The following is a 72,089-nucleotide window of genomic DNA, read 5'->3' as shown; positions in this document are numbered from 1 at the left end:
CATAATGATTTGATATTTGTATATTTTATGAAATGATCACAATGTGTTTAGTTAATGTTCATTGCTATACATAATTACAGAATTTTTTTCTTATGATGAGAACTTTTAAGAGCTTCCCTCTTAGTCATTTCCAAATATACAATACAGTATTATTAACTATAGTCATCATACTATAGATCTCACCCTCAGTCACTATGCTTTTGAATTCCATAGTTCCTACTTGATCCACTTTCATAATTTTTATCTTTTTATTGATATTCTCTATTCAATAAGACATTATTTCCTTAAGCCTGGATTCCCTTAGTTCTTTGAACCTATGTAAAATAGCTGAATTAAAATCTTTTGTCTAGTAAGTCTACTTTGGGGCTTACCCAGGACTATTCCCATTGATTTCTTTTGTTGTGTGTGTATGGGCTATACTTTCTAGTTACTTTTATTTCCTTCTCTTTCTTTTTTTTTTTTTTTAAAGATTTTATTTATTTATTTGACAGAGATCACAAGTAGGCATAGAGGCACAGAGGCAGGCAGAGAGAGAGAGGAGGAAGCAGGCTCCCTGCCAAGCAGAGAGCCCGATGCGGGACTCGATCCCAGGACCCTGAGATCATGACCTGAGCCGAAGGCAGCGGCTTAACCCACTGAGCCACCCAGGCGCCCCTATTTCCTTCTCTTTCTTGTTACTTTTTAATATCTTGTAACTTTAGGACTGAAACTGGACATTTTAATATGGGAACTCTGGAAATCAGATTGTCTTCTTACCTCTCCCATCTCCTTTGGTTTTGTTGCTGTTACTATTTGTTGGGGCTTATTGTTTGTTTGTTTAGTGACTTCTGATCTAATTCTGTAAAGTCTGTCTTCTTTGTTCTATATGGTCACTGAAGTCTGCTCAGTTAGCTTAAGTGACAGCTAACAGTTAGTATTTGCTAGTATTTGCTAAAGAGTTCTGTATTTGTGTTGGCATATGCCTTCAACATTTGGCCAGGTGTTGACAGCCAACACAAATTGAACATTTATATTTAGGACTTTGAAATTTGTTGGACGTTACTGGGAGAGTGACTGCTTGGATGGACAAGAAATTAGGTTATTGGGTAAACAAAGGTAAAATGTTAAAGAGCTTTGCTTGCCATTTTAAGGAATGTGACCTCTATATTGAGGGCCAAGGGTGCCATTTTATTCATTTATTTTCAGGAAAGTGATGTTTGTATTCTTTTATAAGGTGGTCAGTCAGGTGTGGCCACAGTGGAAAAAGAAGAGAGGTTCAGGAAAAAAACCCAAGTTTTATTTTACTCACAAGTCCTAGAGATATGAGATACAGCATGCCACAGAAGGCCACGTGGGAAACCCACCAGAGTTGTCAGGAGGTAAAAGTTAGGAGTAAGGGAAAGGTTTAGGCCATGGTCTTTCTTGGGGATTCTATGGGAAAGGCAAGACAAGGTAGGGTAAACACGTAAGTCTGGCTAATTTGCATCATTTTGGTGGCCTCTAAACTGTAGGTGTGATCCCTACTTGCCTGGCACCTGGCCCTGCTAGAAAAGGTATGATTCTGCCTTGGTTAGTTTGCCCATCAAACACAGAGTCCCATTTGGGCCCTTCGCTATCTCTAAGAATTGACTAGCCTGGGGGAGGGCAGTGTCTCCCCAAACAGAAAGTTTTTCTAAGATGTAAATATATCATAATATAAAGAAAATCAAAACTGTTTATAATATAGCTTGGCTTGGATAATGTGAAGAATGAGCTGCTCCAGATACGCCTTTGGGGATAGGTTAATGATTATTTCTGTTCTACCTTTCACATCAAGTAAAAAAATGATTGTTTTCTATGCCTCAAAGGAGCTTTGTGCTCCCAAATTCTTGGAAATCCTTGTAAACAGCAGTTCTGTTTTTGAGGAAAGAGGCAACCACAAATCACTTCTACTGTTCCAAATTATTTTGCAAGTATGTTTCAAAATGAAACCTATGTATATTGTGCCTTCTGGTAAGAGTTATGTTAAGGAAGGAGTAAATAGAATTTTTCATGGGAAGAACTATCATTCTCATACAGAAATGTATACTGAATATCTGTATTATGTTGAACATCTGTATTGTTTCCTGTGTTTCAAAATGTGGCTGAAAGTCTTCTGAAAGGTCAGATAATTAAGTGAGTGTAGATACCACCTGCTATACCATGAAGATTATAGTAGCTGTTCTCATTAAGATCACAGTCATCAGAACCAGGTAACTGCTTGGCTGTTGGTCAGGTCACTGTCTCAAAGACAGCATTTTCTGTGGGATTAAGGATTATTCCTGAGCCATATTGCCGTTCCTCCTGATGTTGCTCCAGTCTTTTCATCTGTTTTTTTTTTTTTCTTTCTGTTCTATACCACTTTATTCAAATCCCAGAAAGAAGGGGAAAAAAAGAAGAAAAGAAAAGAAAACCGACTTCAGAGTTAGCCACTTACTTGTGACCATTGAAAAATAATTTAAAAAGCAGCTAACAATTATCAGGTGTTTGCCATGTGCACACCTCTTTACAGACCTTATCTCATGCACTCCTCGAATATGATACATTGTATTATGATACATTTTAGGAAACCTAAGCATAGACCCCATTACCTTTGGTGAAATTTCAACCTCTCATCTTCTTTTTTATTAAATGGGGATTATATCTATTGTTCATTAAACTTTCTTAAGTGAAGAAATGTGTGTAAAGTTTTTAACATCTGGTAGGTGCTTGATGAACAGTAGTTGGACTGAGCATATAGACTTTTGTGTGACCTTGATATATACGTGATGGAATTACTTCTCAGGTGGATAAAAACAGTTTCTAGGCTCCTGAGAATTTCCTTATCTTCTCGTTGCTTGCTTCCTTCATTATCTACCCTGATTGCATCCTGAAGTGCTTCCTTTCAGTGTTTTTTTTTTCTTTTTTCTTAGCAAAAGGGACGGTGTTACCAAAAAAGCTCAGAGGACCTCTCCAGAATGAAATTACACCCAGAGACACGAGTTATTTGAATATGAGGAAATAAAAGGAATGCACTGTTACCAGGATCCCGAAGCCCTAAATCCCACCAGTCTCTTCCCAGTGGGGTCATACAGACTACATTTACCTGTGAATTCTAGAATGATTTAAAAAAGGTGATGGCCAAAGAATAAAAATCAGAGGAGACTAGACAAGAACTTCATTGATACTGAACCCCACCAGAAGGGAGAAGTTCAAAGGACAGCTCCTCAGGGCAGGAGGGCTCAGCATCCCAGTCTCCAGTCCCAATCATGCAGATGTGGGCTAGGGGGATTCTGGTTGCCTCAAAGGCATGTTAACTGAGGCCCCTTCAATGGCAATGTGAGTGGCTGTCCCAAATGGGTCCCTGGTCATATTGGTTTCACCAATCGGACATTCTGAATGATTCACTTCCCTGGAGTTTATCAAAAGAAAACTCTTTTTTTCCAGATTTGTTCTTGACAGATCCTCCTAATGAAGTTCAGTTATGGGAGTGTAATCAATACATTTGGATAGTTGTCATCTTTCTCACTAATAGAGAGTCAGGAAGATAAAAGGAGAATAAAACTAGAAATAACATTAATAAAGACATTATTAGTAAATATAAAAAGAAAGATAAGGAGAAAGGAAAGAAAGGAGGGAGGGAGGAAGGAAGAGACAAAGAAAAAAAAGGAAAAAGTCCCCAGGCACAAATATGACTCTTTCTTGGAGTCCTTGCCTGGGAACCAGGTGTATTTTAGGCCAATAAACAGAGGTATGAGAAGAAGAACCCTAAGTGAGTTTTTTTAAAAAAGATTTTATTTATTTATTTGACAGACAGAGAAGCAGGCAGAGAGAGCAGAGGAAGCAGGCTTCCCGTTGAGCAGAGAGCCCAATGCAGGGCCCGGATCATGACCTGAGCTGAAGGCAGAGGCTTTAACCCACTGAGCCACCCACCCAGGGACCCCCTTTAAGTGAATTTTTAAGATCAGTCTGGTATGGTAATTTATTCGCACAGAATCACCATATGCTGAAGTAAAAGAGGGCCCTGGGATCCAAGTCTTTTGCTGAATAAGGGAAAAGACAAAGTCCCAAGAGGTGTGGTGAATTTCTCAAGACACATGCAATTTGGAAGAAGCTAGAATTCAAAGAGCTCAAATCTTAATGAACCGGAACAATCTTAGAATTTTGGTGGTTAAAAGAGAAAATATAGAGAACAGAGGGACAAAGAAGCAGATCATAGGGGGATATTAAAAACACAAAATATACATCTGCCATGATGACCTTTGGTCTTTAGGACATAGGCATGGTTCTGCAGTGTTGTGAAATAGGCATTTAAGATCGCCATAGCAGGGGCGCACTGGGTGGCTCAGTGGGTTAAAGCCTCTGCGTTCGACTCAGGTCATGATCCCAGGGTCCTGGGATGGAGCCCCATATCAGGATCTCTGCTCAGCAGGGATCCTGCTTCCCACCCTCTCTCTGCCTGCCTCTCTGCTTACTTATGATCTCTGTCTGTCAAATAAATAAATAAATAAATAAATAACTCTTAAAAAAAAAAAAGATGGCCATAGCATGTGTGGACGGACATTAGGCCAGAATCACTGCATGAGTACTCTGGGGGTTAATTAAAATAAATAAGTACATATACATATATGTGTGTGTGTATGTGTGTGTATTCCTTTAGACAATAATGCATATGTTCATTTAAAAAAATTTAGAAAATATAAAAGTAAAAGAAAATTTAAAAATTACCATATCCTACTACCTAGATATAAATACTAGTGATATTTTAGTATATTTCCTTTCAGTACCTTTGGGAATATTTTATTCTGATACACATACACACACACACACACACACACATACACGGATACATATTTTTTTTAAATAATTGAAAAAATCTAAACAAATTGAGACCAAGTTTTACATGTTATATTGCCACTTGCTATTTTCATTTGTGTTATTAGCACTATTTTTATTACCTCAAATATTCATTGTCTAAAGTACCTCAATTTATTTAATTCATGCACTAGTGTGAATGTTTTTGTTGCCTACAGTTTTTTGCTAATATAAAGAAAATGCTACTCTGAACATCACTGGAGCTAAATCTTTGTATACATCAAGTTGTGATTGTTTACTCAGGATAACTTCCTAGAAATAGGTCAAAGGTAATCACATAATTAAGAACAAATAGGTTGCACATAATTAAGGGTCTTGATAAATACTTTCAAATTGCATTCCAGAACAGTTGTGAAATTTTACAGTCTCATTAGCAATATAAAAAAAGAGTATGGATATGTGATATTTGTGTTTGTATATATTGGTATGTGTGTTTCTTCTAATAAGGTAGAATGCTATTTAGCTTAGGTGACTATATTGGAGTAACTAGCTGTTATAATTAATAAAATCTAAAATTACAATGCTTAACATCATAGAAGTTTCCATTTTGCTCATGTGGTTGTCCAATGAGGGGCTCCTCGTGGGGATGACTTTTCTCTGTGGCTTGATTCAGGGATTCAGGCTCCACCATCTCGTGACTAGGAATTATCTAGTGCCACGTCATCATTGTATCAACAGGTGGGGATATAGGAAAAAGATAAAGCATGATGGAGGTATAACCTCAGAGTCCATTAACTAGAACTTAGACACATGGTTAACCTAACTGCAAGAGACTATGGGATTGCTGTCACAGGGGCCAAAAAACATAAACCTAGGTAGAACAATACAGCAGTTTCATGGAATAAAAAACTAATGTTTACTATACTGACACAAGAGGCCAATCACGAGTCATTAACAATTGACAGGTCCATGTATACATTGAGTTGAGATTTTTAAGTTTTAATGAGGGCAATTTAACTTCTCTAGTTTTTCTACCTACATATTTGCAAATACATGATAGGTTTTTTTTAATATCAATTTTAAGTTCTTATTCAGTATTATACTATTAATTTTTCAATACAATACACTTATGTGATAATGAAAAGACATTAAATGCCTCGTCAAATATTAATCATACACAGAGCACAACTTTTCAGTTGACTACATTCAGTTCATCTATCTGCTGCTGTGCTTAGAATAATACTCAGGCAGGTAAATCTGCAGGTTCATTGAATTACTCTGCAGGCTGCCTTAGATTTCATTGATGTGTTTCCTTTTGTCCTCTTGTAGAAGACAACCCACGGCTTAACAATGATATATTTAAGGTTAACTTGTAGATGTAAGAATGGCTTTATATTTTTTCTTTTTTTCACATTAAATGAAAGTTAAGGAGTCTGCCAAGATGATCATTAAATAATCTCAGAAATGTCCTTTTAGGAGAGCCAGTAAAATTTTCATAGAACTTTCAACACCATACCTTCTGTCCCTAGATATTAGCCTCTGTATAGAGAATGTTATATAGGAAGGTAACATAGGAAGATTCAGGAAGAATGAAATACAGTTTCAAGAGACAAAACATTGATTCTTTCCCTAACAATTTTCTTGCTTCACTGATTATCCATTTTTGTCCACCTGAGTTGAACTGTGGTAAACAGAGAAAAGACAGCTTAGCCTCCCTTCAAACCCTTCAGTTTATCAAAGAGAATAAGTTATATAAGTGCAAAGTATGATTTTGAGTTATTTTGTGGCAAGTAGTAATATATATGCATTAAAGACCATGTTGGGGGCACCTGGGTGGCTCAGTGGGTTAAAGCCTCTGCCTTCGGCTCAGGTCGTGATCCCAGGGTGCTGGGATCGAGCCCCACATCGGGCTCTGCTCAGCATGGAGCCTACTTTTTCTTCTCTCTCTCTCTGCCTGCCTCTCACCTACTTGTGATCTCTATCTGTCAAATAAATAAATAAAATCTTAAAAAAAAAAAAAGACCATATTGGTCATTGAATGTTTTGTTAACACTTACCATTTTTTTGAGCAACAGCAGTGTTTCATAGAAGATGTGAAAGAGATAATGAAAGATTTACTTCCTTGAAATCAAAGGAGGCTCTGATAAGAAAACATTCAGTAGGGTTACTGCCCAAACAAGAGATAAAGACAAGAGTTGAGCACCGTCGGAAAATGTGGAACCAAAATTATAATATTTACAGTGGAGGGAGAGTCAAATCTTTGCCTTCAAACCTTCAACAAATATGCTGAGGAGACAAGGGACCACAAGCTCAGTAAATATAAATTGATGGTGGTCAGAATAAGGAAGACAAAGAACGACAAATGGAAATGAGGTGAGATAGGCTGTACTAAAATATTTAATTTTAAGGGATAGATGAGGCAAAAAAAAAAATATCTTCTCATCTTCTTGCCTGGGTGACCACTCTGATTCTTTTCCCCTCAAAAAAAAAGGTGGTGTTTCTGGCACTTCAAACAAAAGAGGCTCTTGATACCCATAAGTGGCCCACTCCACGTACATTCCAGATAATAGCCACCTCTACTCAGATCCTTGTCTGTTGTCTTTTAACTCTGTCCCGCTCGGATAGGTATTAGACTCAATTCTTTTACAAAGTTTGGGTCGTAAGTGCTTAGCAGGGGGGCAGGAAAGCACAAACTTTTATATGGACTTGTCTTGAGTGTTACATGGGCTAGGATAACCTTTCATATTTTCTATGCTTGAAGACTTTCAATGATTATTAAGAAGTAATTATATACTGAGGATAAATGTGTGATAAGAAAGCAATAATATTGTGCCAATCTTGGTTTTATATCGAACTCTCTGATTTTTTTAACTGATTTTATGATTTGTTTAGAATCATATTTCATACTGTGATTCTGAAAGATGCCCTGGAACTCCCTGGCTTGGCACTTAAGGCTCTTCCTCATAAATAAAACCTTCTCTATCTTTTCAGTCCCTCCTTGTCATCCTGTATGCTGTAGTTTTGCAACCTGTCTTTGCGTAGACCAGGGCTGGCACAGAACACCCTAATGACTATCTGTTCTGATTTTCTTCAAGGCACAAGTTGAGTTTCATATCCGATGATTCTGTGATGATCCTTTGCTGACTTTTACTTTCTTTCCTTCCCTCAGCAAATATTTACTGAATCCCTACTATGGAACAGACACTATTCTCAGCTTTGGAGGAAACAGCAGTAAACAAAAACAAATCCCTGATCCCAAGAAGTCTACATTTGAGCATGGGGATACAGCCAGTAAACAAACATACACATATGTAAAATGTCATTTAAGGAAAATAAAGCAGGGAACTGGGGTCTGAGCATGATATGGTGGGGAGATGATGCTATTTTTACACAGGTGGTCAAAGGCCTTATTGCAAGGAGAAATTAGAGCAGATATTCAGAGGAGTGCAGGAGATAATGGGAACATTTTGAGGTATAGTGTCCCAGCAAAAGTCATGTTGAGCCCTGTATTATCCATCCATGCTGCAAAAAAAGTTATCCCAAAATTAACTGGCTTAAAAAAAATAAATATTTATTATTTCATATTCCTGTGGGCCAAATTTGAAAATGACTTGAGTGAGTCATTCTGACCCAGAGTCTCTTAAGAGGTTATGCTCAAGATGGTGTTAGATAAGACTATAGTCTCAGAAGGTTTGGCAAGGGTGGGAGGATCCAATTCCAAAATGATTCACTCAAAGGGTGCCGGTTGGTGGCAGGAGGCCTTGGTGTCTCGCCACATTGACCTCTCCAAGAGCTATTTAAGCGTCCGCATGACATGGTGACTGGTTGGCTGGCTTCTCCCAGAGCAAACAGTCCAAGCTGGGGCAAGGTGGAAGCTACATATCTTGCATGATGTAATCACAGATCACCATCTCTGCAAACTCCAACTGTTTCATAGACTAACTCTGTGGTAGGAGTTAGGAGAATTATTATATAAGAGTGTGAATACCATGAGAAGGGAGATATTGGAGATAGTCCTTGAGGCTGGCTACCACAAGGCTCTGGTAAGGAGAGAGGTTGGCAAGTTCAAGGGACATGAGAAAGCACAGTGTGATTACAGTGGGATTATGAGGGGTGCAGAGGAAGAGACGGGGACGGAGGAGCAGCTGGAAGTCAAGTCATGTCGGGCTCTGTAGGCCAAAGTAGAAACTTTCAGCTATTCACTGGGTAACAGGGAAAGCCACTAGAAGGTGGCAGGATAATTTATTGAATTACTGAACTCCATTTGTTCTTGTAACATTTTCTCTCCCCGAACCCGTTATTTTCATCAGGATTTGCAGTTCTCTGTCTCAGGGCTTATGACTGGTCTGAGAACAGAAATAGCCGAAGGCCAAGGGATCCTGGAGGGTTGATAGGAATCTAACCTCTATGGCTGAAGGGCTCTGAAGGACCTCTGCTAGGTTTCTTTGAGGAGAAGGGGAGGATATTTTGCCTTCCGAAGATCCAAGGCTGGAGAAAAAGTCCTCAGAGGCACTGAAATCCAATCACAGTCCTGGGCTGTAGGCGCCCTGGCCTTGCTCCCAGTGGCACTGGGGGAGCTTGGGAGTGGTTTTGTGGTTCTTCGGTGGAAAAGATTGAAGCAAGAGAGACACAGGACATGAGTTGGTTTTTGAGGTGGGTGAATCAACAGTAACCAGAATGGCTCTTGGTCAGCACCAGGATATTTGCGCAATTCTCCTTGGGCTATAGGTGCCCAAAGTTGAAATCAAGTTGAATTTCTCACCGGTTTGGTAGAAGAGAGGCTCATAGTGATAAGTTGATTTAAAGAAATAGGGTATCTTAGATACCTCATTTTGTGCATTGATACTCATTTAATAACATAACCAATATGTTTTACTTATTTCCTTCACTGTTAATGTTTATTGGTTCCGGCTAAGATAAAGTTCTTGGCCTCACTTTTGATTGGGGGATTATATTAAAATCAGCTGTTAAATATCTTAAGACACTCTAAGCCATTAACACATTAATGTGACTGAGCCCTTGAGTTTTCTCTGTATTTGATGACTTTGCTGAGCACACCTTGGAAATGTCTATTATCTATGCAGAAAATAAGCCTTGCAGAGAGACAGGGGGAAGAGAGAGATGAGAGGAAAACGCGGTGATTCTACTCTTTTATCTGATTGTTTTGGTGTTTAACTTCCAATCTCTAAATAAGCTGTCACAATCTTGGACATAGTTATAAGATTATAACTAGCTGTAACATGGGACAGGAAATACTGTCTTTTAGCTGGGTACAGTGAACAATATCTTGACTCTAATGGAATGGAACAAGAGAGAGTGCCTATTGAGTAGGTGACCAGTGGTCACTTCTATGTTCATGTAATTAAAAATATTTTTCCTATTTTTAGAAATCATGGCATCTGATTTTCTAAAGAAAAATTGTGGAGAATGCTGAAAAGATTGAAAATGAGTCCTTTGAATAAAACTGTTCTAGATTTCCTCTAATTAAAATATTTTTATGTATGTAGAATACTACTTGTAGTAAATGCTTATTGAGAACTATAAGCTTTCAAAGTTGTTTCAGAGAATGTTATATAAGTTGATGGTCCTAACAGTCCTGTGTGGTGAGACCTCTATCATATAAATATGAAACTGAGTCACAGAAATAATAAATGTCTTCCCCAGGGCTACATGACTATGAGTTCTAATTTATTCTCTAGTTTTTCTGCTTGAGCATCGTGTGGTAACATTATGGGAAGGGGACTTTTCCATGAAGGGCTGTAGTGGTGTTGGGATGGGAGGGAAGTTGGTGCATACGAACATGGTACCAATGTCAAAATCACCTGCCTTCCCTTCACATTGTTCTTCCTCTGAATCACTGCATATTTGTCAAATAAAGCTGGAATCCCCCTCCCTGCTACTTTGGAACCCCCTTACACTGCTTTCAGTGTAGCAATAAGCCTTGGCATCAAATACTATGGTACAGGTACTGTGTGGATTCCAGATCTTCCATAAGGCACAAAATCAACCTGGTGATTATGGACATTTGGCTATATAGTTAGTAATGCAATTGTTAGTGGCCTATCCTCCATATTTTTCTGCATAAGGAAAGATCAACAAGAGTAAGAGTCACAGACTGTTTAATAATAGACCTAATGAGTATGGCAATAAATGGTTACATGGAGTTTAGGCAAACTGAAAAGACTTTGTACATTTTATACATTCAGATATCTTATAATTCTTGTTTTCATTTAGTTCACTTAAATTGTGCTTGCATAAGATACTTTGTGACAGAAGGAGGGAAAAAAATCAGTGATCATATTAGGTCTAAAGGAAAAATGTGGTGATTAAAGCATGTTAATTTTTTTAAAAGATTTTATTTATTTGACAGAGAGATTACAAGTAGGCAGAGAGGCAGCCAGAGAGAGAGGAGGAAGCAGGTCCCTGCTGAGCAGAGAGCCCAATGCAGGGCTCAGTCCCAGGACCCTGAGAACATGACCAGAGCTGAAGGCAGAGGCTTAGCCCACTGAGCCACCCAAGCACCCCAAAGCATGTTAATTTTAACTGAAAAATAGATGATTGTTTCCCTGGATTTTACCCCTGTCACTATTTAAACATAAATTTTGAAAGCTACATAGACATACCTAATTGAAGCTTTCACAGTACAAGGTATTAAAAGCACATTACAGACCACAAAAATTATTGATAATATTTCAAACATAACACATCTGTAAATTCATACTATATATACTATTGCACACCAGTAATCTGAAGAAACGAAAGTTTCTCTTTTAAATTCCTATCCATATTAGAAATTTAATTAGGCTCTCTCAGTGTTTAAAATCAGTGAAAGTATACCAAACACATACTGCCAGAGGTATTTATTGGGGTCTTTTCTTTCATATCACATAGCTTCCAGGTAAAAGAAAACTAAACTCTATTTTATAATTTCTTTTTATAGATAATTTCAAACAGAATAATAGAAAATAGAAATAATGGAATACTATAGGAAACCCACACACACTTATCATCCAGTTTGACTGATAATGAGTTCATGGCTTATTCTGTTTCATCTATACTCTTATCCTGTGGTAGATTACTGGATGGTTTCATATTTTTGACCACACCTTCCACTGAGAGATGGAACCCAATTCCCTTCCCCTTGAATGTGGGGACCATATTAACTTGACCACAGTAACTTGCTTGACCAGCAGGATGGGGCAGGAGTATCTTTCCAGTATTTCCAAGGTTAGGTCATAAGCCTTGAAGCTTCCATCTGGATCTTTTGGGACACATTCCCTGAGAACTCTGAGCAGCCATGTCAAATATGACAACCTTGAGACTGCTGGTCTGAAGTCTCAGTTGAGTCTAGCCTCCCATAAATAAAATCATCTCTAAATCAATCAATTAATCAGTCAAATCATCTTAGAGCCTCTGAACTTTCCCATCTGCTAACCAAATGCCACTGAGTGACTTCAGATGGTACCACATGGAACAGAAGGTTCCCAGGGCTGAAACTTGTTCAAATTTCTAGCCCTCAGAGTGGTAGGATTTAATAAAATGTTTGTTGTTTTAAGCCACTAAGTTTGGGGTTATTTATGACATTGCAGTAGGTACAGTGGAACAATCACACAACCATTATCAAGGGCAACCATAATTAACAATAATTTCTTAAGATGCTAAATGTCCAGTTTTCGAATCACAAATCATCTTTATTATCTCATTTTTTAAAAAACATTTTGTTTTAACCAAGATCTAAATAAAGTCCATGCCTGGCAACTGATTTTTATATCTCTAAATCCCTTTCAATCTGTTGGTTTCCTCTTCCTTTTATTCCCTTTTCAAATTATTTGTTTAAGAAACTGGATTATTTGTCCTCAGTTTCCCACAATGTGGGGTTTCGTATTATTTCATACATTCTCCTTTCACTGGTGCTGTACATAAAGAGGCTTGATAAATTTCAGGTTGATTTGTGGCCAGGCTGGTTCAGAGGTGATGGTGTGCCCTTCCATCAGGAGGCACATTGTATCAGGCTATCTCTTGTTTTCTGATGCTAGCAGCCACTGACAACCGTTGCCCAGATCCATTCATGAATTCGGGGTTGTGAAATGGAGATTGTTTCGGTTATTATGACACGAGAAAAGATCAAAGAATCTCAGGGCATATAATAAGGAAGTATGTATTTAGCTTATTTCCCATCAATTTCACCTCCTCTTGTTTGCAGAAGCAAACCAACCTACAGCCAGATCCAAAGTCAGCAGGTGGCAAGATGGTTCTGGCTGCAATGGGAGGTGAAGAGGTAGGCCACAGGCCACAACCCATGTGTGACCTTTCAGGTCAGACCATAGGCAATTGCAAGGCTTTGCTCCACAGACCTCGGGGAGAATCTGCCCTGCCACGCCAGACAGTGTACAAAGCACATTAGAGTCACTGGAAGGTACAGAGAGGGACTCAGGTCCCTTCCCGCAACCTGCTGTGCTCTCATACAGGGCTGCATTCCTAGCCCACATGCCTCCATTCAGATCTCACTTTACTGAAAACCTCAAGTGAGGCCCTTCCAGGTAGAGCCTCCAAGACCCTCATCAGGACCTTGGCCAAGGCATTTTTCCCCACTTGAACCCAGGACTTTTGTACTCCGGGCCCTTTCATCTGTCCCTCCTCCTTGAATGTGGGTTGACCACATGTGGAGTCTCCGAGTCCACAAAAGACAGGAGCCTTTTGTTCAGGGCTTCTTCGACATGAGCTGATTCTCCCCATCTGCAGAGCACCCACCTGACCCTAGACCTGTGTTTTTCCACGGGAAACATGGGGACAAGGTCGGGGGGTAGTTGGTGCTTTTCTCTTTTGCCTTTTATCTGCATTGTTGCAGTAAGTGAGTAAGGCTGAATGAACTGTTGCTTTCAGTTTGGCTGTTGTCCTAATAGACTGTGGTAACACCTGTGACTCAATAGGGGGCATTGCAAAGTTACATAAAAAAGGGTGTGGCTACTGGAAAGAGTGAAGAATTGGGTCAAAACCCAATCTATCGAAGTGATAGTCTATTATTGTTTTTTTGTTATTAATTAGAGTATCTCTATAAAAAGAAACTTATTAGTTTCTCAAAATGTTGACATTTAGCATGTTCCAAAGGTAACAAATGGATTTTATAGGATTTTAAAAAGATTAACGTATAGATTTCAAACATATTTGGCATTTACTTATTTATTATTACTTTAAAGATTTTATTTATTTATTTGAGAGAGCGAGAATGAGGGATAGAGAGAGCATGAGAGGGGGGAGGGTCAGAGGGAGAAGCAGACGCCCTGCTGAGCAAGGAGTCTGATGTGAGACTCAATCCTGAAACTCCAGGATTATGACCTGAGCTGAAGGCAGTTACTTAACCAACTGAGCCACCCAGAAGCCCCATACTTGGTATTTAAAAATCTATTGAAATTACTATTCTGATTTTGCTCAAATTATCCCCCAATCCCCCCTTTTTTTTGATGGTGGGAGCTTTGTGACATTGCACTTGAAAATTTTTGATATGACCAAGTAATCTTTGGTGGCTTCATTGCTTCTGGTATGACAGGTTGCCTCAGACTTGAAGCCAGGCATTCAACACTTGATTTTATAATAGATAGATCAAGTGAACAAGGGTTAACTTCATTTTTAATATATTTGAAGGCAGTTTATTTTTAGTTGAAAGATTAAGTAATTTTGTGACCAGGAAAAATTGGGTATAAAATATGCTTTAAAAATTCAAATTTTTACATATGGTGGTGAGATTGTTTTCACTGTATTTCAGAAGGAAAGCCAAAAAGCCAAGCCATACTTGGTGAGCGTTGACTTCAGAGAGAATGAGGGAGGAAGATCACCACTGTATCTTACGTCAGCTTTATCCTCTCTTCAGAACTGAAACCAGGGCACAGAAGGTAACATCTTGCTATGTTTGGCTTTACCCAAACCTTTTAGATGGCACAGGTACATCTTCCTGTAGTCAAATATATTTAATTCATTAGTTAGTACAATTCAACAAGTACTAACTGAGCTCTAGCATTGTGTAAAAGCAACCAGCTGGGCTCTGTGTACAATGCAGAAGAAATACATGAGAAATACAAAATATATTCCCTGCTTACACAGTCAAGCTGGAGGGACAAGATAAATGCAGGAAGAATTAGATTACGATCCAGGATAATATGCAATTACATGTTCAAACAAGTGACACTAATACTTATTGCTGTAGGATTTCAGAGGACAGAGAAATTAATCAGCTTAGCATGGTCTGAGATGGATTTATGGAGGGCTCATTCCTTAATACAAACCCTGAGATGGATTTATGGAGGAGTTTTTCCTTGATCCAAACCCTGAAAGATGAGTGTCATTTCCATGGGTTGAAGTAGAGTGGGGGTGGACATGGACACAGTTTATAAAGATGAGAGTAAAAATGGCCTGGAAGACAGTGCGGGTGCTGGTGACCTTGCAGGAGAAGGCTCAGGCTGGGAAGTTGGGCAAATACATTTGGAAGACAGGGGCCAGGATCAGTCTCCTGTCAAGTTTGAATGCCAGGCAGAAAAGCTCAGATGTCAGGAAAGTATTTGTGCCTTTCATCTCAACTGCCAAGATGTTCGCTGTTAACTAGTAGCTAGCATATTTATTTCTAGAAAAAATCCAGGTGTATGATTAAAGTAAGAAAAGATCTATCAGAGTTTGAAGTGGAAATAGAGTATGCAGAATAGAGACTTAAGTGAATGGCAAGGAAAATGAGGTAGTAAATTCAAAAAGCAGAGTCGGTCCATTTATTTAACAAATATTTATTGAATACATACATAATTAATGCTGCAAGTCATGTAGAGACATACATGACTTGGAGAGGATGGAGAAGAGTATCATTCATTGAAAACCTATTAATGGTCTAAATAATCGGAGAAGAATCAACATCTTAATGTAGATGACTTAATAATATAATTCTTAGTAGTAGAATTTCAGGCTATGTCCTCGTCCAGTAGAGGAGGTGTTTTTTGTCATACTTGTCTTTCCTGTCATCTCAGATGATCCCACATGTTCACACCTATACTACACCCATGTGTTCTGTCACACTTGAAAAGTGAGTTGATCTCCTCTGAACTGTTAATCTCTTCCTTTATCCTCTCATAATCCTGGTTTTTAAGAGCTCCTAGGAGGAACAGGGAGCAGTAACAGCAAGGGTTCTGAAAAGCTGAAGACAACGCCAGTGACTCCAACAACCTTAACTGTAGGCTAGCTGCTGTGGGAGCGGGGAGCTTCTTTAGGAAACTTTGTCAAAGAGCATTTGACATGCATTCATTCCATTAGTTAATAATAATTTAGTTCTTTTCACGTTTTAGACAGTGATCCAGAGGCTGGGGATGCTGTGGTTAACAAGACAGAAGAATTTCCTTGACTCATGGGGTTGGTCATCTGATGGAAAACAAAGAAAATAATAAATCATATGGCATTTTCAGCTGTGCTAAGTGCTACAAAGAAAAGGATATGGTGAGGTAGGATAATGGAAAGTGATGGAGGTGTGTAGGTGTGCAGTGATGGTAGGACAGTGGATTAGGGAAAATGTTTCTGAGGAGTTGACTTAGAATTTTTCAGGAATAGAGTTCCAAGGAAAGGAAATGGTGGATGCAAAGGCCCTAAGGCAGGAAGGGATAAGGATAATGGAGCGACTGACCACTAGAAGGTGGTGTGGCTGAAACCTTCTGAGCTAGAGGATAAATGGCAGTAGAGGTGGGTAGGGGCACCTGTATTTAGGGCCTTGTAGGTTCCATAAGAATATTGGATTATTCAATGCAAAGAGAACTGTAGATGACTTTGAGAATGGGAATGATATGATTTGATTTACATTTTTAGATCATTCTAAATGCAGCTTAGAGAAAAGGCTGTTAGGGTGCAAAGGCCTATCTATAGGACTTTATAGGCCTTCATAGTGCAAAAGCCTATCTACAGGAAGTACTTTTCATAGTCAAGGTGAGTGAGAGGTGATGGTGGTTTGGACTAGGGTGTGGGGGTGGAGGCTGTGATAAGTGCCTAGACGTATTTTGAAAGTAGAGCTGGCAGAACTTGTTGATGTACTTGGGTGTGAGAAAAGAGGTGAATAAAGGCTAACACTCCCCAACCCCAGGGTGAATGATATGCCCATTTACTGAGATGTTGAAAGACTGGGAGAGGAGGAGGTTTGGCACTTATTAAATGTTTGTTGAATGATCCAGTGAATCAAACAATCAATGATGCTCCAAATCAGGGTGATGGGGATGATAAGTATTTTCCTTCTTCACTATGATGAGATGATAAGTGTATGCGATAGCTGGGAATCGTTCTAGATCATCATAGAATTTCAGGCATTGGGATATAGAAACTTTTGAAAACACACAGAGTATTTAGGAGTGTCAACCAGTCAGCCAATAGTCTACAAGAACTAGCGCCGAACTGAAGCTCAGAACATTTTCAGGGCTTGACATAAGGGATGGAAGAAAAAGAATGAGACATTTCCCTCTAAGGCCTCTGACTTTTACCTTGACCATTGATCTACCTCTTGAGAAGTTTAAGGGGGAATGAGAATGTAAATTTTTTCTTGACTGTGTCGGAATAAGCAATTGGATGCCTCCCCTTCAGCGGGAACAGGGAGCTAGAGAATCTCTCCATCCAGGTTTTACAGGCTTTCATCCAAATGTAGTTTTGGCATATGTTGTCTAATAAGAAAAGCACAACACTTCCTGGATTGGCTGAACTCCCATCTCACACACCAACCTTGCTGTAGCCTCATAAGGAAATCATGCTTATAGCAGATGGCAAAGGTGTAATTTCCATTTGAGGAAATTGTCTTTCACTCTTCTTTGCTGGATGCTTTCAAGCAACGGCCAAGCGTATGCTTAATTTCCAAATTCTTTATTTTGAAGACTTTCAACTTACAGAACACAGCCAAGAATTGTACAATGAACTCTCATACACTCTTCCCCTCCAGTTTCTAATTGTTGGCATTCTGCCAATTTCTTCTTAATCATCATTTCTTTATAGGTATACGTTCATATAAATGCACACACATGCATTTATTATTATTCTTACTTTTTGTGCTGTGGAACCATTTAGGAGTAAATTCCAGATATCATAACCCTTTACCTTTTCCTGATGTATTTCCTGATATAGTCTCTTCTATAACCACAGAACAATGACCAAATTCAGCAAATTTAACTTTAATACCCGTTATTATCTAATGTATGGTCCACACTATAGCTAAATTGTACTGGGTGTCCCGGGAATAGCCATTCTAGCATTTTTTTCTTCTGATTCATTGTACTGTATTTAGGTGTCATCTTATAACATATTTGATGTCCTCCCTCTTTTCCTATCTCTACAGTCAGAGCCTTTATGTTAAGATATCTTTCTTTCCTTCCCTTATTTAAGTCACTAGGCATCTGTTAAATGGTTACCATTATATTAGGCCAGGGGAGGACAAAAAAAAAAAAGGAGAGAAGAAATTTCCTATTATGTCATTTCTTGAGAAGACAATATTTCTATTCATGAAATGACAAGACCATAGCTTCAAAGCTATGCATAGTCAAGTGTGAAATAAGGTATATGCAAGAGTTGAAGGAATTTAGAGAAGAAGGAAGAAAGAAAGAAGGGACGGAAGAAGGTAAAAGAGAGGGAGTGTAGGATCAAGGTTAGCCTCCACTTCTGTGAGTTGGGCTGGGCATTTTTCTCCTGGATGTGAAGTTGGAGTGTAACCCATCACCAAAGTCTTTACAGACACCTTGAGTAATTCTGCCTTGGTCCTTAGGTTGAACATCATTGCAATAGAATCTGAAAACATCACAGTGAGCAAAGCAAACTGCTTGTCCTGTGCATTATTCTGATGTTGGCCGGACCTATTTCTGTTTGTTTCAGGTCTTGGATGTCTATATTAACTTCAAAACACTTCATTCTAAGTAAGGAGTCTCAGTAGGGGGACACCTCCATGGAAAATTGAGCTTACTCTCCAGTAAATCTGTGAGTAACATAATTCCATTCATTACACCAAGATAGCTCAACCTCAGCACTATTGACATATTGGGATAGGACTCTTGGTGGTACTACTGACATTCTTGTTTAAGGGAGTATCCCAAGTATTAAAGGTGTTTAGCAACATTATTTGCCTGGACCCACTAGATACCAGTAGCACCTCCCCATTGGACAACTGAAAAAAATCCCCAGAGATTTGCCAAATATCCTTTGCAGGGATTTAAAAAAAAAAAAATTGAGAACGACAACATTAGACTGAACTCCTCAGGGATAGGGGCCATTTCTGATTCACTTATTATTGTGTGGCATGCACTGTATCTGGCACAGAATAACTACGTGATAAAGAGCAAGTTAATGAATTAAAGCACTAGATTTGTGTTCATTTGCTCCGTGTCCCGATTGTGTTTGTACTCAGTTGTCCCCACTGCAGATTTGCTCAGGGATTGGACAAGGAAGGGTTGGGTTGGCTCCATGTAATTGTTATGATGAAAGTACATTTGAATTAAAATTCAAAGCCCTGGTTGACCCATTGTAGAATACAGACAGGCAAATAGAGCTCAGTATGTAATTTCAGATCTTCCTGAACTTATAATGGAGTAATAGCCTGGTAAATCCATCATACATTGAGACTATAGTAAGACGAAAATGCAAGCGAAACGGCAAGCCCGCCAAACATCGTCACTTACGCTTGCTCAGAACACTTGCCTTAGCCCATGGTGCTATGTGCCTTAGCCCATGTGCTCAGAACGCTTGCCTTAGCCCATGGTGAACAATATTATCTAGCACAAAGCTTGTTTTATAATGAAGTGCTCACTATCTTACGGAATTGACTGATTGAAAGTGAAAACCAGAATGGCTGTATGGGTACAGACTGGTTTTGAGGATACTGGTTATTTGCCCTTGTGATTGGCTGGCGGGGGGCTGAAGCCTAATGCCTGGCATCACATGAGAGGAGCCTACCGCCTATCACTAGCCTGGGAAAAGATCCAAATTCAAAATTCGAAGTATAGTTTCAACTGAATGCCTATTACTTTTGCCTCAACATAAGAAAAATTTTAAAATGATGTATCAAAAAACCCAACCATGTTAACTGGGGGACCATCTGTAGTTTCAGATTTATTCATCTCATTTATTTAAAAGAAAAGACCATTGACAATTTAAGTCTGGCAGGGAAGGTGGTGGGATGAAGGCAGCTGATATCTCCCACTGAAAATTCCTGTGTGGAATACGGAGGGGTAGGTTTTCATGCCCTTGGCGGGGGGAGGTGATCAACTTGGTCTATGAAGAAAACTGAAAGGTCAGTTACCTAGACCATCAGAAACTCCCTTTTAGCTGAAGCGGATGCACGTTGTGAAAAGACCCTTTTGTTTATTTTTGTCAGATGGGAGCGTCAAGCAGAAATGGCTTGTATATGTAAAATCACCACATTTAAAATACTACCTTAATCTGATTCAGAATGCTGGTAGAGGGTAGGGGAAGGGCTTATATGAGAACCCTCTACCTCCCACTCAGTTTTGCTGTGAACCTAAAACTGCTTTAAAAAAAAATAAAGTCCATTGGGAAAAAAAGATCCTGACCTTTGCTAAGACACTAATGCTAAATCTAGTGGGTTCTAACGACATTTTTCCTGTTTTCCTAAATTTCCTGCGTCCTATTTCATACTTCGTGATCTCAAAAATCATACCATTTCAGTGATAACAGCTGCTTAATGATGCTTACTCCTGGCAGGGGGAGAAGCTGAAGTGAATGAAGGTCATTCTAAGATGAGGATTTTCCCACAGCTTTGGCTGCCTGGTTTGCTCACCTCCCACACCTTTCTGAATTTCAAAGCACCTATCTTATACTCTTTATTGCACTGCAGTTCAAAACCCTTGAAAGCACAACACAGAGGATTTTGGAAGGTGAAGCAGTGCTCTAGGTATTTTAGGTTTTGCAAAGTTCAGCTTTTAAAATCTAACCTAACAAGAACCATATACACAATCGTTTGCTACTTAAAAACAAAAACAAAAAAAACAACAGGAGACTTAAGATTTAAATGCATCTTTTAGGAGCCAAATTCAGGGTATTTACAACAGAATTTATACTCCCCTGCCTCCTGCGACACAGTTTTCTGGTTAGTACCCTCTATCATTAGTTGGTTCTTGACTCCTCTGGTTCGCAGCTTGGAGCACCTGTCTGTCTGTTTTGCCACATATCCCTCCCTCCCTCCCTTCCTTCCTTCTTCCTTCCTTCCGATTTTATTCATTTTTGAGAGAAAGAGCATGCATGCATGAGCAGGGGGAGGGATGAGGGAGGGAGAGGCAGAGTTCCCACTGAGCAGGGAGCTGGCCAGGACTCAACCCCAGGACCCTAGGATCATGACCCGAGCTGAAGGCAGATGCATAACTGCCTGAGCCACAAAGGCGCCCCTATTTATCTCATTTCATGCCTGGATAGTTGACCACTAGTTTTATCTTTGATATTTTCTGGTGGCTATCATAGATATCACAGAATCGGATTTGATACAACTGTTCCATGGTTCTTGTTCAGTTCCTCTTTTTCTGCACGCTCAACCAGTTTTATTCACTCAAGAAATAGGTGCATGTTCCAGGTACTCTTTGAGCGACTAAAGATAAGCAGATCATCAGTACTGTTGGGAAAACACTTGATATGCTTCATGTCAAGCCCACATCCAATTCATCGACAAGTTCTATTTTCAAAATCTATCTCGAGGCTGTTCATTTGGCTACATTTTAATGCCTTTTCATCAAGCCATAGACACCATCATCTCTCAGGACTCCCACAGTGACCTTCTGATCTCTCCGTTTGCTCTTGATCCACCCCTAGTCACTCCTTGGTTTTTGAAAAACCAAAGCAATTTCTTTTTTACCATCACCCAAAAATATTGTCACTTCCTTGCTTAAAACTGATCAATCGCTTACCACTGCTCTAAAAAGGGAATCTTAACTTTACCACGAGCCTCAGGACCCTGCACATTGGCTGCCATCTGCCTCTCCATTCCCATCTCATACCTTTTCTTGTCCACCAAGGCTTAGGAACACCTGGCCTTCTTTCTTAAACCCACCTGTTTTTCCTCCATGGGGTTATTTCCTCACGGCCCACAGTTCTCCTTCACTGGGTTGGTCTGTCTTTGGAACCAAAGCCACCTGCTTTAGAGAAGCCCTTCCTTGATACATCTGTTGGAAACCAGCCTATCCTACTTACTAACACATCTCCATGTTTACTTCCTTCAGAATATTTATCACTTTCCATATGAACGTTTTTAGGCATTTGTTTGCTTATTTATTGTCTACTTCTCCCCTTTAGAAAATACGCTTCAGAATATAAGGGCGTTGTTTGTTTTGTTTATTGCTATATCTCTAGGTGCCTTGGGGTTTAGGTCATTCTTAGATGGTCCACTATCTTGAAGAGAGCACGGAACACTTAATAGTAGACACTTAATATCGAGCACACTCAATAAACATTTGTGGAGTTGATGGATATATCCCCCATATTGTCTAGCAATGGTCATACATGAGACCATCAATAAATACTTTTGCTCAATTTTCCTATGAGGGTCTGTGATAGGAAAAGCATCTTTGCAAAATTATATAATTTTTTAAAAATTTTTATTTATTTGAGAAAGAGAGAGCACAAGCGGGGGGAGGGGAAGAGAGAGAGGGAAAGCAGATTCCCTGATGAGCAGGGAACCTAAGGCAGATGCTTAAGGGACTGAGCCATCCAGGTGCCCCAAATTATACTATGTTTTAAGTTAGAGTTCTAGATCTTGTTCTTCAGAGTTACTAGGAATTACAATGTCATAAACCTATGATATACAATATTTAGTATAAGTAAAAATAGATACATACACACAGTTGTACGAACCTGTATTGCAATACTTTCAAAGAATGTCCTATACATGGGGAACCTGGGTGCCTCAGTGGGTTGGGCCTCTGCCTTTGGCTCAGCTCAGGTCATGATCTCAGGGTCCTGGGATCGAGCCTCCAGTTGGGTTCTTTGCTTAGCAGGGAGCCTGGTTCCCCCTCTCTCTCCCTATCTGCCAAATTGTGATCTCTCTGTCAAATAAATAAAAAGTTAAAAAAAAAAAAAAGAATGTCCTATACATGGGGCACCTACATGGCTCAGTTGGTTAAGCATCTGCCTTCTGCTCCGGTCTTGATCTCTGGGTCCTGAGATGGAGCCTCAAGTAGGCTATGTGCTCAGCTGAGAGTCTGCTTCTCTCTCTTCCTCTGTACCTACCCCCAACACCCTGCCCTAAGCCCCACCCCACCCTGCTCATGCTCTCTTTTTCAAATAAATAAACTCTTTTTAAAAAGAGAATGTTCTATGCATGAAAAGGCACATTTAAATATTTAAAATTATAACATCATGGATAAACTTCACTTACTAATGTGTCCTTTTGTGAACTCCAGGAGCAAAACCAGGTCTGTGAATGCCTGGCCAAAGCGAAAGTCCCAGAGATAGCTTAAGGTTTCTCAGAAATGTAACTTTGGCCACAAAAGCAATTCTCCTTCAACAGAATTGCTACCTAGAAAACACTCTCTATTACCTAGAAAATCTACTCTAAGGAGTAACTTAGAGAAGTGAGATGGTTATATTCTGTGACACCCCCCCCCCCCAAACACTCTTGCAAATTAGCCAGGGAAATGAAAGTGGTGGACAACACGGCTGATGGAAAAGAGCTGCTGTTAAGGAATGGACTCAGTCATTTTAGGTCACTAAGTATGGAAGTCTCCCTTTTTTGGAGTTTCTAATATTCGTAGGTTGAATATTTTTATGAATTACTTAAGCCAAAGTAAAGAGGGACTCTTTCATGTTTCCAAAACATAAGCCTGCCTCCACCTGACAGATGGCTCTTAAAAGCCAAATGGAGCCTGGGCAGACTGAGCTTCTGTGACACGAACTACCGAGCATGGACAGCTTGCAGGACACCATTCTTGGGGCTTTCGGCTTATAACCGGAATTCACCCAAGCTTTCAAATGGGTACAAGTACATAGTAGCAGCTAGACCCCTGGTTTTACCTGCTGATCTGCATACACACATAATGCTGCGTCTCATGCCCTGAAAGTTTTCCTTTACCCCTCTAGTGATATCTGTAGTTTGAGATTCTCTAAACACATGCACATGCATGAGGTTTTTCTCTTTTTTAAAAATTACTTAGAAGTGAGAGTCATTCCTTATAAAATGAACTGTTTTAAATTGAACATTCACTAACTCCACCATGTTTTGCAACCACCATTCACATCTATTTCCAAAATATTTTCATCATCCCCAAAGGAAACCCTACACCCATTAAGCAGTTGCTCCCTATTCTTCCTCCTCCAAGCCTCTGACAACCATCGTTATATGCTCTGTCTCTATATGGATTTACCTATTTTGGATATTTTTATATAAATGGAATCATACAATATGTGACTTCTTGTGTTTGGCTACTTTTACCGTAGAGCAATGTTGCAAAGGTACATCCATGCATTATTCCTTTGTATGGTTGAACATTCCATTATGTATATGGACCTCAATTTGTTTATCCATTCATTCATTTGTGGACATTTGGGTTGTGCTATAGAATGAATGCTTGTGTCCCTGCCCCCATTCATATGTTGAAACACTAATACCCAATGCGCTGGTATTAGTATTTGGGGTCTTTTGATGATGCTTAATTCATGAGGATGAAACAAACCACCATGAACGGGAATCACGCCTTACAAAAGAGGCTCCAGAGAGATCCCCTGCCCTTCCCTAGCACATGAGGGCACAGAGAGAAGGTGCTGGCTGTGAACTAGGAAAAGGGCCCTCACCAAATTACAGCAACGTCAGTGCCTTCATTTTGAACTTGGCAGCCTCCAGAGCTATGAGAAATGAATTTCTGTTATTTAAAAGCCACTCAGTTTGTAGTATTTCGCTATAGCAGCCTGAAGGGATTAAGGTTGCTTTCCCTTTGGGCCACTGTGAGTAGTGCTACCAAGAACATGTGTGTACCCATACCCAAGCTTTCTCTTCCTCGGGGAAACCATTACATGTGGCGTACTGCAGAGGGCTTCCACCTGTCGACATCATTGTTGTGCTGCTCTGTACCCACTTCCATGACCTTGATGGCATCAAGTTTGTGTGGCTCTCATTTTCTCTTTTGAGGTATATCCTTTTCGAGTGCTGCTTGTTTCTCAATTTCTTACAGAATTTTGAAAGGTAGAAGCCCTTTCTTTGTTACTTCTCTCCAGTAGTCTTTAGTGAGGCTGAGATGCTAGAAATGAGACAAATACAAGGTTTTACTTAATATTGCTCCTCTTTTCTGCAGACCAAGTCTTTCTTACTGGGCCACAGTCATGTTCCCTGATTATTTGTTTCTTAGGATGAACCATTTCCCAGGAAAGCCTCAGTCTTCATGTACCTGTCACTGATTCCCAGATAATCCTGAATGCCTCTTAGACTCAAGCTAGAGCTCCTGTTACATAGAGAGAAAAAGATTCACAGTTAAGTCTTCATTAATAGGAACATAATGTTCTGAGATAACTTGACTATATCAAACACACGTGGCTGTTTATTCAGATATGTCTACTGGTCATGGTCACAAATTTGACAGTTTTATAAAATATGGAGCCTAAGTCCCATACATTCTATCCACTCTACTTCCCCACCTCTCTGGTATATGAGCTAGACTTGGTGATTTTTTTCTAATGAGTAGACAATGGTAAAATGATGATGTGGCTTCCAACACTAGGTCATAGAAGATGTTGTGATTTCTTCCTTGCTCTCCCTCGTACTGCTTGCTCTGGGGGAAGCCAGCAAGCCACCATGTCAGGAGGACACTTAAGTAGCCTGAGGAGAGGTTCACCAATGGAGAAAGTGAGGCCTACTACTAAGTAGCAAGGAAATGGGGCCTCCTACTCTCAGCCATGTGAATTAGCTTTCTTAGAAACATAACCACCGGCCCCATTACAGCTGTCAGGTGATGGCAGCCCAGCCACCATCTTCTGGACTGCAACCTTACGAAGAAACCTTGAGCCAGAACCACTGAGCTAAGCCACTCCCAAATCGCTGACCCAGAGAAATTGTGAAGTAAATTTTAAATCTATTAAGTTTTGTTACACAATAATATATAATTACTATGTTTATTGAAAGAGCTGGACTTTGCAGGATACAAACAGAAAATAACATTATTCTTTCTTGCCTTTTCCCCTAATAAACATGCTTTCTTGCTTTGTTCTTTGCTGTCCACGATGAAATAATAGGCATGTTGCTTAGCTTTTCTGGATACTTTGATATTAAAAAGACCACTTTTGTCTAATAATCATATAATTTGAGCTAACATTCAATTTAAGTTTCACTCTGCTGCCAACTCAGGGATATATTTCAACCCTGAAAGCCTGTCATCAGGAGGGAAGTGTGGCTGGTTTCTTTATTTTCCATCTTGTTCTACTTCCTCTCCCTCACTCCCTAGGCTGGCCCTAGGATGCCTCTGCAGATAGGGGGTGGGGTAGAGGAAGGAAGCTCAGTAAGGAAGAGAAAAGGTTTTACTTGATTGGTTTGGCTGTAATAGGACATCATGACATTTGTTACTTCTGGGAATGGTATAGTAGTACACTAGAGTCTGCCTGTGCCAACTTGCAAGAGCTAATTGTTCAATGTTAAGCCTAGCTGTCATTAAAAATTAAATTATATATTAACTTGTAATTAAATGTTTTAAAATAAGATAAATACTCATCATCTCTTAGTTAATTAACTACATTTTACTATCATCTATGTTCTTGTCTTGAATTTACTTATGTCTATTGCATCTGTTTGGTAGAAGTACTTTATAATGATGTTCTACAGTGCGTCCTTCCCTAACATCACATAGATGTCATATGGTTAGCCTGTTCGGTGTGCTGGGAGTCTGGAGCCCTGGAATCATACATGGAAGTCAGAAATGCTATAAATCTCGACCCTTTTTCTGAAGATCTATTTGTTAAACCTTTACCAGAACATCACTGCTGTAGTATATTCCAAATGCAGGTCTGCATCCTCATGGAATGCCTCTGTTGGGAAACGTGTTTCCTATAGTTACTTTGGCATGGTCCCGTCTCATCCACCCTACCACTCGTGATCTTCCCCTGAGCAGTTCTCTGTTAGGGATACCTTATCCCTATAAGCAGCCCTAGTAAATAGTCATCCTGGCCCAGGAGAAACTCACCTTCTTTTGCTCCACCTCAAAATATAGGCTGTTCCCATTTCCCCATTATCTTGCAGTCAGAGCAGCAAGACTTCTGCAGACTCCAGTGCCTCCTGTCACTCTGACACCAGTCCGTGTGTTTTGTGTTCCTTAAACTTCAGTGAACATGTGCGAGGACCTTTAAATGATCCCTTGAAGTGCCTGCCCTCCCCTCTTCCCTTGGTGTGCTAAAAGAGGAGAGAAGCATACCTCCCAATTCCCGTGGAGATGCTGATGGGGTTGTTGAGATCACGTGACAACGCTCTTCAAGCAATTATTTTCCCGTCTTTTGAATCCTCTCATAGATTCTTAGTCTACATATACAGCCTGGCTACAAGTGGTGTGCTGATGGTAAACTGGAATAGGACACCCTCTTTATCAGTCCCCCATAGACCGATAGTCTGAGACCTCACCTTCAAACTTGACTCTCTTTTGCTACCTATTGTTTATTCTGTGTTTGGGGGCCTCTGCTCAATGCAAGAGAAAACAAGAATAGTCACATCTGTTACATGTGTCTTAGCCTCAGTCTGTTTTTTCTTTCAAATATTCTCCATGGGGAGTTGAGGCAACCTAGGCTGTACATGGGCCACATGGGCAGAGGAAGGGTTCCAGGGACTACGATGCTCAGGTTGGGTGGTTTACTTAATGTCTAAACAGCAGATGGGAGCCCAGGTGTTGGTGCAAATGATAAGAGAAGAAGCCAAGGCTGTCCTGGATGAGTGGTATCAGATATTAAGTATCAGGAACAGAATATAAGCCAAAGATGGGAGATAAAAGAACAAGTTAGAAGCTGAGGAGGTCAAGATCATGTTGGGAAGTGAGTTCTCATGAGCTCATTACCATGCTCTAGCCTCTTGGCATGGGTCACTCAGCTGGCCTGGGCCTGGCCAGCTGGTTGAAGGTACAGGATGGGCATGAACAGTGCCATTTTAAATTCCTCAGGATTAGTTAGATCGTCTTGAGTTTCTTGTCTAATACCTTGTCAATTATGGAAAGATATTAAAGGAAGTAATATTCAAGTAAGGCCCTTTTCAAAATGAGCATCAGTTTGGTGGCCACCACAGTACACATTCCTAATGGGATAATAGAGAAGTACATTTAGATTCAGTATCTTCTAGCCTAGCAAATGCCTGCTGTAATTACATAATCAATTTTGCCTATAATATGAATTCCTTGAAGGCAGGCTCCTCACCTTATGCAGTGTCTCCATTGAATGACCATACTAGTAAATGCAGAATGGACAGTAATTTCTGATCTACTAAAAGTGTTCCTTATTTTTAATTCTTAGGTTCCGTCTTAAACAAAATAAAAGTCCAAAGTCTCTGGCCTGGTTTCCAGAGCATGGTACAACTCCAGAACTCACCTGATCTGTCTCCTTTCCCATTGCTTCTTTACATATATGCTCAATCAGTTTTATAACTTGCTTCTGGACATACCTTTTCCAGATGCTCATGTAGGGGACCAGAATATGCCACCCCCAAATATGCTACTTTGGCATATGGACTATTTTGAGCAAATGAGAGTTAATAGATACAGAAAGAAGCCTTCCTGAGGTCTCCTTTATCTGACTAAAAGCTGAAACTTATGAAAAATGAGGACTGCCAGAAATCCCCCTGCCCAGGGCAGTTTCACGGCCATGAAGAATATCTTCAGGTCACTGTGAAGGTGGACCTGCACAAACATTTATTCCCTCACATGTTTACCTTCCAATTTTCTAGTGCTTTTGAAAGTTTAAAACTTTTTTCTGTTGTTTTGTTATTTCTCCTTAAAATGGTTGTTTTGTTAAGATGCTATATTAGCCCAAGTTCTAGGCACTCCTTTGAGTTTCGCTTCACTGAGTTTTTCCTGAGTGATGTGTGCTATCCATGTTAATAAACTGCTTTTGTCAATCTGTCTTTTGTCAGTCTAATTTTACAGGGTCCCAGCAGGAGAATCTAGGAGGGTAAAAGGAAAAATAATTTTCTTCCCCTACACTCACATTCTTTTACTCTCTTAGAAATCATTCCTCTCCCTACTCCCTCATCAAAAGATGGAAGTTCAGAATAGGTGCAAGTTCAGATTCTACCTGTTCCTAAAGCCTTCTCTATCTAGATCTGCTTGAGGCCATCATGCCTCCAGAGCTCAAGCCCATGCCTTCAAGGACGTGGCAATAAATGAGTATCAGTCAAGCATTGTCTTGGCATGCCTATTCTATGGGTCTTTAAAACTTTTACTCAAATTTCTGTTGATATCTTGCTCCTCTAACCCGCCTTGAAATGCTTTAAAATCTAAGACTTTGTTGTGTTCAATAAACCTTCAGACCTGAGCTATCTCAGAACCTCTCAAGTTTATGACTCCCTGTAGCATATGATTTACCCCATAAAATGCAGGAAGGGACACATTCAAAAGCAGTCTTTTATATACAATTTTTAAAATTGTAAACCTCAATCTATTAAACTATACCTTGGAAGCAAATAAAATCAAATATTTATTAAACTATGTGCCCAGCATTCCAGTAGGTACTGCAGAGAATAGGATACGTAATAGACTTTTGTGAGAGACTGAAAATACAAAAGGACAATGACCAGAGCATATATAAAAATAGAACTCTGGCCCACAACCTCTGCAGCAGTCTGTCCAGAAAGGCAACCACAGTCTCTGTGGCAATTAGCCGAAATGGTCAGGACTTACAATATTTTTGCCCATTCCAATCTAGGGCCAACTAGAGAAAGGCATTCACTCACTCCTAAACAATCACATAGAATGTCTTGCTTCTCATTAGCTTTTTTTTTTTTTTTTTAAAGATTTTATTTATTTATTTGACAGACTGAGATCACAAGTAGGGAGAGACGCAGGTGGCGTGGGGGCGGGGGTAGCAGGCTCTTTGCTGAGCAGAGGGCCCGATGTGGAACTTGATCCCAGGACCCTGAGATCATGACCTGAGCCGAAGCCAGAGGCTTAACCCACTGAGCCACCCAGGCGCCTGCACTAGCCTTTCTTGTGCCAAAAACCTATCAGCATGTACCCGAAGCAGTTTCCTACTGTAAAGCTTTACCCTCCGTGACTGCTTCTGGGTCTTGGCCCAATTCAAGTGAGAGTGGCTGACCACTTGCTATGGCAAGTTCTGAATAAATAAAAATATCCTTTGCTTGTTCTCATTTGGGTATTCTTCATTATTTCCCTTTTTGGAATTTATAGGTGATTTCAATTCTTAACTAGAGGCCCCAGACATTGATGATATAATTATTTATAATTTTACTAGAGATTGAATTTTGAGGCTGGTATACAGGAGAGTTAGGTAGTGACTGTTTTGCACACAGACAATTTTGCTTTCATATTCAAATGTGGCATATATTCTTTACAGAAGAAATTATATTCTCTATATTTCAGGTGTTTTGTTTTGTTTTTTTTTTGTGTCAGACTCAATAGCTGATGAATCTTAAGGGTCTACTATTGAGAGAGCTCAGTGAGGAGTAATCAACTTTGAAGACTGAAAAGGGAATTAGTACAAATAAAAGATCAACCTTTTAAGCCTGTGATACCAGAATAAAGGTGGTGCCAACTAACAGAAATGGAGACTTGGGAAAGGAATTAGGTATAAAGGTCAAGAGACAGTGGGAAGTTCAAGCTCATTCAACAAATATTGACTGCCAGCTCCATGCTAGGTACTATTCTAGATGGTGAGGATATAGTGGAGAATGATATTGACAAAAACCCTTGCTTTTGTGGAACTTATATTTGAAAATGCAGACAGCTGGCATCTGGTGCAAGACTTTAAAGTTACAGAGGACTTATCCTTAAGCAAGATATGTACTTGGGGTCCAAAGAAAGGAATGCCTGAGATGAGGATGGTGTCACAGCACAGAAACCACACCAGAGTCTGCTGTCACACAGCAGTACAGTAGAATTTCCTTCTGAGGGTAGTGGGAAAAAATGTTAATGGAAGATTAACCTAGGGTTGGAGACTACTTGAAGAAAGCTGGTCTAAAATTACCTTATCTTCATTGTCACAAGAATATCACAGCATTTGTCCTTTAGCAGATGCTCTGGCAGTAGGTGGTAATAATGGTAACTTGCATTTACATACATTTATAAAGTACTATCATTTACATTATTTAATTAAGAAAAAGCTAACAATATCTCTATAATTAGAAATGGAGAACTGAGGCAAAATTGAGAGTAGAATAATTCTCAAGATTACATAACAAATAGTGGTAAGATTAAGAATTCGAACATAGTTTTCCTGACCCTTTGATCTTGAGAGGTATTTATACTGCTATTATTTTTTCAGTCTATAGATCATAAATGTAGCATACAATGAGCTTAACACTCTAAAGAATGTTAAAAAAAAAAAAAAAAGAATAAAAAGGGTGCTGGCAAATGTATGCAACCAAATTTCCCCAGAGTAGTAATTTCAAGTACATGGTTAAGACTTTTCTAATTCTGAATGATAGGCTTCTGAATGATTCATTAGAGGTGCTTGATGCTGATCATTTATTAGAAACTGAATCGATACGAAAAATGTGCATTGGTATTTTCTCATTACTTGAATATGTATTTAATTTTAGTCAAACAAGAGAAGATTTAAGAGAATTAAGAAATGCACTATATTGCCACTATGAAAGTAGTAAAATTTCTTTGTGCCGTCTGAAGAAGTGAAAAATGCGATGGTGGTGGATAACTCCAGTTAAATAACAGAACCCTTTAGTCTTGTTTTTGTCTTCTGAGTATCAGTGAGGACTTTGGCCAAGCATTTCTTCTTATGGGATATGGATATTCAAAAGATAGGAAAATATCTATACAGCTTACTATTTTCATTTGCGTTCTCTCTATGTGCCATGAATTGATCTAAGCCCTTCACATTTGTAAACTAATGTAATCCTGGCATATATTTATATAGGTGTATATACATAGGAGTGTATATAACAGACAGATGAGGTAGGTACTATCAGTTCCGTCTATGAAGAACCCGAGGGCCGGGGAGGTGCAGCAGCTTTCCCCAAGGGACATAACTAACTCCGAGAGCTGGGATCTAGTTTACAAACAAAAGGTTCCAGAAAATAAAAATCTCCCATGCCACTTTGGTTTTCGTTCCTCTCCTCGAGAAAGGGATATGGAGAGCTTCCTGGCCGAACTTTGTAGGAAATGGAGTTGTCAGCTTTCTTCCTAGGGCGGGGCCCTTTACAGGCCCGGCCACCTCCCTCGTCCTTCATTCCGCCCCAGCCACCCACTCCCGCTTCCCTCTTCTTCCACCACGCCCTGCTTTACTTCCATCTCCGCTCCTCCCAGTGTCATTGCCTTGCCTTGGAGCTCCGCGCCCACTGCCTGACAGCACTCCACTCCACGCCGCCGAGCCACCCTGGAGACGCGCACACGCGCAGTCCGCCGTCGCGCCGCCGTGACGTAACCCCGCGCGGCCGACGTCGGGCTAGGGGGCGGGGCCGCGGGGCTGGCTGGCCGGCTGGGGGCGGGGCCGGGGTCCAGCTCCGGGCCTCCGCGGCCATCGCTGCCTGCGCGGTCCCTTCCACTCGTCGGCTCCCCGCCCTCCCGGGTCGTGTGGGGCCGCGCGGCGTCTGCAGCCTCGCCCCGAGGGACACCGCGGCTTCAGGGGCTGGACCTCCCTCCAGCGCAATGTCAGGCACCGCGACAGTTCTGTGAGTCCGAGGCCGCGGCCGTGGCGCTGGGCGGCGGCGGGTCCGGGCCGAGGCCGCTCATGGTGCCGCCACGACACCATCGCGGGGCAGGAAGGCCAGGTAAGCAGGCAGGGGAGGGCCCGAAATTCCCCGGAACCCCAACTGGGACCGAGCGCCCATGAATGGTCCCACCCCCCGCTCTGGAGTCGGTGGAAGCTCCCTGGCCGAAGTGGCATTGGTCTCCAAGGGGCGCGTGAGGGGAAGGCTGACCCGGGCGTGTGAGCCTGGTCTGGACTCCCGACACTAGTGGGAGCTGCTCGAGCGCCGCCTCCGTGCTTTTTCTCACTCCCTGGGGGAGTGTCACCGGCTTAACTTCTTTTCCCCCCCCATCAAAAGAAGAGAAGGATTCCATTTAACAGCTGTTTTCTCACTGGTCTCCGGGGAGTTGCTCTTTCGATCTAAAGAGACTAGATGCAGTGACAGGCAAGGGTGGGTGGGGAAGCGAGAAGTATTCCCGCACTCTACCACGTGAGACGATTGGAAACGCGCCCCCAAGACTCACAACTAATCGCTTCCTGTCAATCAGTCAAACTCCCCTCCAAGAGATCGAAGACAGGAAAAACAGAAACGGGCGCCAGTCTAGACAGTGTGTCTTGGGGTGGATTCCTGTCTAGCGAGAGGCGAATGGAATTTCTTGATTTACGAAACTCGAAACTCGAAGGAGCTTTGCCTTTTTTTTTTTTTTTTTTAAACCAGTAGCTGACTACTCTTACCCATTGCCGTTTATTAAAGATTGCTTTTTTTTTTTTTTCTTGGACCACGTACTTTTCGGAGTATAATTTGAAACATACAGAGAATAAGGAAGCTAGAGAAGAGTGTCAGTTATATTTAATGCATTTGGTGTTTTTCTTTCATTTGTTCATTTTGAATTTTAAGAGAAAAAAGATGTGATGAACCTTTTTTTGAGTGGTTGATGTTTGCATAAGCATTTTATGGCTGTTTTTAGGTGCGCTGAGTTCTTCACCTCCTTATAGGCTCAGATCTGCCAGGTTTTCAGGCATTGCCCTTGAAGATCTTAGAAAGGCCTTTAAAGTAAGGTAAGCCCCACTTTTAATCTGCTGTGTGACTTTCCAACAACATTGGCTAACAAATGTCAAATGTTTCTCTTATACTAATTTTCTCATTTTTACATTTAAAAAATCTTCTCTATTGTGATTTGTATTTTCTAAAAAACAGACTGCAAATGGTGTGTGTATTTATCATGAACCGGGTGAATTCCCAGAGCAGTGGTTTCACTCAGCGCCGGCGAATGGCTCTTGGGATTGTTATTCTCCTACTTGTTGATGTGATATGGGTCGCATCTTCCGAACTTACTTCGGTAGGTAATTTTTGTCTAGGAATGATATTGCATTATAGTAATACTGCTGCTCATCTGGGGTATCTTGATAATCATTTCTATCTCTCATGCTGACTTAAAGCAATAATTTGAATGTGGTTGAATTATGTTCTTTGATAAGTGAATTGATGTCAGTTCTAGTTGAAACAAAAGATACTGTTTTTGTTTCAGTTTTCTTAAGTCTTTTAGGGAGGGTTATTTTAAAAAATGAGGATTATTTTAAAAATTCGATTATCTTATTTTCTTTCTAAATTCAATTTCTTTGTTTATAAGTAATATTTTCTAGTGGAACAAGTATCTAGGATGTACAGCCTTTTGTCACCATTTAGTGGAAAGAAAGAATGCTTTTGAACAGGTGGGTGAAAGTGATCAGAGATTCCATGTACAGGTCACTATAATGCATTTGCATGGGTGCATACACATTTATACATCTGCTGATTCAAACACTGTGAAATACAAGGTATACGGTGATTGCATTCAGTTAAATTTTACTTTTATCAGTGTCCTCTTGATAGTAATGCGTTACTTTGAGTGCACAAAGTCGTTTTTCTTTCTAATTATATATGTAGATTTTTTATTCTATTTGGCTAATGATCTCTATAAAAAGATGTGAAATTTTTTTTTCAGAAGTTACTGCTTTTCAACTTACATGTTGTAGTCTTAAGGCTAATATACAAAAGGAAATAGTATTTATAAAATGAATTTAAATGTCAAAAGAAGCAGTTTGCTACTGCTGGTCATCTCACATCATAGTTAAGTAAATAGTTGACTTAGCTATGTCATTATAGCCAATGAGTAAATGCTTTTTTCACCAGTTTGGAAGTAGGCTCTGGAATACAACAAGCCATTTATTATTTTTCAATTTTCTGTAACCTTTTTTTTTCTTTAGATGAACATTCTGTAGTTTAACCACAAAAAAATCTCTGTAATGTTGAAGGGGAAATAAGCTTATCTATAAAACTTTATTTTAATTTTAAATGAATAGCTTGTTTTTTATTTGTCAGGTAATAAAATTTAGGACAGAGAGGATCTGGTCAAATTAAAATTTAGCAATCTGTATCTCTTAGTAAGAGGATATTTTATAGTTTTGTTACCCAAGAGTATATGTAATATATCTAATTCTTCAGCCAAATATGCGCATCGAACTTTTGAGATAACATTGTGTATTTCAACAAGTAGATCAACCTTTTCATTAAAGAAATTTTCTAACATATACGAAGTAGAAAGAATGGTATAATGGATTTTCATATACCTAACAACTATTAAATTTTGCCCATCTTCTCTTATTAACCCTTCTCCAGACATGTTTTCCTGAAGTATTTTAAAGTCTATTCTAGCCCTTGTCAGTTCACCTGTAAATTCTTTCATACTCAATTCAAACTGAAAAGGTCCTAATTTTTAAAAATAGAATCACCATTTTATTAACAAAATTATATTCTAATAAAATTAATTATAATTTTTAAGATCATCTGTTACTTGGTCCATATTCAAATTTATGTTGCTTTCATTCCTTAACTATATTCCCCCAACCCCACCTTTTTTTTTAAACCATGCTAATGATTTGTTGGAAAAACTGGATCATTTTTCCTATAGGATATATCACACTGTATTAGTCCGTTTGGGGTGCCACAGTAAGACTGCCATTAGCCTGGTTGGCTCAGGACAACAAACATTTATTTCTTAGAGTTCTGGGGGCTGGAGAGTTCAAGATTAAGGCACTGGCAGATTAGGTATCTGCTGAGGATCCACTTCCTGGTTCTTGGGTGGCCGTCTTTGTAAATATGTTCTCAAAAGGCCAGAAGGTCAGGAAAGCTCTCTGTGGTATCTTTATAAGGCACTAATTCCTTTCATGAGGGCTCTGCACTAGACCTAATCACTTCCCAAAGGCCCCACCTCCTAATATCATCGCATTGGGAGTTAGAATTTTAACATATTAATTTTGGGGGGACACACAGATTCACTGCATAGAACGCATTTCAAATTTGGCTTATTTCTTTGGGGTATCACTTAACTTGCTCCTCCTTTTCCCTTATTTCCTGTAAAATGGTAGTTAAGTGTAAAGTCCTGGTTTGATTCAGGTTCAGTTTTTAGGAAAAAAATACCTTGGTCATTAAAAAAAAAAATACCTTGATGGTACTGGATCCTGTAGAGTATCATCATACATTCATGGATTTTTGTGTATTTCATATGTTTCAGACAATTGTAGTTACTCCTTTTGGTACTTAAACTTTACTATCTTTGACCAGTGGAGCCTCTTCAAATTGTCCTTTCAGTATGACCCTATTAATCTTTAACGTCCTTTCTGGTGCAAGATGCCCCAGGTTCATATGATAATTTTCTTCCCCATATTTAGATTTGATCATTTCTTTAAGAACCCATGGTTTCTTTTATTCCAAGATGATACAGAACACCTCTGGATTCTATAGGTGCTCATTTCTTTTGGGTTATTTTTTTAGGCCTTTCAGTGTACGTAACTAGGAAATTTTTTTTTTTTTAATGAAACAAAAAAATCATGAATTCTAAGCTAAATGAAGATTGTAGGTTTTATATAACTTCCTAGTAACGTTAACCTTCATGCAGTTTTATTCATATGCCATTCTGCTTCATTGCCTTTCTTTATGCTGTTTCCTCTGGGCTATTATTCAGCCCTACACATGCAGCTCAAAAATAGCTTCTCTTAGGAATCTTCCACAATCCTCAAAATGGTCTGTCTCCCTTTGGTAATCCCATGGTACCGGTACACCCCTGTTGTGGTACTTAGCATATTATGCTGTGTACTTTTCATATATATATGAAAGGAAAGGCTGTCTTATTTTTCCTTAGCTCCTAGCACAAGTACTCGTGCATAGTAGGATTTTAATGAAGGTGGAACAAAATTTTTTTTGGAAGTTGATGCTGCTTTGTTTGGGAATATTATCCTTTGTATACAAGCAAATATAATATTTAGAAATGAGTATAAAGTATTTTTGTAATCTCTTCTGATCTTCCCTTCCACATGAACTTCTAGAGTCAAAAATCATGTAATAGCCTTATTTTGTTGGAGATAAGTAATAAGATTTAAGGTCATCTCATAGTTTATGTACACTTTTCCTCTCCAGTATGTTTTTACTCAGTACAACAAGCCATTCTTCAGCACCTTTGCAAAAACATCTATGTTTGTTTTATACCTTTTGGGCTTTATTATTTGGAAGCCATGGAGACAACAGTGTACAAGAGGATTTCGAGGAAAGCATGCTGCTTTTGTAAGTTTTAAATTTTAAGTATTTGTGGGAGAGGGGATTTAGTTTTACAAAGTTTAAAGTTACTAGTTTCTTGAAGGACAGTCAGATTCGGAGTGGTTCAGTTAATTGAGGATAGCATGATATAAGAAAAACGTACTTTTGTCCAAAGTTTTAAATTTATTCTTTTAATCAACTTGGTATCATAATATCTTGTGAGAAATCGAAGATATATAATCATTTTCTTTCCCTTATCCCAATATCCTTTGGATTGTTAAAAATATTGAACTAGCCCAAGTCATTAATGTGGAGATAAAAGATAAAAGTGAAGAAGATGATGACTGTCTGGAGTCTTTGGTGATTTGCATACTAGATGAGTAGCATCTAAATAGTTGTAAAGTTGCTGGTTAGAAGTAAAGTAAAGCAAGGTTTTGTTTATTAAAATGAATATAGGCTATTTCAAGCCATCTTTCAGATGTTTGGCTAACAAAATTATATTCTTTCCTTGATGTAACATAACATGCTGATTGACACTGTTTACAGAAATGGCAGTGTATATAGTGATATATCTTCTAGAAGTAGAAACTAAATTTTTGAGAGTGAAGACTATAGAACTGACTCTTAAATTATTTTCTTTTTCAATTCTTTCCCCTTTTTAAAAAGAATTTTGATAGGATATACATTACCATTTTAGCCCTTTTTTTCTTGCCCCTCATTTTTTACTGTAGTAAAGTATATATGATATAAAATTTACAACTTTAACCATTTTTAAATGTATAGTGGCAGATAGTGAACATTTTAAATGTTTATTGGCATTAACTACATTCATTTTGCTATGCAGCCATTACCACTGTCCATCTCCAGAACTTTTTCATGATCCCAAACAGAAACTCTGTACCCATTAAGTAATAACTACTATTCCCCATTCCTCCCAAATACTTTCTTTCTCTATTAATTATTTTCTTTTATGTGTACTTTTCTGTGCATTAACTAGTAGTATTTCTCGTCTTTTCTAATGAAAACTTTTGTTTTTTACTTTGCAAAAGCAATACATACATATTATAGAAATGCATGTACATTACTGAACATTTAGAAAATACAGAGGAACAAAAAGAAGAAAATAGTAATTCTACCATTCTCAAGGAATAACTCCAGAGTATTTTGACCTATATCCTGTTATTCTTTTTCATGTGTGTATTTTTATTTTATTTTTTACAAAAGTGTAACTATACTATTATGTCCTGTTTTACAGTTGGCTTTCTGTTCTTAGTGGTATATCATGAACAACTTTCTGTGTAATTTAGTATTCCTAGAACATTTTTTAATATTAAGTTTTTTTTTAGATTGTAGTAGTGATACATGTTCATTGTTGAAGAGAAATTTATGGTAACATGAAGAATAAGAATAGTCTGTCCATAATCTCACCTTTCTGCAACCACTGTATATATATATGATACTTCTGTAGCTATGTGTTTACATGCATATATTTAAAATTATAGTAGAAGTCACATTAGGCTATATCATTGTCTAACTTGATTTTACTTTCTACTTAACAGTATATCATTAATACCTCTCCAGGCTAATAAATAAACATCTGCTACTATGTTTTCTATTTTATTTAACTGTTCCTTGATAGTTTGATTATTTCCACTTTTTCTTTTGATGCAAGTAAATAGGAATATCTTTATACACATCTGTAGTTATTTACTTAAGAGAAATCCCCAAAGTTTAATTGCTGGATAAACAGTAATGCCATTTTTCAGGCTTTTGCTTCCTATTGCTAAATTATAGTCTGTAATTCATATCTCTGTTAGCAGTACATGAGATCAAATCCTTATCACAATCCGTATGTTTACCAGTTTGATAGGTGAATAATGATATTTTGTTTACTCTGCATGCTTTTGGTGTTTTTTAATATATTTGTTGTACCGTAGAATTCTTTTTGGAGTTACCTATATTTTGTTCATTTTTCTACATTGACTCCTTATTGTTTTTTTAATATATTTATTTCACAGTAGAATTCTTTTTGGAGTTGTCTATATTTTGTTCATTTTTCTACAGTGACTCTTTATTGACACAGGAATTCTTTTAAGAGCATGGGCTCTGGTGTTTGAGTTTTGTTCTTTCATTTGTTGATTTTATGACCTTGAGCAAGTTATTTAACCTTTTCAGACTTTAAACAAGGATAATAATAGGGTAGCGTGGGTAAATAAAAACATGCTTGTATAGCAGTAGCACTAGCGTAGGGTTCTCCAAGTGCAATCCAGTCCATTAATCTTTTAGGGAGTTCTTGATGTTATTACTATTATCATGATAACACTAAGAAGTTATTTCTCTTTCACAAACCCTCCCATCCTTTACCTTCTTATCTGAAATGCTACAATAAATGGTATTATGCAGAGGTCATAAATTTTGTATTTAGATTGACTTTGGTTTTAATCCTGGCTCTGTTACTTAGATGAGATCTCTCAGCCTATTTCTTCATCAGTAAAAAGAAGATGATAATACCTACTTTGCGTAATTGAATACTTGGCCTTAGCTTCTATTATGATTAATAATAAGTATATCCGTATAATACTATGGATTTTTTATTCTGTTCCATTGAGTGTGACTGACAACAGCCTTACTTTATACCATGAATTTAATTGAATTTTATGTCCTGTTATCTGTAGTTTGCAGATGCTGAGGGTTACTTTGCTGCTTGCACAACAGATACAACTATGAATAGTTCTTTGGTAAGTGCTTTTTTTCTCATCAGGATTGGAATGGGTGGAGTTGAGCCACGATAGGAAGGACTGAAATAGCTTTATAACACCACTATATTAGGATGTAGATATATCCTAATATTGGGTGCCCGCCATAAGAATTGTAATATGGTACTTTGTTTCTTGGGACCCAGAAGTAAGCAATTCAGCCCTGTAGGAGAGAGGGGAGGGGGGCATTGATTAAGGAGTGAAAATCCTAAGGGATAGTCCTTTGTCCTTTGTTTCTTACTAGGTTCATCACTTTGTGTTCATTATTATCATCACTTAGAAGCAAATACATTTGTTTGACACTGAGAATATATAAGCCAGTTGTTCATTTGTTCCATAGATTTTTTCCACAAAATTTTAAGAGCATTTTTTTTTAGATTTATTTATTTATTTTAGAGGAAGAGGGAGAGCACGAGGAGGAGGAGCCAAGGGAGAGGGACAAAGAATCTCCAGCAGGGCTCTGGCTCATGACCCTGAGATCATGACCTGAGCCTAAAGCAAGAGTTGGATATTCAACCAACTGCACCTTCCTGGCGTTCTAAGTGTTACACACTTGTTCTAGGCTCTAGAAATATGCAGCTTATGTCCTAGTATTTGAGAGTGTGTGTGTGTTCAGGGAGGGCAGAAGAGACAGATAATAAGTAGTGTGTAAGTAAAGTAATTAACATATTTACTTATTTTAAGCATTTATAATCCAGTTTGAGAGAAAGTATTTAGAAATCTTTTTTTTTTTTTTTAGACCATACTTAAGGCTTCTCTTTTAAGATGTATTGTTCCAAATGTGGCATTCTATCTGAGAAAAATTTTAAAGTTACTCTAAAGTTTAACATCAGTTTATTAAACCATTAGCTTTGTGGCCTTATTGTCAGTGCAATTTTTTGCTTGTCTGGCTTTTAGAACTATAGTTGCATGCAAGGTAGGTTACCAGGTATTTTAAAGGTATTCTGAAGCTTAGAGAAAATATCATTCCATTTCTCTGGTATCTTAAGCATCAGAAAAATTAATATCAGTTGTTTCTATCAGGGTAGAAGGCAGAGTTGAGGTGATAGACTATTCTTCTACCTACTCTAATACTAATTTTTGCTGTTATCAGTAATATGGGTATGTCACATCTTTCTGGGCCAAATGCTATAATGAAAAGTTCAGTGCAACAAAGAGATTGTCAATTTTCAGATCCTATTGCCTCTTCACTTACTGCATAGTTTTTATTGGCAGAGTTCTATACCAAGAACTAAAAGAGAATTAAATAGAAAACATTTTCTGTTAATTTAAGAAACAGCTTAGTTGGACAATCATGCCTTAAATATAGATCATTTAAAGAACATATGTAAAAACAGTAGAGGAATTCAGAAACACTTAAAAACATAGACCTTTAGAGCATGGTTAGATAAACCTGGCAATGCTGTTGTCTACCACTTGATCATTTTATATCTCTGTTTCTAGGAAAGTTTTTAAAAAATGCCATTTTATGAGGTTGTTATGAGGACTAATGAGAAAGACATGTTTAACTGCTCTGGACTTCATAACTGGTACATTGTAAGAACTGATAAGTGGTAGCTGTTTTTTCTTGTCTGTTAATCCTCTAATGGTTTTCAGGAATCTTAATTTTTAGTTGAATCTTTAGTTGAATAAGATAAAACATTTGGCAAATACACATACATATTAGATCTTGTTTATCTCTTCATTGTCTACCTTCCCCTTTAAACTGTATGATCATTGAGGACAGAGACTTTGTCTTTTTTCAGTCTTATATCCCCAGGATCTAGAACAGTTTCTGACGTAGTAGAACCTCACCATGTATTTGTTAAAAAAATAAATGAAAAGGAATTAGAGCTAATCTGTTAGCTTGAGAAGGAGATCTGCTTTTATGACATTTAAATGTTAAATATAATGTGCCAGTGCTCTTCCAAAACGTTTTAAGAATATTCTGCTGTGGTGAACAGCAGAATATGGTGGTGAACAGCTGTGTTTTGAGTGGTATTTATGTCTACATTCCATCAACTTAAATTTTAGCCAATGTATCCGCCATTTTACTTGCTGTTTATATTTATTTCTGTTTTTGTTACATTCTAGAGTGAACCTCTTTATGTTCCTGTGAAATTTCATGATATTCCAAGTGAAAAACCTGAGAACACAAACATTGATACTGAAGAAAGTAAGCAAAACTTAGAATTTTATAACTTAGAAATGGGAGGAGATTTTAGCTTCATGTAAGCCATCCCTAGACTTAGTGATTTTGTGGGGTGGACTCGGATCAACTGGCATTTCTTCTTTTCCATGTGGTATTGGCTTGGCCTCTAATCTTCCAGAGTTTGACTGGAAGTTTTTATTTAAACCGGAAATAATTTCCAAATACTAGAAATCTCTGTGGTTTCATCATACATATATATACATATAAATACATAAAATATATATTTATAAATGAGTAAGATCCTCTTCAACCATGCCATTTGAGACTCCTAATAGCAAATTGTATGGGTTTTGTTGGTTCTGTGAATTGAGTAAAGAATACCAGCTCCAGCATAAGTGCAGTATTCATGCATAATACTCTCTTGCAAAGAATAGACCTCTAGAGGAATGTTCTGCATGCTTGACCAGGAACATAATTCTCATAAGTTGGCTTTCTATGAAGAAAAGCCCAAATAAAGTTTTACCATAAATGCTAAAATAATAACCATACTATAATTCTGATCTAGGCAGTTGTTTATGTATACAGTTGCAGAACCCTTGTTTGAATATTGGTCTCATTTTAAAACCTTTTGATAGATGAAAATGTTCTTCCTGTTAACTCTTTGAGTAGAACTGCCTCAGGTAATAATATAACTCTGGTTTTCTTTGCTGTGCAAGTCTGATCATATGTCGATTAAAGAATATGCATTTATCAGTAAATTAAAACTTGTGACTTTCATTGGACGTGAGGGGAGATGTTAATGATTTTGTACTATACTTTTCCTTTTAAGCTCCCAAAAAGTCTCGTGTAAGGTTCAGTAATATCATGGAGATTCGACAGCTTCCATCAAGCCATGCATTGGAAGCTAAGTTGTCTCGTATGTCACATCCTACTGTGAAAGAACAAGAATCCTTATTCAAAACTGTGGGAAAGCTTACTGCAACTCAAGTAGCAAAAATTAGCTTTTTTTTTTGCTTTGTGGTAGGTCTTCTCTTTTTTATATGTTTAGAACTTGAATTTTAAGACAATATATGTGCCAGCAGTATGCTATTGAAATGTAACACTGTTAGGTTGCTTAATTGTGACTTTAAAAAATACTGTGGACTTTGTGTATCAAAGTCATTGTTTGCTTATCATACCTCAAAGAAGCCAACCTTTACTCTTAACACAACAACTACTTATATATATTCAGAATTTGGCATTGCTTCATGGTCAGGATAACTAATAATTGTTTTACACTATGATAAATACAAAGGCTAGTAAATATCCAAGTAAGAGTTTACTGTATGCATTGATTTTGTCAAATAAGTGGTTTTGTAATTGTATAAATGACAGGATTTATAATTAATATAATTAATTACTTTAATTATAATTAACTAATTTGTAATTTGTGGTCAGTTTAATTAATAATTTAATTGTGATTAAATTTGTATAAAGGCGGTCAAATATTTTAGCAAGTACTCATAGTAAACATTTCTACAGAATTCCTTATATTGTTAATACCTTTCCTGTTGTATTGATAAACTGAAAATGTGCTGAAGAATTCACATAGAATAATCATACAGGAAATATTTTGGAATAAGCTGGGATTAGACTTGTCTGAGTTTGTGAAAACTGAAATTTAGAATTTGATAATGGATTTCAGGGCTCTTTTCTATATATGTCATTGGAAGCAGTCTAATCCAAGGTTGTTTAGTATGATCCTTTAAGATTTAAATTTGTACTGAGCTCTTATTTAAACACTAGATAATGCAGTGCTTATGTCAATATCATTAACCTGATTATAAGATTTTTTTTACTTCTCAGTTTTGCCTCATTGCTGAGCCCATTTTTCTCCATCCTCTTCCTGAGTAACATCTAGTTGAGTGATACCTTGATTAATATATTCACCAGTACAAGTAAAAAATCATTGTGAGTTAGAATGATATATATACTAAAATTAATTTAAAGGCTCATGGATTTGGATTATGCTGTTAATTATTTTTTTTGTTTGCTTGTTCTAAGTGAATGTGAGGCAAGACTAAGACTTACCATTTGTTACCTAATTTTTTTTTCTTTTAAATTTTTTCTTTTTTATTTTTTTATAAACATATAATATATTTTTATCCCCTGGGGTACAGGTCTGTGAATCGCCAGGTTTACACACTTCACAGTGTTACCTAATTTTTGAATGACACTTGAGGTGAAGAATAATAAAAGCATCTATATAGTAAAAGTTAAAGACAAAGGGGGAAAGATAAGAGATTAAATGAGTAGTGTGTGTGTGTGGTTGAAAGAACCTGGGTGTGGAATGGGATGATTATATCAGGAACTCCGATTAAGAGGAAGAAAGCTACTTTGAATGAGCACACAATTCATCTCTAGGCAAATCGGTAAAAGGAAAGGCAAAAAGAAAAACGTCCTGAATTACACAACTTATTGCCTATTTAAAAGAAAATACTTCCCTTCATTGGATAAAGCAAACTTTTTTCCAACTCACAACTCTGAGAATGTTACATAAATACATAGGTACTATTCCATATAGCATGCTGATTTACAGATACATATGTGCATATAAAAAGCCTTTTTAAAAATTGTGGTAAAATATACATGATATAAAATTTGCCATTTTAACTTTTTTAAAATTTTAACCATTTTTAAATGTATAGTTCAGTAGCATTAGGTAAGATCACAACCACCTATCAAGAGAACATTTTTTCATCCTGCAAAACTGAAATTCTATATCCATTAAATAACTCCCCTTTCTTACCTCTCCTAGCCTCTGACAACCACCATTCTACTTTCTTTCTCTATGAATTTGATTACTCTTGAGTACCTCGTGTGCATGGGCTCATACATTGTTTTTTCTTTTCTTTTTTTTTTTTAGATTTTATTTATTTATTTGTCAGAGCAGGCAGAGGGAGAAGCAGGCTCTCTGCTTAACTGACTGGGCCACCCCCGCACCCCACTGTTTTTCATTTTATGACTGACTTATCTCAGCATAAAGTCTTCATCCTTGTAGCATGTGTCAGAACTTTCTTCTCTTTCAAAGGGTGAATACCATATCACTATATGGATATTCCACATTTTGTTTATTCATTTTTGGTGTGCACTTGGATGGTTCCACCTTCAGTAGTCTTTAAAAAAAAAAAAAAACTTTAGTAAGTTACAAGAGTAGGAAATGATGTTAGTCTTTATTAAAGGCACTTCTGTAGAAAGTCAGAGTAATATGGTCCAGGTATATAGCTTTTTGGAAACCCAACTTAAGAGTGATAAGCTTTGATAAGGTTTAGAACAGTGCTGTTCAACAGAAATACAAGCCTCAAATGCAGGGGTCATAGGTATTTTTAAAATTTTCTACAATTAGAAAAACATTAAATAAATTTTTAAAATGTTTAAAAGAGAAATCAAGAGAAACAAGTGAAGTTAATTTTAATACTATGTTTTTTTTAACCCACTGTATGTAAAATACTTCAGTATGTTATCAATATAAAAATTATTGATGAGATAGTTTTTATTTTTTTAGTACTAAATATTCTAAACATTTCCTTTCTACTTCAGTTTCCATTTCATTTCAGTTTCAGTTATTATTTCAATTTTAGTCGCTAAACATTTCAATTCAGTCTAGCCACATTTCAGTTCTTTAGTAGCTACATGTAGCTAGTGGCTAGTTTATTGTGCAGTGCAGGGCAGGAGTTAATACTTCCTGTATTTGCCAGTCCTCCTTGAATATATTTTATCTCATGAGGGCTTATGATGTTTTAATTTTTCTCTGTAGAATATAATTTAGGTCATAAAATGTTTACCTAGAATATTTTTAATGATAATTTTAAAATAACTTACCACTCATGAAATAAATATATAAATTATTTGTGATGTATTATTTATTACTAAGTGGTTTCCTCAACTGTGGAATAGTGAAGGGAAACATTGTAAGGTTAATTTTTATTGGAAGGTAATTGGGATGGGTCTAATTTTGTCATGAGAGTGCCATAGGTTTGAGAACCAGAGAATGGGGAGAAGTGTAGGATAGGAAGATCTTTCTAGGAAGAGTTTCTACATAATGATGTTTTCTTATGATTTTTGAATGACTGCTACCTGAATGATCTGTCTTTATTTCTTTATCGTGCATTAGCTGAGACCAGTGAGATTGTTTTGAAAATGAACACAGTATTTATGTGTTAAAGTGGTAAGGAAAGTGAGTCAAGAAAGCTAATTATCACCTTGTATCTATTGTCTGTTCTTGTAGATAGATCTCCCAAAGATAATTAAAAGCAGAATCTTCTACCTTTTTTCTAGCACTTCATATATGTTTGATATTGCTCATCTTAGCAACTGCTACCTCATTTTCTTATTTAGAAAGTCCAGTGAAGTTATCTGGGAAGTCGGAAGATTACAGGTGCCATCAAAATGACTTTGCTATAGTTTTACTCTGGCTTTTGCCTTGAGTACTGTGTAGACTAAATGGAATCTATTAAACTCAGCTATCTGCTACCTTTTAGTAATGCTCTAAGATCATATTTCTTTGTTGCTTCGTTGAAGTGTCTGTACATATTTTAATATTTGAGAACTTCTCCAAATTTAAATTTTGTTTAAATAAACTTTAGTAGAATGCTAGAAATTCTTGGATAAAGCAAATTTTAAAGTTGAGTTGATTCAGTTTTACCCTTATTTTTTAAAAAACTGAATGCTAATTTTAACAAACTGTTGTTAATTTCTTAAGGGACATTGAATAGCAAAGATCTTAAATCTAATTATAAATGCCCTCTTTTTAAGTCAGTGACTTTTCAATAGAAGACGACTTCTAGAAGCTCTTATGATAAAATATTTAGGGGGGTAAAAGAGGGACCTATAAATTATGACAGATATAAGCATGTCATTCATTAGGTTTCACTTTGTTTTCTTTTTTTTTTTTAGTGGTTTCTGGCAAATTTGTCATATCAAGAAGCACTTTCAGACACACAAGTTGCTATAGTTAATATTTTGTCCTCAACTTCTGGTAAGAAACTTGTCTTTAAAATCTACATTATAAATTAAAATCTATTTCTGTTATATCTATCTATCTATATTCGGCTATATATATACACTCTCTTTTTAATATATATATACACACACACATATACACATTTTTATCTTATAAATTATTACATTCATTCTGATGTACATTAGTGTATTGTAACTATATAATATCGGTGATTTTATGCTGCAGCTTTGTGCTATTTATATTCCTTTGGTTATTTTACTTTTTTTTAATATAAAAACATTAAAGTTTTATAGGCTAGTTCTTTATATTATAGTCATTCCTTTCACATTCTTTCTGAAGATCTTTTTCTAGACCCTTTGACTAAATGTAATTGCTTATTTCAGAGCCATAATTTACCTTATGAAAGGTGTTTTATTTTAAAAAATTGAATTACCTTCCAAATCTGGGAGAGGAAAAGTATTTTTGAAGCTATAAAACTAACCTGAGCACATATGCTTGACTATGATGAGGTCATAATGTTACTCTGAGTGCCCAATTTCACTCTTTTACTAGTTTAAAGTAAACGGGGCTATATTGTTAAAATAAGCGTGGTTAAAATAAGCATGGTTTAGTTTAAAGGCTATTTTTGACAGTATTTAAACTGATGTATCTTTTTTCCTTGTAGGACTTTTTACCTTAATTCTTGCTGCAATGTTTCCAAGTAACAGTGGAGATAGATTTACTCTTTCTAAACTATTAGCTGTAATTTTAAGGTAAGAATATAGTGTAATAGCTAGTTAATTCTGCTTAAAAATGTAATGTTTAAAAAATTTCTGATAGTGACATAGGATAGTTTGTATTATAGTGTACTGTATAGGCAGAGAAAGATAAAAATAAAAGAAGGTTTTATATGGACAGCATGCTACTCAGCTTGTGTCACATCTTTGACTAGTTTTCTAGGTGTTCCTGGGGAGAGTAACTGGAGGGAGGGATCCCAAGGCGCTCCCATTCATGGGAGGACAGATGGTATAATACTATGTATTGTACTGGTGCTTACATTTAACTTAATGTGGCAGCTTGATCCTCATTATCTCCAAGTTCCTTTTTCCTTTTCCTAAAACAAGTTACCTTTTTGTTTTTGTTTTGGGTTTTACTTCTACTTCTGAAAGTCAAATATGCAGTCTTTCTTGATTGGCTCAGCCTCAAGTGATCTTTCAGTTATTTTCTATATAAATCATTTGGCAACTTTGCATTACTGTATATCATCAGTATCGTCAATAACTGTATTTAAGTCTTTTATTTTTATGTAACTTTGTGTTTGTCTTACTTTTCTGTGGATTATAAACCTTTAAAGGCCACTGCCTTGTTTTATACTTATTTTTGCCACCAACAGTTTAGCCTAGGGCTTTGCTTACCAGCAGTACTCAAAAAAGATGTGTCAGTTTGGTAAAGCTGTTGTTTTACTGAGGAAAAAAATCAGGAATCAGAGAAGGTAGTAGAATGATTTAATAGAGAAAGTAATGTTTCCTAGCTGTCAGAGCGGGGTTTGAATCAGAGCTTTGTTCTTTGTTTCTGTCAGTTCCCTTAAATTCTCCAAGAGGGTTCCTTATGTGAGAAAATGTTGATAGTATCTACTTTCCAGACTTGTTTTTAAGTTCAGAGGGAATGTATGTAAAAAATTATTATAATGGGGACTGAGGTACTCTTATTTTGATGTGTTTCTCCTTTATTGATATAATCATGGTAGTTTCCAAGGTTAGACTGGTTGACTAATTTACTATAACTAATTTATTATTTAGATTTTATGACCAATAGAAGTTTATCATATTGCATGATTGACTAATTGTTTTAGCCAAACGTATTTGTGTATTAGGGAAATGTGATAGATTTATATTGGGGAAGTAAATGAGGTTTTATTCAACTTTATTAAAAATTCATGCCAATTTTTAACTTTTCTTTTTACTGTATTAATATAAAGTTTTAAAAAAGAAGGAAATAGTTTTAAAATGTTGACTTTGTAAATTTTGACAGAGTTCATTAAAGTAGATCTAGAACTGGGGTCAGCAGTGTAAGGCTAGCTTGATTCCTATTTTCTTAAAGTTTTATTGGAATATCCGTTCTCATTTGTTGGCGTATTATTTATGGCTCCTTAAGCACCATAATGATAGTTCCGTTGCAACAGACTATATGGTCTGCAAACCGAAAATATTTACTGTTTGTTCCTTTGAGGAAGTTTGCTTGACCTGTGGTCTAGAAAAATTATTACTTAGAATATTTAATATATTTATTACATGTTCTTAATACTATATTGAACATTGATTATACTTTGTTTTGAAGTAGTCTTGTGCAATGAGATTCAGTTTCTGAGGTTATAAAAAGAATTTGACATAGCAACAATTTTGAAGGAAATCTGATAAGCTAAAAAGTCTCACATTATCAGTCTAGAGACAAAAAAGCGGGTGTTCCCCATCTAAGCTCTCTGGAATTCAGTCCTGTCTCCATCATTACTAGTTTTGTGGTTTGGGGCAAGTTTCTTGCCTCACTGTGTCACAGTTTCCTCACCTGTAAGTTGGGAATACTAGTGAGTTGTCTCAGAGGATTCTTACGAGTGTTAAATGAGTTAAACCTTTAAAAGTGCTAGCAACAGGGTCTGATGTATAGTAGGTGCTCAATATAGTTAGTCATTGTGATTATTATTATCTAAATGGAATTGAAACCTCTAGTTTCTAGGATGTTGTGGGTGCTCAATAAATAATAGTTGAATTTAAACAATGATTGTTTAACAGAAAATTAAAATATTTAATTGAGAGACACAAATACTTAATGTAAGCACTAGATTTGACTTAGGATGATATAATTCCATAAGGCAAAAAAAAAATGTTTTTAATATTCCTTTCCTGTGTCACTTAGTTTTTTTGCATAGTAGTTAAAGAATTAGAATGGCTTTTAAAAAAGTTAACACTATTTTATCTGCTTTAAAAATATGTACAATTACAAGAGCCATAGAAATAGACAATAGTTATAAGCTCCCTGAGAACAGGAACTACATCTGTTCTGTTTGCTCCTGTAACACAGTGATTAGCTCAGTAAATAATAACTTGAAAATTTTTTTCAGTAAATAACAACTGAGTGAATGAATGATCTCGGATTTCTCTACATCTTTAATTCAGCCTTTTATCATCCATTAATTAATTAATCATTTAAACATTTAAGGAGAATTTTACTGCTAATTTAGGTTTTATCAGTAGGCAAGATTTAGTGCTATTGCAAGATGTGCATGGATATACTATATGTATATCTTCAAAAAAAAGTTTGGAAGAGGGTAGACAAATTGGTTAACTGAAAAGAGCAGGTAGCATAGGAAGTCAAAGTACTTACCTAGAAGCAGACTGGCTGAGTTTCAGTCCCAGCTATGTGATTTTGGTCAGGTTACTTTGTATATTTGTGCATTTGTTTTCTGAAGTGTAAAATGGTAATGGTAGTAGCAATAATACCTTTATTATAAAGTAATTTCTACATTTTGTGAGAATTAAATGAATACAAGTATAGCACTTATTCTGTCCTGTTCATATTGTTCGAATATTAATTAAATCACTAAATTCTTTGGCAGTTGTAGTTTTGCCCAGTTTTGAGAGTAGTCTAGATCACTTGTAAATAGTTTTTATCTTTATTATTATCCCTTTTTAAGGAGTTTATTGTTTTGCTCATCAGTAATCCTATTATTCCCATAGCATTGGAGGTGTTGTGCTGGTAAACTTGTCGGGGTCTGAAAAATCTGCTGGAAGAGATACAATAGGTAAGTATGTGACTCTGCATTCTTTTTGTTAAGAGTATACAAGAAAATTTTGTGCATGTCATTATGTCTTTATGTGCATGTGTGTGCAGACACACACATACAGAGGTCAGGCACTAACATGGTCTTTTTTTAACTTTTCCTTTGGAAATAATGTAAAAAATTTCAAAAATAGTTTACAGAATTTTCATATAGCCTTCACTCACATTCTCTGCTAACTATGTACATAACTGAAGTATAGTTATAAAAGTCAGGAATTAACATTGACTATCATATATATATATATGTATGTGTGTGTGTGTATATATATAAATATATATATATATATATTTTAAGATTATAGAGAGACAGGGCCTGGGGAGGGACAGAGGGAGAGGAAGGAAGGGAATCTGAGGCTCCATGCCCAATGCTGAGTCTGATGTGGGCTCAGTTTCACAACCGTAAGATCCTGACCTGAACCCAAACTGATATTATTATCCCTATGCAAATACTCTGCTGTTTAACCAACTGAGCTATCCAAGCACTCCAACATTGATTATAATTAAATTATCTGGTCTGTATGTATATCCTTTTTAACTCTCAGCATTTTTCCCACTAATGTCTGGTACAGTATCACTTGTTGCATTTAGTTTTCATGTCTCCTTAGTTTCCTTTAGTCTGGAACTGCCCCTCAGTCTTTTTTGGTGGTGGTGGTGGTGGTCTTTTATAACCTTAACACTTTTGAAGGATACTGTCTAGTTGTTTTGTGGAATGTTCCTCACTTTGGTTTGTGTGATACGTCTTTATGGTTAAATTTATGTTGTGTATTTTTGGTAAGAATACAATACAGTATTTTGGTAAGAATGCCATGGAAGTAATATTAGAATTGTCCTGATCCACATACCATATCAGAAGGCACATGGTGTTGTCCCGGTACTAGTGACTAGTTAATTTTAAGGTAGTGTATGCTAGGTTGCTCCAGTGTAAAGTTACACATTTTTTTCTTTGTAAGTAATAAGCATCTTGTGGGGAGATACATTGAGACTATGCAAATACTCTGTTTCTGTTACACTTATACTCACTAATTTTGTGATTCACTCATGTTTCTTGTCTAAAAATTTACTTCTAAGGTGAACACTCAGTTTTGATCCATTGTTTAGGTTAAGCAAAAGCAAAGATAATCAGAACCCATCTTAATGGTTTCCCTCTGGATACTTTGTTTAGACATTTGAAGTTCACTGAATGGAACGGTGCTTTCTAAATCATCTCTGGTCACTGCCCAGTGAGCCATGCCTTGAACTGTATCACCTCTTTCTCGGCCAGAGCTACTTTGTATATGTAAAACAATACACGTATTTGTTGTATATGTGTGAGATTTTTATTGATAGGCTTTCTTTTTGCTTTTTAAAAATGCTTTAGAATAATTTTTAAAAATAGATTTAATAAAACATTGGACTTTTGGATAATTAAAGTATTAAATGTGGTCACTTGCCAGACGGCACATTAATTTAGCTATTTTTAAGGACTTACCAAAATGTTTTTGAGAATGAGTTAATTATTCAGAGAACCAATATTTATTATGCCTATACTACCTTCTATTATGTTAGATATTTTAGAACAATAGAAAGTATAAGTAATGTGTTTGCAGTTTTCAAGGAGTTCTTGATTTTAATCATTAGATTTATAAAATGAAACCACTAGAGAATAAATAATCCTATACTAACCATGTAAGTATTAAGTGGTCTAAAATAGAAGACAAGGAGGATGGAAGTTCATGGAGGAGAGGGAGATGCTTTGTGGCAGAAGTGGGAATTTTAACTGGGCTTTGAAGATGGTAGTGGAATATGTAATAAAGATGATAGGTCACAGTGGGGAGGACTGTATAAGCAGTGGCTTAGAGATGGAAGGAAACATTGTTATGCCAGACAGTGTCAGGTGAAATTGTTTATGTAGGGGAAAATATGAAGTTGCGTTTCAGAATTTAGAAACAAAGTGTTGCTTATATGAGTTTTAATATTATATCATGCATGTTTGGCTAGATCATTGGATGTTTTTGCATGCATTTGTTCACTCGTTAAACTTCTTCCTCTACTCTTGAAGGGCATGAGGGAGGTGGGATTACTTTTATTTTTTCATATTTGTGTACTTCTTGAAATCACATCTGACACATAGGTTTTAAATAAGTGTGTGTTGAATGAGTTAATGAACAAATGCATTAATTCATTATGTTGATTTTTACAGGTTCCATTTGGTCTCTTGTTGGAGCTATGCTCTATGCTGTCTATATTGTTATGATTAAGAGAAAAGTAGACAGAGAAGACAAGTTGGATATTCCAATGTTCTTTGGTAAGAATATGTCTACCTGTGAGGCTACTTTCTTTGAATGATTAACTTAGGGTTTTGTTTTTGGAGGGAATAAAGAAGCCTTTCTCTTCTTCTCCATATAATTCTTTAAAACCATCAGATTTTAAAGATTATGAAGTCCAGTCTCAGTGTTTCTCTCATACCTTGCCCTGCATTATTTTGCACCTGTGATGGAATGCTCGTTTCCTCAGTGTGAGGTAAAGAAAGAAATTCCTCCTAATGCCTTTTTTGCTTTCATGTCTTTAGCCTTTGAATCAGATATTTTCTTCATTGCTATGATAGAATTACACTGTTTTAGGCATGTAAGAATATACTTGCTGTATTACACCTTTTGCTATTTTTGAATTGTTAGAAGGTTTAGATTGGAGAAACTGCTCCCAATTATATATATAATACCATTCTAGTCTATGTACTGTTCATTTAAAGTCAAGGGCCATTTAAAGGCTTACCACTGCACTTTAAGATATAGATTCTTTTATGATAAAGATTTTCAAATTACCCAATTGTAGTTTCTAGCATCAGTTCTTAATTTCGGTAAATAAAATACCTAATATGATTTATAAGCTCTTCCCTTGCCTTGTATTAGCTCAGTAAAAAACTTGTGCTCTCTGTTAGATATCTGTAGATGTCTTCCTAAAGATACCTGAGTATCACTAGATAAAAAAGCCTGGTGATGAAAGTTCGAAGTACAGCTAATAGGGAATCAGGAGACCAGGAATATGGCTGTTCTAATTTCATTTATTTCATACTCATCTGCAAAATGAGGAAATTGGACTGGATAAGTAGCTTTCAAACTGATTTGCAGAGGATCCTGTGAAGGGTGAGAGGAAGTAGAGTTGCACGCATGGTTCTGGTTCTTAGACTCTTTTGCTGCTTCAGCTAAAACAGTTCTGTTTTGGGGGCTTTTGCATTATAATTTAATTTGTAGAAAATATTTTTCTGCTAAAAAGTGTTTGAATATCTTCACCTGATGATTAACAGAAACAAAACATTTGGAAAGCTACCAGACCAAGTGATCATTCAAGTTTAAATATGGAATTCAATTAATATACCTTAAGTATGAAGGTAACTTTAGTGATGCCTTATTTTAGAGTCATAGAAAATTCCACTTGGAATGGAACAAAATGCTAATATTTTTTGAGTTGTTTTTTTTTAAGACTGACAATCTTCAGGAAAAATTGTTCAATTTATTGTTACTACAGTACACACAGTCATGTAACTTGATTGGTCTTCTTCATATATAATGTAACACAGTATTATTTTGACCTGGACCTTACAATAGGCAGGACAGAAAAGACATTAGGATTGGGTTGTGCAGGGTTCTTTAGGCATGGGGATAGAGCAGAGCATAACAGGGAACAATGTGTAGATCTATGTGATTGGACTAGAGGCTCACTTTAGGGAAGAATAGGAGGATACGCAGGCCAGATTCTGAAGAATCTGGAGAATAGGTGGAAGCAATTGGGACCTTTGTCTTTAGGTCTAAAGGTTGTTAATTTATGTGGGATTCTGTGGACTTAATTTAGCTCAGGGACCCCAAACTAGATTTGGTTTTTGGTAATGCCAAATTTTGGTGTTTTAATTACAGCTTTTTAATGTTGTGTAAGCTTGGTCCCTTTTGTATGTGTCATTTGATTTGTTTTTATTTTTATCGCTAGTTATCTTAAATTGGGTATCTTAGAAGCAGGATATGATTTCTCCCCCCCCCATTTACATTTATTTATTTATTATGTTAATCACAGGAATTTCTTGTGGGTGATTTATTGAGGGGCACTCTGCAGGGAAAACTGACAAGGAAGTAAGAAAAGCAGGATAGAGAATCAGAAAGAGCCATGTGGGCTCATGTATAACTGAGGTTTGGCCCAGTTTGGGGCATGTCGGGGCAACAGGAAGAGGGGAGGGTGAAGGAGCAGATAACACTTCAGGAGGGTGAAGAAGAAGGTACTCCTCAGAGACCTTCTGGGCTTGAGCCATTAGGATTTCAGCCATGAGCATGGCCTTGTGCATTCTTCATGAGTTAGTTGTGGGCTGTAGAGGGGGTGGGCTGATCAGGGTGGGAACTTCATGGGAAAGACAAGCTTGTTTGCTCTCCAAGACAGTTCTTCAGAGATGGTGGGTGGTTCTAAGTCCTTAGCAGCAAATAGAGAATGGACACTCCAGTCCTGTTTAGATTTAACTAGGCATCCTAAATTCTAGTTTATTATTTAGGAACAAATACAAAATACATATTTACTGTGATTTAAGTTTCTTTTAAGTAAGCTCTATAGTTACCTAATGGATCTATGATGTTCAACTGTAGAGGAAGTGCAATAAAAATTACTATAGAATTGTAAATTTTTCCTTTATAGTCTTTGTATTCACATGTAGTAACATTAAACTTACATTTCTTTAATAGTAATAGTTTACCTTTACTAACTTTTTATGCCAGGTACTGTGTTATATTGTATAAGTGTTTCATCTAATTTTCCCAGTAACCAAATTAAATGTGATTTTATGGTTATGGGTTGGAAAACTGAGGCTTAAGAGAGGTTTTGCATCTTGTATAAGGTTTACAGTACTGGTGAATGGTGGAGCTGGGATTGGAACTCAGGGCAGTCCGACTGCAGAGCACACACTTTTGCACTAAATGTTACAGCCTTCCTTTACAGATAGTCTGCATGTAGTTCATAAGTTGAGGAGCTGTTTGTGTATATATGTTATCTCACCAGTTAGCTTATGAGCTCCCTGGAAAGCAAGGACCAAGAATATATCTGGTTTGGAAACTTCTCCGTTATTCCCAGCAATAGCACAGGTGCTTTAAACATAAATATGTGTTAAATCAGAGAGCAGACTGTCTACTTCCCCATAATTAATTTGGGCTGCATATCCATACACACAGATATATCAGTTATTTCATTAAGTTTGAAGTCACTAACTTATTAGTAGCTAAGGTTAACAACCTTTCTTTTTGAATTAGTGGTTTATTCTGTAGTAGTTGCTCTGTGCAGCGTGAATAGTGGAATCTTGAAGACTCAGTGACCACAGTTGCTAGTACAGTTTTTTCCGATGTTGAGCTGCCCATATGTCTGACTGAGAGAAAGAGAAGTTCCAGTTAAGGAAACCTGTTGGAGCTCTTTGTGCAAAATCTAATGTTTTCTAATTACAGCATTATAAGTTTGAAAAACTTAAATGAATCTCAGTTACTAACTGTTGTCTCTTTTATACATATTTAGGTTTTGTAGGTCTGTTTAATCTGCTGCTCTTATGGCCAGGTTTCTTTTTACTTCATTATACTGGATTTGAGGACTTTGAGTTCCCCAATAAAGTAGTATTAATGTGCATTATCATTAACGGCCTTATTGGAACAGTTCTCTCAGAGTTCCTGTGGTTGTGGTATGTACTATTTATACCCTATGATTTATTAGATACCAGCTCATGGACTTTTGGATAGTTTAAGCATTTGTTTTCTTTTGTCTTCTGATGGCTTCTTCTGTGCACCTTCTCCCCCTACACACTTCACACTTTAATAAATTAACTCCACTAGAGCAGGAACTTTGTTTTTTAACTTCTGTACACTGACTGTATAGAGTAATACCTTATACGTAGAAGGAGCTCAATAAATATTTGTTGAATACATATTTGAATGAATGAATGCATATAAATGATCTAAATTTATAGAAGTGTTTTAAAAGTAGAATGTTATATAGATGAAAGGTGTCATTATCTAATGGAGGTTTATATTCTGAATATGAATAACATGAGTTCTGAGTGAGAATCTAGGGAACTTAAGAGACTTTGGAATGGTTGTTCATAGACTTTTTTTGTTTTATTCTTAGCACTTTTCATATAAGTGAGCTAGATATGTAACCCTGATTAATTTGAGATGTTAACATGTTTTGAAATGTTGTATCAAATATATTGATGTGTGGTAATGACCCTAAAATAGTTTGAAGACAATATCATGTATGGAATTTAAGAAATCTTTCAAATACAGAGCTTTAAAGTTAGTCATGTTACTATCTAATAGGAACCGAAAAAACACCACAAATTGTACTCTTAAGCTTCTAAATGGATTTTACGATACACAAATTAAGACCACTGACTAGTTATCCCTTGCAAAAGACTGAGACAAAATAGCCTTTTCCATGAAGACTTCCTTAATGCTCTACCTGTACTTTTCCCTCTCCTCAATTAGCGAAATTACGGTTTTCTTGATATTCTTCCACGCTTACTCCCTTTCACGTAGCACTTAAAGATAGACTTTATTTTATAGTTAATTTATGTCCTTAAGTTTTCTTTACTGATCTAAAACACTTTGATATCAGAATCCATTTATTCATTCAATCTTCCATCTTTCATTATGTGTATTTTATGTGCTATTTTTTTAAGCCAAGAGATTTACATATTTTATTTTCTGTATTAATATATATTGTATACTCTCTCATCCTATTGCTTCTTTGCTATCAATTTTGGTATTTCTTTTGTTCTCTGGTTTCTCTTGCCTCTCTCTACTCTTGATTCTGAACAGATAGAACTACTTATTGGTAGTTTTTTGATTGAACTCTGTTGAATCATGAGGGATTGTTGATATTCCATCATTTTTTACTACAGTTTAATTATGTACTCACTGTATTTTAATACAGGTTCATGTTTTCTAGGAATTTTAGTTTAAATTAGATAATTTCAAGGCAAAGTAATAGATTTGAAAGCAATTATTAAATTTTTCTTTGGACGTTAGACTAGAGAAGGGTTAAGTATGATGCCTATTACATTATTACATTAAGACTCATAATAAACAGATTATGTAACTACAAATATTAAAATGCTCATTCTTTATTGAGAGCTCCAGTTTTAATTAAACATACAGTAGAGAGTTTTATTATGTTTAGCAGAATTTAATATAGGCTTTAGGGGATGATCAAGTAGGAGTTGTGACATGTAGTCTCTCTATGTGAGCTTTTTTTTGCTCCTTTAGAAAACTTTACATTTAAATAAATAACATGTTTTAGAATTTTTTAAATTTAACTTTTTTAGAATGAAAAGAATAATACGTACAAAAGTTTACAAAAGGATATACAATGAAAAGGAAATGTTTTCTCTCTTTCACTTTAAATCTCCATTCCTTTTTCCCAGAGGCAACCATTATTAACTTCTAAACCTTCTACAAAATTTTTTACCCATGTAGAAGTGTGTATCAGTCTCCTGATCCACCCCCAATCTGTCTTACTTTTAACACACAAATGAGGACTTGCTGTGGATATTGTTTTGTACTTGCTTTTTTTCCCTGATTGTTTTGTAAATCTTTACATATCAGCAGTTAGGTTCAATTCATTTTTTAAAACCTATGTAGTGTTCTAGTATATTATGTTCCAATCCATTATGTTACATACCAGCTAGAATATAATGTGTTTTACCTGTTCCTTATATCAGCAGTTAGGTTCAATTCATTTTTTAAAGCCTACGTAGTATTCTAGTATATTATGTTCCAATCCATTATGTTACATACCAGGTAGAATATAATGTGTTTTACCTGTTCCTTATTGGTAGACATTTTAAGTTCCCAGTGCTTTGCTTTGTAAATAAAGTAGCATTGAATATCCTCCTGTTTATCTTTGCATGTATACTTAAGTAAGCTGCAGGTTAAATGCCTGTAATTGGAAAAGACTAAGTCAGTCATACGGATTTTAGATTTTGATAGAGAATTGCATTATCAATCCCCATGGAGGGAACACTATTTATTTTCCCAAATGTGTATATGAGTATGTATTGTTGAATGATAAATTGGACATTCATAGTCTTATATTATGATAAAAGCTATGTTTATCCTTACCTAGAATGGATTTTTCAGGATCTCAAGAAAGTTTATTTTTCATATATACTTTGACACTCGAGTGATTAAGAGTACTAATGGTAACGGCTCAGTAGCAGCAAACCAATCAGTAATGAAACAAACACATCCCTTAAATTCTGGGTGTTCTTGGCAACCGAACAAGTTTAAGAAGCTTATCTCTATATATTTTACATCTTTTTTTTTTTTCTTAAAGATTTTATTTATTTATTTGACAGACAGAGATCACAGGTAGGCAGAGAGGCAGGCAGAGAGAGAGAGGGGGAAGCAGGCTCCCCGCTGAGCAAAGAGCCCGATGTGGGGCTCGATCCCAGAACCCTGGGATCATGACCTGAGCTGAAGGCAGAGGCTGTAACCCACTGAGCCACCCAGGTGCCCCTTACATCTTTTTAAATCATAAGAAAATATACATTTAAATCAACTCATAATCTGCATGTAGGATGATTCCCTTTTTTTGGCGGGGCGGGGGATCAGGGTTATTATTGTATGTTTAACTATAAAAAGAACAGTAAACTTCATCTTACATAATCCAAGTGCTGAGTAGTAAACTACAGATTTCAAAGTGTGGTTGTGAGCTTTTTTTTTTGTAAATTTAAAGATACAGAATTGTCACTGATTTTTTTATTTAAAACAAACAAACAAACTGAGGTGCATTGTTAAGCCCAAATCCTGTACCATTTGTATAGATGTTGAATGATAGTACCTAGTTCTTTGTCTCAGCATTTCCTAAAGTAAGTCCCTGAAATGATAATAGATGACAAAAGGATTCAGCCATCAGCTAAATTGGGAAAAGCTGGTGTAAGTCAAACAGTTTTCTTGTTAATACTTTGTTTCAGATTCTTCATGATTGTACTTTGTGTTATAAATCTCTAAAAACATATGCCACATTAAAAATTTTTTTGACCTCTTGAACTGTCTTTTCACAGAGCAGCTCATGTGTGGTAGGAACTACTAGTGCTTGAGTTCTCTTTACTACAGTGATAAGAACTGATGGTATAGCCTCTGTTGAAATGTTGAGTGACACTTTATCAAGAGATAGGCTTTTTTGCAGGACAGTATTAATTTTGTCATATACTGAGCTAGAATTTAGTAGTTTAGAATTTCTGTGAGTCTCTTAATTATATACATTATGGTTTTATCTTGGCTTATAATTAATTAATCTATCTATCTATCTATCTATCTTTCTTTCTTTCTTTCCGTAAGTAACCTCTGCCTGCAATGTGGGGCTCAAACTCATGACCCTGAGAGCAGGAATGCTCTCAGCCAGGCACCCCTATTTTCTTTTTATACATCCACATTATTAGTCTGTATAAATGGCTTACCTATTCGGTATAATGCTTCCTTTCATTTTTTCCCTTCAACTAAATAAAACTTTCCAGAGTGGTAATTCAAAATTTGATACCAACATTGAAAATTCAAGGTGAAAAGAAAATGAAGAACTTATATTTTGGTTAGAACAATTACCACAAAAAAGGAAAACAGGAAGGAAGTATACTTTAAAAATTATCAGCTCTTTTCATTGCTAACCCAAACCAAAAGAGCAACACAAATCTGAAGACTATTTTAATTTTCATGAGAGTGAGATATTTTTGCTTTGCTGACAGACTCGTAAGTTGGGCTATCTACTTTCTTAAAAGTCTGTGTTGTGAAGTAATATCCTGAAGTTTAATTAAGCTATTTTCTTTGTTAGCTAGGTATTACAAAACTATAAGAGTTCTTTTGACAGTTGTATAAAAAATGTTAGTGAAATAGAAGCTGTACATCCAATGTTGAATAGTATGTGTAAGCAAATTTTGAAAATAGTATGAAATACTTGAAAATTTTATTCTTATATATTTGGATTTTTTAATATTTGAAGGTAAACTTTAAAAAATCATCCTAGTTGCTTTATGGCTTCTCAATCTGCCCTAAGCTTTTGTCTTTATTCCTGATATTTCATGCCTATATTTTCTTTGGTGGTTTTACTTTTTTCATATGGAAATGTTTATTTTCTTTTTTTCCTTTTTAGGGGCTGCTTTCTTACCTCATCATTGATAGGCACACTTGCACTAAGCCTTACAATACCTCTGTCCATAATAGCTGACATGTGTATGCAAAAGGTAAGGCAAACTGTTCATTAAATATTTTAGATGAATTTTTTTTGAGAGAACATGCACAAGAGAGCATGAGTGGGAAAGAGAGGCAGAGGAGAGAGAATCTCAAGCAGACTCCCTGCTGAGAGCAGGGAGCCCCTTTGGGACTCAAGCTCATGACACTGACATCGTGACCTGAGCTGAAATAAAAAATCTGACACTTAACCAACTGAGTCACCCAGGTAACCCCCATTTTAGATGGATTTTTCAAATGGAGTAGTGAAGTGAAAGTTAGGACATATGATTAAATTATAAGCCATACAACCATGATTAATAGTTGGTGCCTGCTCTGCCTCTCTAAGGTGCTTTACTATATAGAGATATAAAAAGTACCAAAGAAATGGATAATCTCATACATTTTTAACTTTTATTTTTTCTTAATTTCTAAGTTAAGGACAATATCTTAAATATAGTTCTGGTCCAGTTTGGGAGCTGGTTATTCCACATTTTGTTGGTAAGTCAGTGGTATAGAATAGGGAATGGGATATATTTTATTATATAAGTAGTAGTATTTTGATTCCTAAGATAAATTCCAAAGATTCCTTAATACTGCAGTAACATTATAGATATGAGCAACATAGAATTATGTTTCTCAGCAAATGCTCATTTCTGTCAGGACTCAGGAGGGCAGGTGCTCTGTCCCTCTTCTGTGATGTCCTGGTATGGATGCAGGGATTTTTATGGCAAACATTGGCAATGGTAACATCACAGAAAAGAGAATCTCTCCCCACAGCATGAAGCAAGGAATTTCTTTACTGCTTCTAGGAGTAACAAGGAGAAAAGAGGCATAGTATATATAGTACTAAAAGATGTAGTGTAGTCATTTATCACTCAGTTCAAAGTTTACAAACTTTGTTTTTTTGTTTTTTGTTTTGTTGTTGTTGTTGTTTTTTAAAGATCTTATTTATTTGATAGAGAGATCACAAGTAGGCAGAGAGGCAGGCAGAGAGGGGGAAGCAGGCTCCCCAGTAAGCAGAGAGCCCGATGTGGGGCTCGATCCCAGGATGCTGAGATCATGACTGGAGCCGAAGGGAGAGGCTTTAACCCACTGAGCCACCCAAGTGCCCCTGATTTTTTGTTTTTGTTTTTTTTTAAAGATTTTATTTATTTATTTGACAGAGATCACAAATAGGCAGAGAGGCAGGCAGAGAGAGAGAGGGGGAAGCAGGCTCCTCACCGAGCAGGGAGCCCGATGCAGGGCTCAGTCCCAGGACCCTGGGATCATGACCTGAGCCAAAGGCAGAAGCTTTAACCCACTGAGCCACCCAGGCGCCCATTGTTTTGTTTTTTTAAGAGAGAAAGAGTATGAGCAGGAAGAGGCAGAGAGAGAGAATCTTAAGTAGGTTCCATGCCCAACTGGAGCCTAACACAGGGCTTGATCTCAACACAGGGCTCAGTAACACACCCCTGATATCATGATCTGAGCCAAAATCAAGAGTCGGATGCTTAACTGACTGACCCCCCCAGGCTCCCCTGAACTCCCAAGTATTAAGTAATAAAATGGTGTGTGTGTGTGTGTGCATGCGTGCTTTGGTTTAATAAAATTTGAAGAGGAAATACTTAAAAGCCCAAAGGCTTATAATATATTGAAGTTAGAATCAGATTTTAAAGTGATTTTTCTTTAGATCTTTGTGCAGTTCATAGGATAAATGCAAAATATTCCAAGTGATATATATTCTAAACAATTCTGTGCTGATATTTACTTTGTTTCATGACTCAGTGAATTCTTATTTATTTGTCATGGTTAAAAACAGCTTCTCCTTAGCTGAGAATTATCTTATGTACCATGAATTTTAAAAGAATGTGAATATTATAAAATGTACATAACACTAAAGTTACACATCATTAGGTTCTTTACAGATTTGAATAATAGCGAGATCCTTCCACATCTCAGGATCTTGAATATCAACCAAACTTGCTCTAGTGAAACTGGGGAAGTATTGTTATTAGAGGATTTTGGTAGACTACTATGTAAATGAATTTTTCTGTACTATATTTTGAAAACATCAGCTTTTGCAGATTTGAAAAATAAAAATTGAAGGTTAATTTTAGGATTAAAAAAGAACTGTCACAGGGGACCTAATTTTATTAAATGATTATGTAATTTGTTTAATCAAATACTTCAAGATAGGACAAAACAGAAGAAAAGGGAAAATGAAAATAAATAAACAAATAATTGTTTGCATAATTAGAAAAACATAACCAGTCCTTTCTTGATTGTCTTCACACCTAGAATTAGCCAGTTAAATGAGTAGGGGGTGGGCCTTTTGGTGCATGGGAATTGAGGGTAAGAGGATACCTTCTAGAAAAAGTGGCAGGGTGTGTCCCAGAGCTGTAGAAACAGGAGGGACTTCTGGATGGCTCAGTCCGTTTACATTTTAGCTTCCTTAGGTTCAGGTCATGATCCAGGTCCTGAGATTCAGCCTGGTCTCAGGGACCCTGCTTAGCTACCTCTCCCTCTGCTCCTCCCCTGCTCATGCTCTCTGTCTCTCTCTTATGTAAACCAGGAGGAAAAAAAATAAATAAATAAAAAACAGGAAAATCTACTTTCACGGGGTTTTTGATTTTCATAGCCAACTGTATTTATATATAGTTTCTGAAATTAGCAGTTATCAATATCTTTTATCATGCCTAAAATAAATCATTACCTATTTAATTGGTATTTTGTGTAATAGGAAGCATCTCTGATTGTATTCAGATTTGTATTCACATATATTCAGGTTTTTAGATATTTTTTATAATGTAGACAATATTTTGTTATAATAAATGTCTTCATGTGAAAAATTGTCTTCATAGCTTGTTGGGAATCAAATTATAAGTTTTTTATTATGTGGCGACATAAATAACTTGCGTTGTTACAAGGGAACTTGGTCTTTAAAAGTCAACTAGGGTTTTACCTACCTTACAAAGTTTGCTTTTACTCAGTTATAAAATAGGCTGAATATTTATGAAGCCACTCTTATCAATTCTGTCTACATTTTTAACTCATTAGTCTTCAGTTTTCATACTTTTTCTGGTCTGGGGTCATATAAGTATATCATGGTTTTTCTTGATTATGTATATTCTTGCAAATATTCCTGGAATATGTTATAACAGTAATTTGATAACAGCATGAAGGCTTTTTAGTTTCTCTTACTGAATGCTCTTTTCCGGGTCTTAGACTGAAAGCCCATGTGTGTATCAGTCAAGCAGGACATGCAATGTAAAAGTTGTCAGTGATTATTCTTGTGTTATGCATTGTGAGTCCCTCATAAAAAATATTCTCATAAAACCCCATTACTCTGACTAATGGTCCTATGAAATGAAGTAGTATCCACCAGAGGGAGTCTTGCCTGTGATCCTAAACCTCACTTTTTTTTTTTTTTTTTTTTAACACTTAAAGAGGGCAAACACAGTTTTTCTGATCTATTTTAAAGACAGGAGTTACTATTTTCATCATTATTTGAAGGAGATCACACCAGTGGGTTGCAGTAAGTCTCAGTCAGTGCAGCCTTCTTTGACAATTTTTTTGATCTTTGTTGTATCTAGATGGCGTTTCTTCACTTTATGGCATCTCATTATTTTTAATTTTCTTGAGAACCCTGATAAGATGATGTACTGGGGGCTTAGCTTTGATGATATCTGAGGGGCTTTTCATCAGCTCTGCTTGCTGCTTGTCTTTTCTGGCTCACATTTTAGTAAAAGTATTCCTATTTGTCATCTTTATTTTACTTAGCCATGATTTCCTTTTGAAATTTTTCATTTGTTACTACAGAAACAAACTAGTTTTAAGAGTCAGGATTAGAATTTTTTGCAAATTGTTAATAAAAGGTTTGCAAAAGTTGCACTTAAGTGTTTATCTGTTTTTGGTGCCATCTTTAAGACACTGTCACATAGCACAACATATCCCAGCATACTGTAACATAGTTTTTAAAAATGTGAGTTTTTGAAGGTGACTTTAGACACTGAAGGGGAGGATCTACTTGAAAGTCAGCAGTAATCAGTTAAAAAAAAAGAAAAAGGGCATCATGATGTAGAAGACAAAGTTTAACGTTTTGTAATTCCGCTCCCGGATGTATTACACTTAATAAATGAAAAGTGTGCCTTCTGGCTTTCCTTTAGACCCTTTCCCAAACAGGACATAATTTTGTTGGTAATTTAAGCAAGAACCATACGTTGATTTCTGAATCCTCATACTTAATAACATACTGTCAGTGCTTAGTATTCTTGGTGTTTTAAATTATTCCTGCAAATTTTCATAAATGGAAAACTTATATTAAAGGAGAAAATTATCTTAATGATAATTTTGGGTTTTTTTTTTGTTTTTATTTTTAGGTGCAGTTTTCTTGGTTATTTTTTGCAGGCGCTATCCCTGTATTTTTCTCATTTTTTATTGTGACTCTCTTATGCCATTATAATAATTGGGATCCTGTGATGGTGGGAATCAGAAGAATTTTTGCCTTTATATGCAGAAAACATCGAATTCAGAGGTAGGTTTGGTTCTAATATAAGTTTTCAAAAAGATATTCCTTGCTAAATAAACTGGAAATCATATGCTGGCCTAGTATGAAGGATTATTGAAAGATTATTGTTTATATATGTATTATGTCAGGTAAAATAAGTTGTTGAGATACTTTGGGTGGTAAGATAGTTTCTTCACAACTACTTTTAAAAAATGTTTTGATTTACAGGTAAAACCTAAGTGCTTATTGTTTTGGTGTAATGAATTTAAACGTAGAAAAAGTGTTCACTGGTGTGAATAAGATTTATAATAAAACATGATAACACTGCCTCAGATTTTTTCATTTTTTTCTTTTTTAAAAGATTTTTATTTTTGCATCATACTATAATCAGAACTTGTGGCAAGTTGTTGAGAAATCTTGCCCTAATTTTAGTTCTGATCTCACAGCATCAAACAATGGAATAGATAATTTTTAAGAGCTCTTTTCAGTTTTAAAGCTTTCCTTAACTATTACCATAATTTTTTTTTAAGGGTTCCTGAAGACAGTGAACAGTGCGAGAGTCTCATTCCTATGCATGGTGTTTCTCAGGAGGATGGAGCTAGTTAGCTGTTGTCTGTAGTCCAGGTTTGTATAAGCTTCTTTATTCCTATAATGCTCAAATACAGAATTGGTTTTCCGTAATTAGCTTTTTCAGGGAAGCATAGTCTAGAAGGTAAAAGACGAGCTCTAGAGTCACACTGCCCGGGTTCCAATTCTAGCTTCTCCATGTACTTAGCTGTGTGATCTTATGCAAGGTTATTAACCTGTCTGTGCCTCAGTTTTCTTATTTGTGGAATGGGGTTACAGTAGTCCCTCTCTCATTAGATTATTGCAAGTATTAAATACTTGGTAAGTTGAAACTATGCAAATGAAGTGATCCAACGTTTAACTATTACTTTTATTCATACTAAGAATATCTTTTTATGTAACAGTACACTTTAGAAAGATATTTTTCCTGTAGTATAAAAGTAAAAAAAAAAAGGTATTATTTTGGTGTATATCCAGTCTTTTCTCTATACATGTGTGTGTGTTTTCCCTAACTAGCATAGTGTATATCCTGATTGGCTAGGATTTTTCACTTACTGTTTCAAGAACATTTCTCCATTCCTAAAAAATTTTAAGAAATACTATCTTTCCTTATATTTATGACATGAAAAATGAGTACATGATATTTTATGTATTTTTATGTATTTTTATCTTTCACTGAATGAATGCCTGAAATACATCCAACATACATTTTTGGCATGTATAAAAGTGATTATATATTCATTTAGAGTGAGAGATCACAGTAAATTATTGAAATTTGAGAGCTTCAGGTCCCTTTTATATTGAAATGTTTCCTGATTGCACTGAGCTTCCCTGGCTCACCTAGAACACTGAACAGCTACTGTCAACTCCCTGCACTCAAATTGGACTTTGAAGCTTAATTGTTATTGTCTTCATGGTAAATTTACCTCTGACCTAGGGCTAATTGTCTTGGTTCTGGGTTTCTTTGGTCAACCAGTTTTTTATTCTAGCTTTTATTGTTATGATGGTTATACATGCACATAGTTCACAGAGTTAGAATTCTACAAGATTTCTTGTACAAAGCAGTTGCCACCCACTCTGTACTGCCTGTTCTGCTTTCGCTCTTGTCCTACTCTGAGGAATCACTTTAAACTCGTAGTCTCTTGTTTTGATCCCTGCTTCCTGCTTTCCCACCCATGCCACACACAGTCTCTCTAAGTATCCTGCTTATACTTTTATTTCTTGATTTCTCCATTTTAGGCATCATCAGTCTATTTTCCCACTTTGGTAGATGAGGATAGATTACTTTCAAGTTTCCCCCTCCTTTGTCTCCACCCAATTTACCTGCCTTCTCACCTCCTGATCTCAGTGTAGTTATTGTATAATTCTGGATAGATCTATAAGCAGTGTTTACAATGTTATGATTATATAAGTGTTATTCGGGTAACTGAGTCATGTTGGATTGTGCCTGGCATTTCCCCAGTCCAGAGACCCTCTATTTACTCCTTATAGAAAATAAACCTCACATCTTCTCCTGGGTTGGAGAAGAGGCACTTGACAAGCTGTGAAAAGTTAGGCAGGGTAACTGAATGTGTAGCTTTTTCTAAAAACCAAGCTAATTTTCTTGTTCTTTGGTGTTCCTTCACCCCTCTTTTTAGAGAGATCTGGCTGGCTGTTGTTTTCTTGTCTCTGCTCTGCTCTTTGTTCATGTGATTTATTCCTTAAAAAAAAAAAATCCCTTTATTGTTCGTCTCCTGAGCTTTTGGGGACAGAGTGGAACTAAATATGTTTACTTGCCATCTTCAAGCTAAAAAAAAAAAATCCATACAGTTATTCTTTAAAGCGTTTTAGTACTGTAATTTATGCACGCTCTCCCTAGTATGCTGTTCATTATTCCCACGTTCACACTCATGCCCACCCCCACCCAGGCAAGGATTCAGTATTTTTGGAAGTGAGAGTTGGATAAAGGGGAGATTGTGAAGATGGACTGCAGTAGTGTTTAAAGGACAGGTGTGGCAGGAGTCTTGTCTCCATGGGGTAATGATGGGGTATGCCATGAATAAAACTGTTACTATGCTGTCTTACTAAGCAGTGTTGGCTGTCAGCCTTCAACAGTAGTATGGAACTTCCTTCTGTGAGTTCTTAGTACTCACCTCCAGTTCCAGGTTCCAGTTATTAAGTACATAAACTGTGTTTGATATATATTTCAATGTTAAGATAATTTGCTTTTTGCAGTAACTAGAAAATTAAAGCTGTGACGGTTATAAACTAATGACGATTTTATGTTTGTTTTTATTTTTAGCTTGATAATGGAACATTATGCAGCAAAGAGACAATCTCTGGCAAGTTTTTGTAGAAAATGTTTCAGTGCCTAGTCTGAAAAATAACAGTTTCAGTTGTTTGGAACTCTAAAATATATTTTCCTCATATCGGTTTTCTTCATTTCATAATGAAGTACTTTGCTATGTAGCTGTGTACATATCACTACAGTTATAGGAAGTTCCAATCCACAGTCCCTCTAAAGGACCAACCTGCCTTACACATCTCAAGGAATTCAGCTGATGAAATAATTTGACTAATCAAGGAATAGAATTCTAATGTTCTGGACACTTTATTTTCACATATTATTTGTTAAATGCTGGCCTATATTATGAAAATGTTTTCAAGAAATCATTTAAGTATATAGATCAGTATTTCTTAACAGATAAAGTGATGAAGTAAGCTGCCTATAATAGGTACGGATTATATTTTTGAGTTTAGTAGAATATTGCAAATTAACAACACAGAAAAAATGCTTAATTTTATGCAAGTGTGTCCATGTTAATTTAGTGGGACTTTAAAGATCACACTACATAAACTGTATTATCCTTTCCTAGCATTAGGTGCCTTGTATTTTAAATCTGTGACAAACTATGACAAATTTTTAAAGGGGAAATATTATTGTAAAATGAAGAGTTAAGTATTTCTAAAGGCTCTATTGCTGTAAATTTAATGGTTAAAGCTCTGCTTAATTTAGAGTTTTGAAGAAATATTCTGTCTTCAATTAAGACATTTTCATAATGGAATGATTTAAATTGAAGTGATAAAGAGTATTATTAAAATAAAATGTTTATATATATGTATTTGTGTATGACAGATCTATTAATTGGTTTCTGATTATTTTTCATATATAAATGTGCCCAATTACTCCAGACCTGGATGCCTCTACTTTTCCTAAATAAATAATTAATGACTAAAATACCAAAGAAGGCAAAAAAAGGTTCTACTTTAAAAATTTCATTTGAATTTTTCCTCTACCAAGCTTCAATATAAAGTACTCTTAATTACAACTCTTATTAAACTTAGGTTTTATGGTGTACTTCTTGTGCAACTGCCCCTGTTCACTGTGGAACATCAGTGGATGAACATGTCTCAGGATTCATCTAGACCCATTTCCTTTTCAAGTCGTGTGAGAATAGTTCATTTCTCTTCAAAGTTTCTTAACAGTTCTGACTTTTAAAATTCCCTCTACAGTATTTAGCTTCAGTTCATCTTATTCACAATCTTAAAGTTGCTTTGGTGTTACCATGAGTTGAAAATGGAATTTAGCCATCTTTTTGCTTGTCCTGAGAACTTTCGTGTTAAAAGATTGTTTATGATACTCTGTTTAAAAAACAAACAGCTCTTCTCCTATTTGGTGCAAGCAGTAATTCTTATTAAGCTGAAATTAATACTGATTTTGTTACCTTGAGTGGGAAAAGGCATGTAAAAAGTGCAATTCTAATGAATTTTTTTTTTTTTTAAAGAACTTAAGTAACATTTCAATTCCTCAAAGACTAATTTCAGTTGTGGTTTATTATCTAGATACCTTTACTTCCTGTTTGTGCTGTTCGACAGCTCACCAATACCTTCAGCAAGTTACAAGCTAAGATAGCTGAAACAGTAAAGGCAGAATTCAACTTTTAAATTATTCTGCAAAAATGGTAGGAGATGAGGTTGAACTTAGAGACTTTTGGTTGGTCATGTGCTCTGTGTTCACGTGTCATACAGACCCGGTGTTGTCACTCAGGACTCATTCAGCTTGGTTAACATGCTGGATGGATCATGCAGAGGACTTCCTCCACCAGGCTGCTGGGACTTTTTGTTGGTTTGTCTTTGTGTTTGTGTGTATGTGTGTGTTTAAGAACAACCTCTGTAGAAGAAAGCATCATTAAATCGGTTAACTGCAAGTATGAATTATTGCTGCTTTGCTTACCTACCTATTATCTTTTCTCCCAGGTTTTATTTGTCTGAATATTTTTTTTATATATATATATAATTTGAATACTGCAGCCATAAGAGTAAGCAATTGAGGACTTCCTTTTTGCACCTTTGTAATTAAGGGTTCATCTTCTCAAGAAATGAAGTTGTGGATTACTTCCATTCTGTGGTTTCCCAGAAATGTAGGTGTCAGGGCACTCAGATCATAGCAACCATATTGCCAACCTTTGGAAATGTTGGGAGGGAGGGTTACATTCTGGTGACTGCTCATATCCTTCCTCTGTTCAAGGAAGTGTTGGCCTACAGTCATATTTTCTGAATCTAAAGACCAAATAGTGATTTCTGATACTTTTTTGCAGTCTTCTACTTTTCTTTCTATATATGTAATTTAAATTCCACTGTTGAATAATGCTTCAAATTATGACCTTAATTGAAGGGAGTTTGCTGTTTTGTCAGACTTGATGTTTGATGAACATCAGATTCTACTGAAACAAAACTGAGAAATGAAGTAGCCTTATAGGTGCTTAGATGAATGCTTTTTGGAGTTCAGAAAAGCCCTTAGGTATATGCAGTGCACCTGTACGTACTCCTTTAAATAAAAAAAAGAAATTAACATATGGGCTTCTATCTGCCTGGTGTAATTAATTACTTACATTAAACTGATTTTTCCCTAGTAGCTGATAAATAAAGTTTACTGTTTTTGTAGAAGTAAGCTCACAAGGTTAAATGTGAATGTTCTCAAAGGTATTCAGCCTCGTTTCAGGAAGAATGCCAATATCCCCATCACAGTCAATCATGCAGAGCCAGTTTGGGGTTGCAAGGTATGACTTCTCTGAAAGCCAAAGATTTTCATAAGTCAGGATACTAAGGTATGTAGCACTAATCCTCAGTGTGCTGGCTGAAGAAACAAAATATCTTTAAAGAAGGATAAAGTAGGACTTAATTAGAAGATATTTTCTCCAGAATAATACTAGCAAATAAATGAAACATTATTTTTTTTTTAAGATTTTATTTATTTATTTGACAGAGATCCCAAGTAGGCAGAGAGGCAGGCAGAGAGAGAGAGAGAGAGAGAGAGAGAGGAGGAAGCAGGCTCCCTGCTGAGCAGAGAGCCCGATGCGGGACTCGATCCCAGGACCCTGAGATCATGACCTGAGCCGAAGGCAGCGGCTTAACCCACTGAGCCACCCAGGAGCCCTGAAACATTATTTTTATTTTAAGCAATTCTAAAATTGCTCTCTTCATGTCTCCCTCCTTTTCTTTTGAAATATTCTCTATTACTAGATATTTTAGGAAGAATTCACAGAAATACATAAATAGTATTTGAGATATCTGCAGATTTAATTTTTGTAGCTAAGTTTGTGTGATTTTTTTTTTAAATGGTGACATGGCTAACAGAAGATTTTCAGTATACAGAATTTGAAGTTAGGTTTCTGTTCTAGTATGTATGTTGTGTACCAAAATTTCATTTAGACAAATTGAGGTACATCTTTTCATAGACTTGCAATTTTTAGACTGCCCCCCATTTCCTTTTTTAAGTAGTACCAGCCTTATCTGTCTCTACAAAACTTTTGTTTTGTATTTAAAGTACTGTATGTACACAGGAAATTTTCCTTTAAATCTTAAGAGCCTTTAATAAGCAGGATAGACGAGGAGTTCATTACAGATTAGAAGCAAATAACGACTTGGGAATTTACTGTTACATTTACATGAAGC

The 72,089-nt window shown here is 36.6% G+C and overlaps 1 protein-coding gene across 2 annotated transcripts; it reads left to right on the top strand.

Moving 5' to 3' along the window:
• Positions 1 to 32,409: 32,409 nt before the first annotated feature.
• SLC35F5 (solute carrier family 35 member F5) lies at positions 32,410 to 69,256 on the top strand. 2 transcript variants are annotated; one of them, XM_059394416.1, is made up of 16 exons: positions 32,412 to 32,692; positions 33,579 to 33,669; positions 33,809 to 33,950; positions 37,067 to 37,210; positions 39,859 to 39,921; positions 42,013 to 42,094; positions 42,900 to 43,090; positions 47,006 to 47,087; positions 47,737 to 47,824; positions 50,783 to 50,847; positions 53,065 to 53,169; positions 56,400 to 56,559; positions 61,023 to 61,113; positions 65,461 to 65,615; positions 66,119 to 66,212; positions 68,437 to 69,256. In XM_059394416.1, the coding sequence occupies exons 1-15, from the start codon at positions 32,653 to 32,655 to the stop codon at positions 66,192 to 66,194; spliced, it is 1,575 nt and encodes a 524-aa protein (XP_059250399.1). In that variant the 5' UTR covers positions 32,412 to 32,652; the 3' UTR covers positions 66,195 to 66,212; positions 68,437 to 69,256. The 2 variants fall into 2 exon arrangements, with proteins under 2 accessions (XP_059250400.1, XP_059250399.1); XM_059394417.1 differs by lacking the exon at positions 33,579 to 33,669 and having other exon boundaries at positions 32,410 to 32,692.
• Positions 69,257 to 72,089: the final 2,833 nt, after the last annotated feature.

The sequence above is a fragment of the Mustela nigripes genome, chromosome 3 (assembly GCF_022355385.1).
Source record: "Mustela nigripes isolate SB6536 chromosome 3, MUSNIG.SB6536, whole genome shotgun sequence".
Classification (NCBI taxonomy): Eukaryota; Metazoa; Chordata; class Mammalia; order Carnivora; family Mustelidae; genus Mustela; species Mustela nigripes.
This window is presented reverse-complemented; position numbering and strand designations above follow the sequence as displayed.

Coding starts and splice junctions, on each gene's coding strand:
- SLC35F5 (XM_059394416.1), top strand. CDS start 32,653: ATGGTGCCGCCACGACACCATCGCGGGGCAGGAAGGCCAG. Junction 33,670..33,808: donor AGAAAGGCCTTTAAAGTAAG/GTAAGCCCCACT, acceptor TCTAAAAAACAG/ACTGCAAATGGTGTGTGTAT. Junction 37,211..39,858: donor GAGGAAAGCATGCTGCTTTT/GTAAGTTTTAAA, acceptor TGTTATCTGTAG/TTTGCAGATGCTGAGGGTTA.